Source organism: Podarcis liolepis (assembly GCF_965112155.1).
Source record: "Podarcis liolepis genome assembly, chromosome: 6".
Lineage (NCBI taxonomy): Eukaryota > Metazoa > Chordata > Lepidosauria > Squamata > Lacertidae > Podarcis > Podarcis liolepis.
Window position 1 is genome coordinate 4,847,963 of NC_139559.1, and position 71,553 is coordinate 4,919,515.

A 71,553-nucleotide genomic window follows, 5' to 3' on the forward strand; every position below is an offset into this window, starting at 1 on the left:
ACTCACATGTAGACAGAGACACATCCCTCCAGCCTGCTAGGTCAGGTGTGCAGAGGAGCTTTCACCTGAGAACATTTGTGCAGGCAAATTTTCCAGCTTGCCCTTTTGAATAGTGAGGTGGAGCACATCTCCAAGAGTGGTCCTATGTGATGGCCTGGGGCTCGGACTCGGAACCAGATGAGTCTCAGTCCGCACTGGATCCTTTGCCTCAGGCATCAACTGAACCAAGTCTGGGGCCTGATCCTGAAGGGTATCAGTCTGCACAGGTTCCCCTGCAACAAACACCAGTTGGGCCGAGTCAGGGGCCTGATCCTGCCCTGGCTCCAGATGTGGGGATTACCTCATTGCCTTCAGCTGGGCCATCACTTACAGCTGCTCCACTACCAGTTGGGTCAGGGGAGGCTGAGGCGGCCTCTGGGTCTAGTCACCCACCGACATCTCCCGAGCTGCAGAGACTAAGGTTGGAGAGAAGGAGAGACCTGAGTACTCGCAGGAGGAGTGCTCGCCTTTGGGCAAGACAGGGAGGTGAGTCGCCGGGGGATGAGGACCGGCTGTTACCCCGACAAAGATAAAAGGCTGTCGGACCCTACCCCAGGTTGCAGGAACAACATTGCTGCTTGCTGGAACCTGTCTGAGACCCTGTGCCTGACCTAGCCTGGTTTCCTGCCTCGTGTCCTGCCTTGGCCCTGTCGGACTGACTCCTAGCGGAATCCTTGGATTCGGGACCGGACCTGGACCGCGTTGCTCGGGTTAACCCCCGGGCCCAGCACATCCTACTTGAGAGATAGTGGTCTAGCCTGCTCTTTCAAGCAACAAATGCTTTCTTTCCCCCCTCCCCTCTCTTGTCTACTTCCTTCAAAAGCAGCTAGCAGGAGCAGGAGGAACTAGAACCAAGAGGAATTTGCGTCTCTCCCCTCCTTTCCTTCCAAAGCTGTTTCTGTTGGAAGTGCAGCAACAGAGATCATTCCATTAGTAACCTAAGGGTTAATTCTAACCAACCAAGAGGGCGGTGAAGGTCACCCCTCGCAGCCAATCAGAATGGCATGATCCTTGCTGAGGTAACTCATGGTTGGCTCTGACTGGCTGTGTAGTTCTGAGGGAATTTACCTCCTGTAAGTGTTGTTGAGTGTCTTCCTGCTTTCTACCAGACCTGAACCAAGAAAGACATAGCCCCTCTCTTTCCCCCCTTCACGTTACACACTCTTCTTGACCCGTTTACTCGCAAAGTTCCCTTAGGGTTTTCTTTGCTCTCTGACAGGCATGGCCAAACTTGTCCCTCCAGCTGTTTTGGGACTACAACTCCTATCATACCTAGCTAACAGGACCAGTGGTCAGGGATAATGGGAGTTGTAGTCCCAAAACAGCTGGAGGACCAATTTTGGCCATGCCTGAAGGTCTGGATTTCATCTGCGTTATTTAAAGGACTCCGCTAAAACCCATATTCCCTGGATTTACTCACGAGGCGTTAAAGGATGGGAGTGGGCGACTGAGGGGGGGGAGGAAGGAGAAACAGGAGAGAAAATATTGTGTGTGTGTGTGTGTGTGATTTAGTTTATTTCCAAATAAATAATAATTAATAACAATAATATTGTTAAAATAATGGCCGTGCTTTAAGCATAGATTAGCCTTGTTATTATGACTACAGTGGATGCCCGGGTTGCGAATGTGATCCGTGTGGGAGGCACGTTCGCAACTTGCAGCGTTCACAACCCGCAGCCCCACGTCTGTGCACGTGCAGGTTGCGATTCGGCGCCTCTGCGCATGCGCAAAGCATGATTTAGCGCTTCTGCACATGCACAACCGTCGAAACCGGGAAGTAACCCGTTCCTGTACTTCTGGGTTTCGACATGCCCATAACCCGAAAAAACGTGACCTGAAGCGTCTGTAACCCGAGGTACGACTGTACTATTAAATGTACCTTTTGATTACATAATATGGAAGACGGAAAGTTGCCCCCCAAGAGATCCTATGGATATGTGGGGGGTTTGTGTAGGGTGGAATTCTGACTCAGGGTTGTCTTGTGGGTGGCACCTCTCTCTTCTCCTGCCTCTCCCAAAATAAGGCAGGGTGGCAGGATGATCCGTGACTCAGGAGCTCAGAGGATGACTGCAAGGCTGAGTGACTCACAGCTTGGCTGCCAGAATCCTACCCTTCTCCCAGGGACCACCTCCTCCTTCGGCGCTCGTCCTTCTATGTGGCACAGTTCTGGTCTTCCTCCCTTCCCACTCCTCAGTGACGTCAGGACAACTGCTGCATCAGATAGGCATTCGGCGTTTTATTTTCACCATTCGCCGCCAATTAAGGAGAACGGAAACAGCATTTTAAAAAGCATCAGGAGAGAGAGAAAATTTCAGTGGAATTCTTGTGGGCGTGGTGGAAGCCTTTCTTCCCCTTTTCCATGCACTTTGAGGTAAAATCATAGACTTGGAAGGGCGCTAAAGGGTTTTCTAGTCCTACCGTCTGCAATGCAGGAATCACGGCTGATTTTAGTCCTATGAGACTGAAGGGTGTCTGTCAGTATCCTTTCTTTAGCTTTGTAATAATAATAATAATAATAATAATAATAATAATAATAATAATAATAATAATAATATATTTATATATTCCCTGCCCATCTGGCTGGGTTTCCCCAGTCACTCTGGGCGGCTTCCAACCGAATATTATAAACAATACAGTGTCAATTTCCCTAAACAGGGCCGCCTTCAGTTGTATTTTAAAAGTAAAATAGTTGTTTATTGCCTTGACATCTGCTGGGAGGGCGTTCCACAGGGCAGACGCCACTACCGAGAAGGCCCTCTGCCTGGTTCCCTGTAACCTCACTTCTTGCAGCCAGAAGGCCCTCGGAGCTGGCCCTCAGTGTCCTGGCAGAATGATGGGGGTGGAGACGCTTCTTCAGCTATACTGGACCGAGGCCGTTTAGGGCTTTCAAGGTCAGCACCAACACTTTGAATTGTGCTTGCAAATCATCTCCCTACTGGCCTGGGACATATCACGAGATATCCACCCCATCGTTCAGCCCAGACACTGAGGTCCAGTGATGAGGGCCTTCTGGCTGTTCCCTCCCTGCAAGACGTGAAGCTACAGGGAACCAGGCAGAGGGCCTTCTTGGTGGTGGCACCCGCCCTGTGGAACGCCCTCCCATCAGATGTCAAGGAAATAAACAACTATCGGACTTTTAGAAAACATCTGAAGGCAGCCCTGTTCAGGGAAGTTTTTAATGTTTGATGTTTTATCATGTTTTTAATATTCTGTTGGGAGCCACCCAGAGTGGCTGGGGAAACTCAGCCTGATGGGTGGGGTATTATTATTATTATTATTATTATTATTATTATTATTATTACTCACATGAAGGCTTCTTCAGATCAGAAAGGACAAGAGGTTTGGTTTATGTGTAATAAAACATACGAAGAAGCAAAAGGACACAGTGTAAAATACGAATAAGGCAAGACAGAGGTCGAGGTCGGCAGAAGGACAACACAGAGCAATGATAGTAGGTTAACACGCCCATTTTACAGATGAGGAAAACTGCCTGACTTGTCTCGGGGTCCTCCAAAGAGTTGGTGGCTGAGTTATGAGCTTCCAGGTCAACCTGCAAAACTGGACTTTAAATAATTATTACGCAAAACTGCATTCCTCTCTCTAGAGGGGTTTTCCCCAGGCCCGTAGCACACAAATAAACTCTGAAAAATTCCCTGCGAAAGAAATTGCCTGCAACCATCTAGGCCCCAGGAAATGAAGGATTCCTGATGGCAGGGGAGCGAAGGGCCTCTGTCCTCATTCCTTACTCCGAAACCCAATCTCTGAGATGCCAACAGGTGCGAGGGAAAGTGATCTAGGGTGTAAGCTGCCGTCCCACAGCCGGGGAGTTCTGTGCAGTCTGCCCGGCGGGGTGCGGTGAGGAATTTTGTTTTTGCTGTCCAGCGTTCAGTCTCCTCCAGAGGCGATGAGATTGGCTATTGATCGGAAGATCTGGTCCAGCCTGCTCCTGAGCCTTACACAGAAGCTGGGTGTCATCGCATTGTGGTGGGTACAATTAGTGCCAGCACCGTCCGTTAAGAGTTTGGGTGTAATCTTTGATACCTCCCTTTCCATGGAAGCGCAGATTGCAGCTATAACAAAGGCGGCATTTTTTCATCTCCGCCAAGCTAAGCAGCTGGCTCCTTACCTCTCTCGCCCTGACCTAGCCACTGTGATCCACGCGACGGTCACCTCCAGACTGGATTACTGTAACTCGCTCTACGTGGGGCTGCCCTTGAGACTGACCCAGAAACTCCAGCGGGTGCAGAATGCCGCGGCGAGACGCCTTATGGGGAGATCACATTCATCCGGTACTATACCAGCTGCACTGGCTCCCGGTGGAGTACAGCAGTGTTTCCCAACCGGAGTTCCGCGGCACACGAGTGTGCCGTGAGACGTTGCCTCGTGTGCCGCGAGATGCCTGGAGGGAGGCGGGCGAGTCGGGCGGCGAGAGGCGGGGTGGCGGCGGCGAGGAGAGGCCGCGCCTCCTGCTGCTGCCTGGCGCTCCTCCTCGCAGCCGGCAGCGCTGCCTGGGCGCCTCCGCGCGACTCTGCCTCGCTGGGTTTGGTCTCCCAGCAGAGACGGGTCACACGCGCCCCTCCCTCCCTCCCTCAGCCTGCGCGGAGGGAGAGCCAGAGAGAGGCATCGCTCCTGCGCGGCGGGAGAGGGAGCAGCCGGAGCGATGCCCCAAACGAACGCATGGGACCGGAGGGGAAATCCTCTCCGAGGCAGAGTGAGCGCAGCTGAGAGAAGCCTTTCGAGGAGCTGCCGAGGGAAAAAACTTTCACTTTTGTGCGTCCCTCCCGGCGTGACGCTGCGCGCTGACGTCACGGGGCGGGGCTTTAATGGTGGTGTGCCGCGAGATTTTTTTTCAGTAAACAGGTGTGCCGTTGCCCAAAAACGTTTGGGAAACACTGGAGTACAGGGTCAGGTTTAAGGTGCTGGTTTTAACCTTTAAAGCCCTATATGGCCTAGGACCCTCTTACCTACGGGCCTCTCCTGGTATGTCCCACGAAGGACCTTACGGTCTTCAAACAAAAACATCTTGGAGGTCCCGGGCCACAGGGAGGTTAGGCTGGCCTCAACCAGAGCCAGGGCCTTTTCAGTACTGGCCCCGATCTGATGGAATGCTCTGTCACATGAGACTAGGGCCCTGCAGGACTTGACATCCTTCCGCAGGGCCTGCAAGACAGAGCTGTTCCACCAGGCCTTTGGCCAAGGCACAGCCTGACCCCCTCCTTTGGTAATCCTCACAGAACTCTAGCCCAATGGTTGCCATTAATTTGATTTTGAATTGATTTTAAAATTAATTTATTTTAGAATGCTGTGTTACTTTTATTGTTGTTAGCCGCTCTGAGCCCAGCTTTGGCTGGGGAGGGCGGGATATAAATAAATTAGTATTATTATTATTAATATTATTATTATTATTATTATTATTATTGTTCATTAACTATTGTTTAGTCCTTCAAAAAAAACAAAAACAACCTACATATTCCAAGTTAGTGGCTGTCCTCAACAAATCTTGTGGCAGTGAGTTCCATAAGTTAACTACTTCTTATTTGCTCCTGCTGGGGCCAAGCTTTCCACTTCTATAGTTTATCTATCAGTTGTGTGCAGAAGAGCGTTCTGATTGTTCCCAATCAATGCAGACAAGCCCCTGCTGACTTAGTAAATTTTAAATCAGCACACCAAACGCCCAGATTTCTTTGTCCGTCTTGCAGACAAGGAGATGCATTGGATGCTTTTGAGTCAATGGGCCTTGGAGAGTGGGTGTGTTTTTAAATGAAGAAAGTAGATATTTGTATCCAGCAGAGATCATGGCTTCTGGCTAAAATTAGACCCATTGATCCTTAGGCTCCAACCCAGCAGTAAGCTGATCTCTGAGGAAGTCTGGGAAGAATTTTCCATCCCTCAACAGCATCTGGGGAGTCACAGGGGGTCAAACAGGAATGTCTGCACTCTCTGGTCAGTGGGGTGGGAGTCAGGACAGGATTTGACAATATGAGGCAGGGTCCGTACCCATAGCTCCTTACAGTGCCAACCGTGGAGTGGGCGGCAAGTTAACAAACTGTTGTGGTTTTGGTGGGGTCAGTCTAGATGATTCCCTGAGTCACTTCCAGTTCTTGGAAATTTCTACCCAAATGCAATTTTGGTTTTAAACGCATTGTAAGGAGTCTGTATGGGAGTATATTGAATTTAAAAATGGGGCATCAGAGTTTTTAGGGGGCTAACCAGATTGAGACAGCTGGAATAGCAGGCTTCTTGGGTTTTGAATGTCTTATGTAGATTTTTCAATTTTGTTGTTCTGTATGTTGCTCTCTATGAGAGTCCCATGGACTGCAAGAAGATCAAACTTCTCCATTCTGAAAGAAATCAGCCCTGAGTGCTCACTGGAAGGACAGATCCTGAAGCTGAGGATCTAAGACTTCGACCACCTCATGAGAAGAGAAGACTCCCTGGAAAAGACCCTGATGTTGGGAAAGATGGAGGGCACAAGGAGAAGGGGACGACAGAGGACGAGATGGTGGGACAGTGTTCTCGAAGCTACCAGCATGAGTTTGACCAAACTGCGGGAGGCAGTGGAAGACAGGAGTGCCTGGCGTGCTCTGGTCCAGGGGGTCACAAAGAGTCGGACATGACTAAACGACTAAACAACAACAAATGGGACAATGACTATAAGGAGTATCATATTATCGTATTTTATCGTATTTGGGGTCCTATACCCAGAAAGGGTTAGAATCTAACAGGGGATTTCCATTGCTGAAATAGTCAGATAAATTTCTTTGTAAGACACTGGCCTTAACTGGCCACTTAAATGTCCTCTTCAGCATCCCAAAAGAATGTGCCATGTTGCAAGAGTTATAACAGGTGAATGGGTGGGCATTTCTTCCACCCAACTCACCTAGGTGCTAGATGGAAGGACAAGACCCAGTGTATGTGTGAGACCTGAGCTGGAAACAGGCAGGAAGCTGGAGACACAAAGGCCTTTTTGCTCTGTGCTGGATCTAATGGAGAAGAAAATCTGTCGGGGTGTTAATGCTGAGAGCCCCTCCATATAATAATAATAATAATTCATTATTTATACCCCGCTTATCTGGCTGGGTTTCTCCAGCCACTCTGGGCAGCTCCCAACAGAATAATAATAATAATGCGACAAAACATCAAACATTAAAAACGTCACTAAAAAGGGCTGCCTTCAGATGTCTTCTAAAAGTCAGGTAGTTGTTTATTTCCTTGACATCTGATGGGAGGGTGTTCCAAAGGGGAGGTGCCACCACCGAGAAGGCCCTCTGCCTGGTTCCCTGTAGCTTGGCTTCTCACAGCGAGGGAACTGCCAGAAGGCCCTTGGAGCTGGACCTTAGTGAATGATGGGGGTGGAGACGCTCCTTCAGGCATACTGGACCGAGGAGGTTTAGGGCTTTAAAAGTCAGCACCAACACTTTGAATTGTGCTCGGAAACGTACTGGGAGCCAATGTAGGTCTTTCAGGACTGGTGTTATATGGTCCCAGCGGCCGCTCCCAGTCACCAGTCTAGCTGGATTAGTTGTAGTTTCTGGGTCACCTTCAAAGGTAGCCCCACATAGAGCGCATTGCAGTAGTCCAAGCGGGAGAAAATTTGTTGGGCAAAACCACACACAAATAGGTAGGTTTCTCACAGGCTTTTGGTTGGCCACTGTGAGAACAGAATTCTGGATGAGATGAGCCACTGGCCTGATCCAGAAGAGCTATTCTCAGTGCTATTTTTCTAGAAAAAGAGATGCTGGAGTTCACTATGAACGCCTCCCTTGTTTTCTTAGAATAGCAATGGCCCCTACCTGAGAGGTGCCAGAACTGAGCTCCGTTCAGTTCCGGTTGTTTGTTAAGAGAATAAAATGCAGGTTACTTTTTCTGAAAACTTCTTTAAAAAAAAAAACCTCATGCAGAAAATAGTTCAAGGCTGAATTTAAGATTGAAGAAAATGGTGTTAGGATTGGAAATTAAAAGAGAGAGAAACCAAAATTGACAGATTTATATATATCTTTCTCTTACTCCTGTCTTCCCTGAATTTGGAGGATATAAAAAGTGCAAGACCCATGATTGCTTTGACCGGTGGTTTTTGTTTGTTTGTTTAAAAACTCAAAAACTCCTGTGTATTGTGGGGATTGTGACACTGTGTGTGTGTGTGTGTGTGTGTGTTTAACCCTTTCCTTCCATCCCATTTGCTCAACTAAATTCACGCAAAATAAAAGAATTCCTTCCAGTAGCACCTTAAAGACCAACTGAACTATCTGAAGAAGTGTGCAAGCACACGAAAGCTCATACCAAGAAGTTCTTTAAGGTGCTACTGGAAGGAATTCTTTTATTTTATTTTGACTATGGCAGACCAACACGGCTACCTATCCGTAACTAAATTCACGCAGAGACACACATCAAACTGCTATCAGCTCTACGGGTGGGTGAGGGTTACATGATACGATCCTGCAATCCCCTGCTGCAGAAGGACTTTGTACCCAGACCGGCTGGGTTTTGCAATGGGTATCTCTGATCTCAGCTTCGCAGAACTCACAGGCTCCTCTTCCCGCCTCCTCAGGAGCTCTTAAGTGATCACAGGAAGGAAGGAGAACCTGTTTTTAAAGTCCCCAAGTTACGGTAAGAGGAGACTTCAAAGGGAAAGGGAGAGTGATGGGCATCCTTCAACACCCTTTCCTCCCCATGGCCAGAGGCAAGAGCTCATTCTTCCCAACGCAACATGTTTTGAACTGGTCGCATGACGTGGTTTCTGGACGTCTTCTTGCCGCGTGCCAGGAAGGCTAATTACGTTGTTTGGGTTTATGATGTGGCCTCGTGCAATCAGCGCTTTGAAAGAACAAAGTCATCTGCAAACATTGTCCTAGAAGGAGCTGGATGAAGGATAAACATTCTTAGGATATCTGACAGCCTTCTCACTTTGCCAGTGACACCATGTTTCCACCCTATAGCTATGTTACTGGGAAGATGACTCTGAATTCCTGGACGGTCTTGACGACAGAGAAGGGATCAAACAGGACAAAATTAATGGACTACGCAGAATTGGATAAAATGACAGGACGGATTCAAAACCTGCGGGACCAGAGATTTACAGAAGATTGGAAGAAATACACGAATTATTTGAAGAGCAACTGTAATCAACAAATTGCGCTAGTTTTGTAAGGAGAAATATATGAAAGATTGCAAAGAAGAGAAAGAAGAGAGATATTAGTTATGAGATTTAAATGTAATAGTGAAGATAAGAAATGTAAATTAGGTAATTAGATTGGAAAAATTTCAGATGTGATTGATGGATGTCAAAAAAAATGTATAAGATGCAAAAATATGTTTAATTATTGTTGAAAATGTTATGTTGAAAAACTACAAAAAAAGAGAGAAGGGATCAAACAGAAACATCAAGCGACTAGTCCCCATTGTTGCATCCTTGAATTCTGAGAATGCCTCTGGCTTGCCTGGACAGAGGTGTGTGACGTCACAACACAAAACACATTTTTTGCTTTGCCTGATCTTTCCTCTAGCCTTCCACTGGCATGCGGCCCCTGGAAATTCCCTTAAAAATTAATGTGGCCCTTGCGTCTGAGAGAGATTCCGCATGGCTAAGGAAGGTGCACAGATTAAGACTTGGTGTCAGGCAATTTTGTACATAAGAGATACTTCGGCCTGCCTTGGCCACATCAGTTCACTACCCCAGCTTGGTGACCTACCCCAGCTTGGTCACTCACTCTCAGTTTAACCCACCTCACAGGGTTGTCGTTGTGACAATAAAATGGGGAGGTGGAGAATGATGTATGCCATTATTATTATTATGTGGTTCAGCTGAAAGGCAATGACTCCGTTGTAGCTTGCCTTGCTCTCTTGAAGCTCACGGCCCGGACTTGCCTCCTGTTCCTGTCCTGCCCCTTCTGAGTCGCTGCCAACAGGAGCAAAGAGCAGCGAGCCTCATTCAAACCTCCCCTCCCAGCATTCTCTGAGCCAACTTCAGCTGCAAATATTGGGGATCAATCCTAAGTACAATTCAAAGAGCACAATTCAAAGTGTTGGTGCTGACCTTGAAAGCCCTAAACGGCCTCGGTCCAGTATATCTGAAGGAGCGTCTCCACCCCCATCGTTCTACCCGGACACTGAGGTCCAGCTCTGAGGGCCTTCTGGCGGTTCCCTCACTGTGCGAAGCCAAGCTACAGGGAACCAGGCAGAGGGCCTTCTCGGTAGTGGCACCCGCCCTGTGGAGCTCCCTCCCACCAGATGTCAAAGAGAAAAACAACAACCAGACTTTTAGAAGACATCTGAAGGCAGCCCTGTTTAGGGAAGCTTTTAATGTTTAATAGACTATTCTGTGTATCTGAAGAAGTGTGCATGCACACGAAAGCTCATACCAAGAACTAACTTAGTTGGTCTTTAAGGTGCTACTGAAAGGAATTTTTTTATTTTTAATAGACTATTGTATTTTAATATTTTGTTGGAAGTCAGCCAGAGTGGCTGGGGAAGCCCAGCCAGATGGGCGGGGTATAAATTATTATTATTATTATTATTATTATTATTATTATTATTATTATTATTAGTGGAGTTGCCTCTTTGGGGTGCATAGATTTCCCTCTTTCATCCAACTCTTGATTCCTGAGTTTATGAAAGCAAAGAAAGGATTGGGAGAGCTCTGGGATTTGCCCTCCAGAAAGGATGGAGCAAAACCTTGCTTTGTGTTCATTATAATTTCTAGCAAGTGAAGGCGGGTCCCGTCAGGGCAAGTGGAGCGCTGGCCTGTCAATCTCAGCCTGCTCTCAACCAGCCTCGCCTGCCTGTCAGTCCAGGGGCTGGTGGTGTCAACTGCCAGCTTCCCTCTGCAATGTTTTGGAGCAGAGGGGAAGTGTGGTGTAGTGGTCAGCGTGTTAGGCTAGGACCTGGGAGACTGGGGTTCGAATCTCCACTCGGCCATGATGCTCACTAACTGACCTGGGGCAAGTCACTGTCTCTCCTCCTAGTCTACCTCGCAGGATTGTTGTTTTGATTAAATGAATGGAGAGAACCATGTACATCACACTGAGGTCCTTGGAGACAAGGGTGGGAGGGAAATCCAATCAATCAATCAATCAGTCAAAATGTACAGGCACTGTTCCTCTGATTTTGGGGAGGAGGGGGAGAAATTGTTTCAAAAACGGTACAAGAAACAGGTGGGGATAGGTTAAAGAACAGGGACAAAAAACCTGGAAAAGCTTGTTGAAACAAAAGTGTCTTCGGTTATTTCCAGAGTGCAGATAAATACGGGAAAATCAGAGGCTCACTATGTCAGGTTCCTATTGGAAGACCGGTATCGGTGGTTGCAAGAACCAATGATCCCTATCTTTAAGTCTGAACAAAATGCTTGTTTAACCTGGAGGTAGGCTGTCTGAATTGTACATTGCTTTGTAACTATTTGTTCGGTCTCTGGACCATAATAAAGATTGATTGATTGATTGATTGATTGATTGATTGATAGGTGCCTGTCCTGTCATATCTCACAGAAATGGTATTCCGTAGTACCAGGACAACCTCCCTAAAAGCCCGGCTCCAAGTTAACATCCAGTGAGTTTAGGAGGCCATCTCCTGCAGAACGCAGTTAGTCCTGGGTATATACAAACTGGGCTCTGAGATCTTCAGGGGAGACCCTTCTCTCGGTCCCACCACAAGCATGCTTGGTGGGGATGCAGAATAGGGCCTTCTTGGTGGCTGCTCCTAGACTCTGGGACTCCCTCCCTGGAGAAGTCAGACTGGCTCCCTCCTTTTCCTTCCACCAGCAGGTAAAGCCTTTCTTATTCCAATGGGCCTTTGGGAATGGGAACTCTTTTTTTCAGGAAAGGGCTTTCAAATAGTGCTGTTTTACTCTCTGTATTTTAACAGATTTGTTTTTTACATGGTTCTGATCCAATATTAATAATAATAATAATAATAATAATAATAATAATAACAATAATTTGTACCCCTCCCACACTGGGCTTTTTGCTTTTAAACCCTTCCCTTTTATGCGTCGTTAGCTTTTTTGTATTTTTATCGGCATTTATTTTTACTTTGTTCAAGCTGCCTTGAGCCCCCATCTGGGGGAAAAGGTGGGACGTAATTGATGGACTGATTAATTACATTTAAGGAACAAGGTGGTCTCTCAAGTAACCCAGCTGCCCGAGCTATTATGTTCGTACCAACACCTCAGATTTGGCTGGGTAAGAGATTGGCAGACAGTGGACTCAATGAAATCACTTTTTTGTGTGTGTGTGTCTGTGTGTGTGTGTTTGTGTTTGTGTATCGCTTCCTGGCCAGCTGTTGCATAGATGGGACTTGTGCAGCACTTCTCTGAAGACGGAGGGGGGAGAGGGAAAGCGAGGCTGCAGGAAGCGCTAATGTGTTTCTAGCTCCAAATACGCCCTGAGTGCATTAATACAGGATTTCCCTCGGCTGCCTTTGCAACCACGGCCAAGTCATACTTGGCAAGTGGTCAGTGAGCACAGCCAACCTTTACGGAGGAGCTCAGGGGACACAGATTGCTGGCCCAGGCAGGGGCAGAGGAGAAGAGCAAAATTTCAGGGCTGGGTTACAACGCAGGGCGAGGTCTTGGGAGGCTGCTAAGCTGCGTTGCGGAGCTCCCACGCGGCTCTGACTCACAAGCCAAGTCTCTGCAAGCTATCCTCCGAAAGCTAGTGCGGTGTAGTGCTTAGAAGATTGGGCTGAGGGTTCAAATCCCGACTGAGCCATGGTGGAAAGATACCCACTATAGAGGAACGGCTGGTGAAAAGCTATTGGACTCGGTTGAGATGGCAAAGTTAACATGCTTAAATAGAGAGAAAAATCATTATTGACATATATTCAGGATTGGAAACTTCCCATGGGCTTTTTTCATGAACAAGAAAACCTGTTATTTTGGTATTTGAAGATTGAAAAAATACTGGTTTCACAAGAGATAGAGTGGTTTGGTTTTAATGAGTTGGATACTATATTTAGCTTCAGGACAGAGAAGCGGAAGTCCTTTAATCTATCTCTCCGCCTCTTCTTTTGTTTTCTCTGTCTTTCGGTCTCTCCTTTTTTCCGTTTTTCCTTTGTTCTTAACTAGATTAAGTGGTGTACTATAAAAATATGTTTTGCAATGAGCATCAACTTTTGTACATTTTTGAATAAATATCAATAATTTTTTTTAAATCCCAGTTTAGCTATGAAGCTCATTGGTCGGCCGTTGGCCAGCTGCTCACTCTAAGCCTCACCTCCCTCACTGTAAGTATAAAATGGGTAGGAGGAGAACCACGCCTGCCACCTTCAGCGCCTTGGAGATGTTTTGGACTACAACTCCCATCAGCTTCATGGCCGTGTGGGGAAGTGAACTCTATAGTCTCCCAGGTCCTAATCAGACACTCTAATCCAGTGGCTTTTCCCCCAACCTGGGTCTCCAGCTGTTGCCGGACTACAACTCCCATCATCCCTAGCTAGCATGGCCTGTGGTTATGGATGATGGGAGTTGTAGTCCAACAGTCGCTGGAGGCCCAAGTTTGAGAAATGCTGCAAAAACACTCCACAACCCTGGCTGTGTTTTATTCTTTGTTTTTAAACGAAAGCTGGGAATTTGGGGAGTTCTGCCGCCACCCCTGTGGACCCTGCAGCCCCTATCAGTTTTGGAGGTGCAGATCAATTTCTGCAGGCCCTCTGGCCACCACTCCTGATCTCAAATTGTCCAGTGGTGGAGTTTTCCCCCTCACCCCTCTCTTTCCCTCCCTCTCTGCGCTCCCTCTGGGTCCATTCTCAGAAATGAGATCATAAGGGCCGCTTCTCACGGCCTGACCTTTCCCGCTAATGCCTCTCGAGCAACAGTGAGCCAGGGAAAACCTTTCTCTTTCCCCAAAAGCGGGTTTCTGCCAGAGGCCCGCGGCTGAAATTTCAAACGGGGGCACGGCGGCAGGCTGGCACAGAAGGGATTAGGCAGAGGGCAAAACAGGCTTTGCTGTTTTTAATGCGCACTTAGCAGATTTCGTACGAGGCGTATTTTGGTCTCCCCTATAAGCTCAGCTCTTGGGACAGAAGCATTTCCCAACCGAACCACAGAACTGTAGTCAGAAGGGACCCTAAAGGGCCATCTAGTCCAACCCCCTGTATGGAAGAATCACAGCTAAAGGACTGTATGAACAAAGGAGACATCCCTTTTTCCTTGCCTCACTATGTGTCCTGTCCTGGATTTGGGGGGAGTTTATCATTTCACAGGGACGTGGTCCACAGGGACGCGGGTGGCACTGTGGGTTAAACCACAAAGCCTAGGACTTGCCGATCAGAAGGTCGGCGGTTCGAATCCCCGCGACGGGGTGAGCTCCCGTTGCTCGGTCCCTGCTCCTGCCAACCTAGCAGTTCAAAAGCACGTCAAAAGTGCAAGTAGATAAATAGGTACCGCTCCGGCGGGAAGGTAAACGGCGTTTCCGTGCGCTGCTCTGGTTCACCAGAAGCGGCTTAGTCAAGCTGGCCACATGACCCGGAAGCTGTACGCCGGCTCCCTCGGCCAATAAAGCAAGATGAGCGCCACAACCCCAGAGTCGGCCATGACTGGACCTAATGGTCAGGGGTCCCTTTACCCTTTACCTATCATTTCATTCTTTAACTTTCACTGGATCACGCAGAGAGATAGCAAGGAACAACAAGGCACTTAATTCGGCCAACCAACAAGTCATGAAATAGTATGCCAGCTTTGGAGTTCCACAGAAGTCTTCTTCAACAGGCTAGATGTTTTTAAAAAATGCAAGCGAGTAGCAGAAAGGTAAGGCAAGTGTCTGCTGGCATTGGTCAAGCCATGTGGGGAATAGGTTTTCAAATTGTTTTGTGTTTTCTTAATAGCAACCCCCCCCCCCCCAATATGGTGCTGGTTTTAACTTTTAAATCCCTGGATGATTTTTGAGACCTGGTTATCTGGAGGATCACCTTCCCTGTTTAGGGAAGCTTTTAATGTTGAACAGGTTATTGTATTTTAATATTCTGTTGGAAGCCGCCCAGAGTGGCTGGGAAAACCCAGCCAGATGGGCAGGGTATATATAATAAATTGTTGTTGTTGTTGTTGTTGTTGTTGTTGTTGTTGTTGTTGTTGTTGTTGTTGTTGTTGTTGTTGTTATTATTATTATTATTATTATTATTATTATTATTACCTATATAAGCCTGCCTGAACTTTAAGATCAGCATCAGAGGACCTGTTCTGTGTCTCGATGTGATAAATGGCACAATACCAAAGGCAGTGGCTTTTCAGTTGTGGATCCACACCTTTGGAACTCCCTTCCTAGGGAAATATGCACAGCCCCTTCATAAACATCCTTTAACTTGTTTGATTTTTTTTAATGCTTCTTCTAAATTAATGGATTTGATGGCTATTTTATGCATTGCTATTATTGCTTTGAATTAATTCGCCTTGGATGGGCAACGGGCCCTGAAAGGCAGGTTGTAATTCATATTTATTGAGAGCAGAGAAGAAAAGTGCAGAAACGAGGGGTGTCAAAATAATAATGAAATATCGAAATATCATGTCCTGTTCCATCACGTTTGTTAGTTAACAAATTTGTTAGCTGAGATTCCTGCATTTCAGGGGGTTGGACTAGATGGCCTTTGGGAGACCCCTTCCAACTCTACAAGTCTATGATTCTAACACAGCAAGAGACGCTATGCATTTTGATTCATAATGTGAATTAACACAGCAAAGTTGGGCCGATGGTGCTAGCACCAATTTCTTTGGGCCATTGTGCTTTTTGGGAAAACTTGCAGTGAAGGCCACCAATTTGGATGAGTTTGAAAGAGGGTTCGGCAAATTCATGGAAAATAATAATAGTAATAATTTTTTATTTATACCCTGCCCTTCCCGGTTCAGAAAACCAGGCCCAGGGCGGCTAACAACAAATTTAAAACATTTAATTGATGCAACAAAAAACAGCATAAAATAAAATATAAAACGTGAATAACAATATATTCAGAATTCAAAAATCAATTTAGGAGGGAAATCCATCCAATAAACAGTAGATGATCACCAGGGCTAGCTGGCTAAATTAGTCCTATTTGGGCCAGCGAGGAGACCAGGGGAGAAATAGCTGTGGGATCCCAGAGCGGGTAATCTTCACAAAAAGGGGAGGGGGAGGGAAGGAAGGGGAATAAAAGATCAGGCTAAGTTCAAGTTGAAAGCCAGGCAGAATAGCTCTGTCTTACAGGCCCTGCGGAAGGAAGTTAAATCCTGCAGGGCCCTGGTCTCATGGGACAGAGCATCGCACCAGGTCGGAGCCACCACTGAGAAGGCCCTGGCCCTGGTGGAGGATAATCTGACTTCTTTAGGGCCTCTAAGCAACGATTATTCATGGACCTTAAGGTCCTCTGCAGGGCATACCAGGAGAGGCAGTCCCGTAAATACAAGGGCCCTAAGCCACAAAGGGCTTTAAAGGTCAAAACCAGCACCTTAAATCTGACTTGATACTCCACCGGGAGCGAGTGCAATAGCTTTGCCTCTACAGTTGGAGGTAGCAATGTTTTTGAATATCAGTTGCTGGAAACTACAGGAGAGGAGAGGGTTGCGGGTGGCGCTGTGGGTTAAACCACAGAGCCTAGGACTTGCCGATCCGTAGGTTGGCGGTTCGAATCCCCACGACGGAGTGAGCTCCCATTGCTCAGTCCCTGCTCCTGCCAACCTAGCAGTTCGAAAGCACGTCAAAGCGCAAGTAGATAAATAGGTACCACTCCGGCGGGAAGGTAAACGGTGTTTCTGTGCGCTGCTCTGGTTCGCCAGAAGCGGCTTAGTCCTGCTGGCCACATGACCCAGAAGCTGTACGCTGGCTCCCTCGGCCAATAAAGCGAGATGAGCACCGCAACCCCAGAGTCGGCCACGACTGGACCTAATGGTCAGGGGTCCCTTTACCCCTTTACCTTTACAGGAGAGGAGAGGGGCTCTTGTGGGTTTCTGGCTGGCCACTGTGAGAACAGGATCCTGCAATCTCTTCTTGCATTCTTAAGAAGCATAGTATATCAACAGCAGGAGGCCTAGAGGCTTGCCGTGATGGATGTGCAAAGGTGAACAGTCAGGCTTGCACCCCTCCATAACGTAGGGAAGGAGGCCAAAGGATTTTTGCTTTTTTCCTCAGTAGAGGTGGCATCAGAGAGTTGTCGTCTCTCCAAATACTACCCATTCACCCAATTTCTGTACAGATTTCAATCCCAGCTGTGCAGGCTGGCTCCAGAACCGCCCCCCTCCCTTCTGCAAAGAGGGCTTATTTTTAAACACAAAAGCACCCTTCCCCGACAAGTCCGTTCCAATATACCCTTTTCCTGCTGAAGTTACATGCGTTCAACCGGGTGTGTCTATCCGACGGGAAGAGAGAAAGAGATAGAGAAGGAGGCAAGCAGGCCATTTTTTAAAGAACAAGACTTTAATACAAATAAGTTGACAGGAGTTTTTGTTTTTGTTTTTCTCCCCCGCCTTTCCCTTGCTAGCTAAACTTCACAACCGTGGGCACAAAATAATATACAAACTTGGAAAGAACAAATACAAAGAAACATTATATAAATAACAAGTTTCAATGCAAACAGGCTCAGAGTTTCGAAATACAAAGAGAAGGAGTTGCACTCATACACAAACACACACACACACACACACACACACACACACACACACAATAAAAACGTAGCCAAAGTTGGGGAAGGTGACTAGAGGTGGGTGGCTGCATTGCTAAACATCCTGGCCAAATTCTGTTCCTGCCGGACTGTTACAGATCTGTATCCACCAGAGACGAGGGACCTGTGGCTATCAAGGTATTGCTGGACTACAAATCCCATCAGCTCCAGCCAGCATGGGTACTGGGGAAGAATGATAGGGGTTGTAGTCCTGGGAACATCAGGAGAGTGGCAGGTTTGCCTGGTATAAATCCACTACTGGTGGCTATCTTCTGCGTCAGGTCCTGGACAGATTTTAAACAATTGCTTGTTTTATTTTTCAGTCTGGATGTCTTCACCCATTTCCCTCCAGCCTTTTTCTGCTCCCTGTTTGCCACCTGTACGGGACGGGGCAGCTATTCTTTATTAGACAGGAGACCCACTCTAGCCAAAGTGATGAGCGCCAGAATTGACTCCCCTTCCGAACAGGAAATCCTATGGCTGAGCAAGACTCGAGACAATTGGGTGCCGGGGCAAATACCATCCGACCAGAAACTGTGGATCCCAACAGTACGTTCTTCGGCTCACCTCTCCAAAGGGGAGTTCACAGCCCCCCATTCATATTGGAGAAGAGGTGAGATAATCACACGTAAAACAACATCCAGTTATGGAAAGGTGGTGGAAGCAGAGGAGAGCTATTATCTGCTTTGAGCTCAAGCCTTCGGAGGAGAATAGGTGCACAAACACCAGACAGGTGGAAGCACACCTGCAAACGGTTCGCAGTATTGGCACACAGTCAAAAGAGCTGTGCGTTAGCCAGCTGTATCCTTCAAGGAACAGGCAGGACAGCGAGTGTCCCCAAAACATGAGGAGATTCAGTCCATGCCCCTTCAATGTCCCTTTATTGCTCAGTTGGTGACTGGGAGAGAAAATTTTCTCCCAGGAGAGCCTGGACAGAAAAGGATCCTTTGTTTTCTGCAAACAATTCAGAGGGGTCCCACGGTCTGGTTCAATCATCAAACACATTTCTCAATTATCTTTCTTTAAAAGGGGTTTTAAGAAGACGTGTATGACCCAAGTCACCTCCCCAAAGGTTTAGGATGGGGGAAATTAGGCTCAGGGTTTTTGGGAAACCTGCTGGCTGATGACAGCCAGTTTATTCTACGTTCTCCCCCCTGGCAGAGAGCTCTTGCTTGGCATCAGAAACAATAGGATATGGACATGGATGGTTGCATCACAGGCGGCGGTTGTTTGATGGAAGACTCAGCGCCACGTGCCCCCAAGCACAAGCTGTTGGAAACAAGGGGTTTTCCCTAAAGCTCGGGGAGAGAGGTCCACACACCTTCCTGGCTAACAACCCAGACCCCTGAACCCGGAAGACACCTCCACATTACCAAAAGGTTGCAAAAGCAGTTGCTACATCCTCAAGGATGCTATCAGCATCCCATCATTCACTTCCCTTTGTTTTGGACACCCTGGGACAAGACTCTACTGAATTGCCCAGTTTGGGTCTTTGGGGGGGAAACTTCCAGGGCAGAATGCCACCACAGGTCAATGGGTGATTGGCTATTTCCTGGGCTTGCAGGCCCAAGCAGGTATTTCCTGGGCGCCTGCAGAAACAGCTTGCATTCTTCCGCCTCTCTCACAATAGGCCCGGTGGGTTCTTTTTTTTACAGCCCTCTCAGCCGTTAAGATTTCCATTGTTAACAATCCCATTGTTGCTTCTGCAAAAGCTTATCCCTGTCTGCTCTGTGCTGCACAGATTCCCAAGGCTTAGCACACAAACGGGTGCGACCAAGACCTTGGGAATTAAAACAGCAATGTCTGGCTTAAGAGTTGTCTGCGAAGGCCCTTCAACTGGACCCACCAGTAATGGACCCCCACATTTCCAGAGCACCACCACTACCAAACATGGCCAATGGTCAGTGTGGATGGGAGTTGGAGTCCAGCAACACCTGGAAGTTTGCAGATCCCTCCTCCAATGGGTTGCTTCCTCCTGTTGTAACAATCCCCACATATTCAGGGGGCTCCATCCTTATGCATCCCTTACAGGACTTGGCAAAATAAAAAAATTCCTTCCAGTAGCACCTTAAAGACCAACTAAGTTAGTTCTTGGTATGAGTTTTTCGTGTGCATGCACACTTCTTCAGATACACAGTTTCGTGTGCATGCACACGAAAGCTCATACCAAGAACTAACTTAGTTGGTCTTTAAGGTGCTACTGGAAGGAATTTTTTTATTTTGACTATGGCAGACCAACACAGCTACCTATCTGTAACTAGGACTTGGCAAGAATTTAGCAACCTGCTTGCTCTGGCCTTCTCACTCCTGGAAAAGACATTCTAATGAACTCTCTTCCTTTTGGACTTTTTGGAGATTCAGAAGCCCAGATACTTCTCTTCCCCAGGTGGATTTTCTGCAGGGATTTAAGTTATGGGACGCCTCATCTGAACCACCCCGCTGCCCCAAGGCAGACCAGACATTTCTCAAAAGGAACCACGCACAAACCCCATGCAACAGTTGCCAACGTTTTCCCTCCAACAGTAAATATCAAAAACACACACTGAAACAAACGGTGGGGTGGGGAAAGTTTGTTTGTTTGTTTTCCTCGCTTCCTGTTGGAGCCCGCCAAAGTACCGCTATACGTTGGATACCTTTTGGGACTCTCTGGCTTGCCGTAGTCCATACAGCCACTTGATGACCCGGGCGTTGCGCTCGATGATGGAGATGCCGTAAGGAATGCGCTCGGCCTGCCTCTCCTCCAAGGTGATGGCGCTGCGGCGAGAGCGGGTGCCCTCCGAGCTGGCCGTGCTGACGCTGTGGAACTTGACGGACACAATGTCCGAACTGGCCCGGGTGAAACGCTCCACCTCCACGTCCCCCATGTCCTCCGGGTCCAGGCCACAGTAGTTGAAGAAGCGCTCAAGGTCCGCCGTCGCCCGGGAGTACCGGTCGCTCAGGTCCGATTTGGAGCGGTGCAGCAAGGTCTGGCGCCTGGCGCTGTCTGTCCGCAGCTCGCCGCGGGGGCTGGGGGAGCTCAGGGGGCCAGCAGACAGGATCTTGGCCTGCGCGGGGGAGGAGGGGACCGGCGTCAGCTGGATGCTGGGGGCGACCCTCGCCCTCAAGGCCCCGCACGGCCGGACGTCCACCCTGCGCACAGCGACCGTGCTGGGCGGCTTGGAGGAGGCTGAGCTTTGGGACAGCTTGCTCATGCCTTCCGCCGGGTGGCCCTTCTTCCTCGGGGTATCCGGGAGGCTCCCGGGGCTCCAGCCCTGGCCCCCTGCCCCCCACTTGTGCTCTGCGGGGCTCTTCTCCGGCTTGGGGAACGACAATGGGCTGTCGCAGAAGTTGATCAGGTTGTTGAGGATCTCGAGGTTCAGGGAGGTCTTGGCGGCCCCACGCGCCTCCGCCCGGCGCCCTCCTTGCGGGGTCTTCCGGCTGGGGGTGAGCATCACCCGGCGCACCCCTGGGGTGAAGAGGGGCTGCTTGAGGAACAGAGCCCTCACCGGCTCCTGTCTCGTGCTGGCCACCTGCTGGCTTTTGACATACTTGGCCTTGTCCGCTTCCAGCCTCTCCACCGCGCTGGGCTTCTTGGCAGCAGCGCCAGCCGTCGGCCGCCGGAAGTACTCCGGGCCCTTGTTCAGGATTCGGAACGGCATGGCGGAGGTGAAGGGGGCAGCGGCCGGGACGCCTTTCATGGCGTGGCTGGCTTGGAGGGTCTCCACCGGCATGGCACTCACCGCAATGCTTCTAGACCGCTGCCGTGTCCCGTGGCAGGGAAGGGGTTGTCACATTCCACAGAGGGCAGCCCACCCTGGAAAAACGCCGCTCCGGCTTGCCTCCCCGCTCTCGATCAACAGGAGTCCGCTGCTGGCCTGACACTTTGCTGCGGAGAAGGAAAATAGGGCAAAATCAGTGGCTGAGACCCGGCGGGCTTCCTTGACCCTGCAGGTCTTTTCCACCCCTCCTGGCACAGCTCAAGTGCTGCTGTCGCTGCTCCAGAGCCGGGATTTCTGTGCTGTCGTCCCTCAGACAAACAGCACCCGGCAGACAAAGGCAGGAGCTGGCGCTGGGCAGAGAGGGCTGAGCGCTGAGCAGCCTATTTCAAGGCAAGGGACCGCCCACTGCTTTCAGACCGGGCTGTCCCCGCTGGCCAATCGGAGAGGAGAGAGGCACTTCAAATGGGGGCCTCAGCCTATCAGGAGGAGCCTGGGGAAAGGGAGAGAGGAGGGAGGCGAACTCATTGAATGAAAATAGCCCTGGAGAAAGAAAATCAGTTCCCGTCTGGACCTCCTGCCAGCTCCAGCCCCCACTTGGCTATTATTATTATTCCCTACCCTCCTCCCCCCACTTCCCCCTGCCTCCGCCTTCCCAACATCACCTGTGCTCTTTCCACATACTAGGATCTGACAGCTTTAAGAGAGGGGAAGAACAAGCGGAGGAAGGCAGCGTCATCAAAGAGAAAGCCCTACTCCCTTTCAAATGTTACTAGATTCGCGTAGGTCTTATCTGCCAACCTCCCAGTACATCACGCAGAGCAATGTTCTCCCCAAAGACCAGATGAAGGAACAGATGATCAGCCACAGCTTTTCCACAGGGGAAAGGAGGGGGGATTGTTGCAGGAATTTATGTATACGTTGGGGGGAATTGCCCCTCCAGCAGATATCATGCACATGCAGCCCACTACCAAAATCAGCACAATCGCTTTTGTGACTTTTGTGATTTGTCCCCACAAAACACTTCACCACAGTTTCTTCCTATCTATTCAAAGGGCCTTTGCTGCACAATACCAAACGTAAGAATTCACTGATAAATGTATCTCTGTACTGGCTCACTGGGAAAACTTCAGAAATTCATATAGACGTGTGAGCTCAGCTGCTCAGCAGTCCCTCTGCCTGAGTGATAATCCCTGGCATCCTGATACCTGAGTGCCAGACAGGTAGCCATTCCAGAAATAACAAACCCAGATGAAGACAAAAGGGTGTGATTAACTTGGCTGGGAAACAGATAAATGTAAATATCTTTTTTGATACACTTGATGGGGGTTTGGTGGAGGGCAAGGAGAACCATGGGGCAGGGTCCAGGATGCTCAGATTACTGCCACCAGACCTCCCCTTTCATGATGTAACCGTGATGTATGAGTGATGTAGTTTGGGGGGTGTAACATGGGGATTAGCAGCTAATTAAAGTTGGGGTCTTCTTTTGTTCTGGGCTTCCATTTTGTTTCACCTGGTGGCAGGTGGGAGTCCTATGGCGACAGTCTTCAATAAAGACCAAGCCTACTGGCTGCTGTTTTGCTCTGCTATTCCTGGCTGGTGTCCTTGTTTTTTCTCCAAGGGAGCCCTCATATTTCTCCGTTAACAGGATAAATAACACCCCACGTGGGGAGTGGGGTAGCATCTCCCAGTCCCTCACGCAGCAATGGCACACTCCCTGCTAAGTACACATGACAAGCATGGCTGCAGGAACAGGCCGGAGGGCCACAGAGAGCCCAGGATCCTGTTCTTGCAGTGGCCAGAGAGATCCTCGTGGTCCAAAATCCCAGGCATCTTCAGGGAGGTCTAGCAGAGACCCTGGTCCTGGAGGGCTGCTGCCGGCCAGTGTGGACAATACTGAGCTACAGGGACGAAAGGTCTTATTCATTATAAGGAAGCTCCCCAACGTTCCTATGTTCAAAACAGCTGGTGGGCACCAGTTTGGGGAAGCTTGCTTTAGAACAAAGAGGGGAACGGAGAAGAATTGAAAACCACCTATTTTCTGGGTGATGCTAGACCAGTGGTCAGCAAGCTTTTTCAGCAGGGGGCCAGTCGACTGCCCTCAGACCTTGTGGGGGGCCAGACTATATTTTTTGGGAGGAAATGAACGAATTCCTATGCCCCACAAATAACCCAGAGATGCATTTTAAATAAAAGCACACATTCTACTCATGTAAAAATACTAGGCAGGCCCCACAAATAACCCAGAGGTGCAATTTAATAAAAAGACACATTCTACTCATGTAAAAACACACTGATTCCTGGACCGTCCGCGGGCCAGATTTAGAAGGCAAGTGGGCCAGATCCGGCCCCCGGGCCTTAGTTTGCCTACCCATGTGCTAGACAATCCTCTCTTGGCTACGCAACCCGCCTTCAGATTGGGATTTTGGTTTTGTTACGTGGCTATACAGGTACAGTACAGATCTGTGTCGTTTTCTGTATTCATATTAATGAATATATTCATCCTGAATTGTGGCTGGGGTGGCATGATAGGGGGGAAAAATCAATTCATAACATCAATAGCAATTCTTGGGAGCTTGGCAATTCTTGGGACCTACAGCTGCCCTCCCAATCCCCAAAAGACACTCTCTGTTTAATGCTAGAAGATTACAGCACAATTTTTGCATTATTATTATTATTATTTTTTAAAAAGCCAGTGTTTGAGAGAAAAGGGGACAGCAGGGCTGGAGGCAGTCATGAACCAAGAAGAAGAAAGAGAAGATGATTTTCTACCCACAGGGTGGCAGGAAGTCCCAAAGGCTTGCCCCCCCTCCCCCTTCTCTCATATGTGATAGTGAATCACGAACACAAAAGCATTGGCCAGACCTGGAGCCCTTTTTAACCCAAAGCGACTTCTGCCTTCTCCTCCCTCTCCCCGCCCCTAATCCTCGCAAGAGAGGCATTTTAAACAGTTTGCAACTGCTCTGGGTACCTCATTAGCCAGAAGGATTAGCAGCAGGGGTTGCTCAAATGTCTGGCAAGGGGGAAGAGAGACTCACCAAAAGCTCAGGAAATGGCTGGTAGGCAGTGCCGGGCTCTCCCCATATGAGGGAGTGGGGTGTCTGCTGATCTGCCCCCCACCCCACCCCGCACGAGCTGACAAAAAAACAAAAACGAAAGGCAATTAAGAGGGAGCTTCCATAAGGCCAAAAGATATCTGGCCATCGCTGCAAAAGAGGTTGTAGAACACAATGCAGATACCCTCTACATAACCCCAAAGAATTTGGCTTTTTATTTTTAAGAGAATTGTGCTAGTCCTCATGGTCACACCGTTTCCACTTCCCCCCAACAGTATTTTTTTTTAATAAAAAAAACGCCATGTACCCAAGGACAAGTTGTAGTATTGTGTGACAATGAGATGCAATACGTCCTATGGTTGCTGGGGTGCCCTCCCAGGGAAAATCAGGAGCTTGCCAACAAAGGTCCGTATAGTAAAAGCTATGGTTTTCCCAGTAGTGATGTATGGAAGTGAGAGCTGGACCATCAAGAAGGCTGATCGCCAAAGAATTGATGCTTTTGAATTCTGGTGCTGGAGGAGACTCTTGCGAGTCCCATGGACTGCAGGAAGATCAAACCTCTCCATTCTGAAGGAAATCAGCCCTGAGTGCTCACTGGAAGGACAGATCGTGAAGCTGAGGCTCCAAGACTTTGACCACCTCATGAGAAGAGAAGACTCCCTGGAAAAGACCCTGATGTTGGGAAAGATGGAGGGCACAAGGAGAAGGGGATGACAGAGGATGAGATGGTTGGATAGTAGTAGATAGGTAGCCGTGTTGGTCTGCCATAGTCAAAATAAAAAAATTCCTTCCAATAGCACCTTAAAGACCAACTAAGTTAGTTCTTGGTATGAGCTTTCGTGTGCATGCACACTTCTTCAGATACACATGTATCTGAAGAAGTGTGCATGCACACGAAAGCTCATACCAAGAACTAACTTAGTTGGTCTTTAAGGTGCTATTGGAAGGAATTTTTTTATTTTGATGGTTGGATAGTGTCCTTGAAGCTACAAACATGAGTCTGACCAAACTGCGGGAGGCAGTGGAAGACAGGAGTGCCTGGCGTGCTCTGGTCCATGGGGTCACGAAGAGTCAGACACGACTAAATGACTAAACAACAACAACAACAACAACAACCCTTACAGGAACAATCAAACCTATAAGAACTACACTTTCAGATCAGTCCAAGAATCCGTGCAACCCAATGTTTGGCTTCCCACAGTGGCCACGAGCAGATGCTACCAAGGAGAGCACAAGGAGTGCAGGGAGGGAACAACTTCCCCCCTGTTATTTGCTCCCTAGCTATTGATATCCAGATAGACTGCCTATGAGCCAGGAGGTTCCATTCCATTGTGATGTTTTCATTCACTTGTGTTTCTACCCTGCCCTTTCCCCAACGTGCTCAATGCATGCTTCTCTCCCGCTTTTATCCTCACAACAGCCCTGTAAAGTAGGCCAGTCGAAGGAGAGAGTGACTGGCCAAAGACCACCCAGTGAGCTTCATATCTTAAGGAGGATTTGAACTCAGGCCTGGTCTGAAACCCGGCTATTTCCAAAGTGGATGGCGCTACCCCCTTCTGAGTGGCAGGGTTAAATAAGGGGTAGCAAGAGGTCAATGGGGTGCTGGAGGTGTAAATGATTTCAGACTTTGAGAAGCTAGTATCACCAGATCAGGTTCATCAGAGAACCATAGAATCATAGAAGGGACCCCAGGGATCATCCAGACCAACCCCTTGCAATGTAAGAATCTCAGCTAAAGCATCCATGACAGATGCCCACCCAACCTTTCAAGCCCTAAATGGCCTCAGCCCAGCATCCCTGAAGGAATGTCGCCACCCCCATCATTCAGCCCGGACACTGAGGTCCAGCTCTGAGGGCTTTCTGGTGGTTCCCTCACTGTGAGAAGCCAAGTTACAGGGAACCAGGCAGAGGGCCTTCTTGGTAGTGGCACCTGCCCTGTGGAACGCCCTCCCATCAGATATCAACTATCAGACTTTTAGAAGGCATCTGAAGGCAGCCCTGTTTAGGGAAGTTTTTACTGTTATTCTGCTATTAGTGTTCTGTTGGAAGCTGCCCAGAGTGTCTGGGGAAACCCAGCCAGATGGGAAGGTGTACAATTATTATTATTATTATTATTATTATTATTATTATTATTATTATTACCTCTGCTTAAAAACCTCCAAGGAAGGAGAACCCATCACCTCCTGAGGGAGTCTGTTCCACTGTCAAACAGCTCTTCCTGTTTGGTTAAATTGATTAAACTAAATCGTTTTAGCTGGATTTTGAATAAATGCGCAATTGATGTGCAACTGTTCCGAATTTTATTGTGTTATTGTCTTCTTTAGTAGGTCATGCCAACAGCTCCTTTGAATAACGCTTTTTAGGTAGGACAGGGGACAGTGGGGCGAGTTTATAGAACAAACCAAAGTAGCAGTGGCCTGAAAGAGTTAGCGAACCACCGGTCTAACCGCCACATCGCACTGGCTCCTGTAAGGGCGAGTGGCAGACAGTCCATCAAATTGCCTGCCGTGCATCTAGCTCAGGGGTCAGCAAACATTTTCAGCAGGGGGGCGGTCCACTGTCCCTCAGACCTTGTGGTGGGCCGGACTATATTCTGAAGGGGGGGGAAATGCACAAATTCCTATGCCCCACAAATAACCCAGAGATGCACTTTAAATAAAAGCACACATTCTACTCATGTAAAAACACCAAGCAGACCCCACAAATAACCCAGAGATGCATTTTAAATAAAAGGACACATTCGACTGGGGAACGGCTAAGGGAGGAACGGCTAAGGGAGCTGGGCATGTTTAGCCTGGAGAAGAGGAGGTTAAGGGGTGATATGATAGCCATGTTCAAATATATAAAAGGATGTCACATAGAGGAGGGAGAAAGGTTGTTTTCTGCTGCTCCAGAGAAGCGGACACGGAGCAATGGATCCAATCTACAAGAAAGAAGATTCCACCTAAACATTAGGAAGAACTTCCTGACAGTAAGAGCTGTTTGACAGTGGAATTTGCTGCCAAGGAGTGTGGTGGAGTCTCCTACTTTGGAGATCTTTAAGCAGAGGCTTGACAACCATGTCAGGAGTGCTCTGATGGTGTTTCCTGCTTGGCAGGGGGTTGGACTCGATGGCCCTTGTGGTCTCTTCCAACTCTATGATTCTATGATTCTATGACTCATGTAAAAACACGCTGATTCCCAGACCGTCCGCGGGCAGGATTGAGAAGGCGATAGGGCCATATCCGGCCCCCGGGCCTTAGCTTGCCTACCCATGATCTAGCTCATATTGCTAACATCTCCACCCAAAGGCATTTTGGAGAGGGAGCCCCAAATCAAACTAGGTAGTCGCTGGGAGAGCCAGGATTTTGCGCTGCTGTTAAGCCTTATTTAAGTCTGATTTAGCAAGCCTCTTCGGAGAATATTTCAGGCCTTCAACAACGGGCTTTCTTCCCCCACTCCACCAGAAGCCGCATCTTATCTCATGTCCAGGAAAGGATCTGTGCAACTCTATCGGTGAGTAACACTTTGGGAAATTCTGACAGCGCCCGTCACGGTGGAGTGGGGGTGATGGCACACTGTGAATTTTCAGTTTTCCATAGAAGGAAGGATCATAGAATGGTAGAGTTGGAAGGGAACCAGAAAGTCACCCCTGCAATAAAAGAACCCAAAGAAAAGAGAAGGGATTCAAGACACACCCACCCCGCTATCCTCTTTTGAGGCTCACCTGTCTATTCAACAAACAGGAAAAGTTAAGGACTTTGAACAGGGCACAGCAGCGGCAGGAATCCATGAACATGAAGAGATTAGAGAATGTGTGGCCTTGGGTTATCGATCCTTTGGCGGGACGTTTTCAGCTATCTGATGAAGCGTCTCCACCCCCATCGTTCAGCCCGGACACTGAGGTCCAGCTCTGAGGGCCTTCTGGCGGGTCCCTCACTGCGAGAAGCCAAGTTACAGGGAACCAGGCACAGGGCCTTCTCGGTGGTGGCGCCCGCCCTGTGGAACGCCCTCCCAGCAGATGTCAAAGAGAAGAACAACTACCAGACATTTAGAAGACATCTGAAGGCAGCCCTGTTTAGGGAAGTTTTTAATGTTTACTGTACTTTAATATTTTGTTGGAAGCCGCCCAGAGTAGCTGGGGAAGCCCAGCCAGATTGGCGGGGTATAAATAATTTATTATTGTTGTTGTTAGTCCCTCCAAGTGTCCCTGTTTTCCAGGGACAGTCCCAGATTTACAGAAGCCACCCCGGTTTTTGATTTCATCCCAGAATGTCCTGCTTTTCCTTAGGGCGTCCCTATTTTCATCAGGGAAATATTGGAGGGTATGGAGTTATCCGATCCCTGAGCCATCTGAAGGTAGCCCGGTATAGAGAAGTTTTTAAATGTCTAATGTTTCATTATGTTTTTTTAAACGTGGGTGGGGTATAAATAATAAGATGTTGTTGTGGTTGGTGAGGATGGAATAGGGTGTACCTATTTTCATTGGAGAAATGTTGGAGGGTATGAGCTACTATTATTTTGTTTGATGCAAGGACATAGGAACAGCCTTCTGGATCAAGCCAGTGGCACATCTAGTTTGTTCACACAGTGGCCAGCCAGATGCCCATTATGGGAAACCCGCAAGCGAGATTCGAACACAAGACCCCTCTCCCTGCTCTCCTGCTGTTTCCAGTGACTGGTTTTCAGAAGCATTACTGATTCCAACCGTGGAAGCAGAGTATAACCATTGAGGCTGGAGCCCACAGATCTTTTTCAGCAAGGGTTTTGGGGCCCCGAAAGCCAGTCTAAAAGTGTGTAAGTAAAGAAAATAAAAAGGAGCCAATGTACAGCCTCGGTCAAGTATACCTGAAGGAGCGTCTCCACCCCCATCGTTCTGCCTGGACACTGAAGTCCAGCTCCAAGGGCCTTCTGGCAGTTCCCTCACTGTGAGAAGTGAGGTTACGGGGAACCAGGCAGAGGGCCTTTTCGGTGGTGGCGCCCGCTGTGTGGAACCCCCTCCCAGCAGATGTCAAGGAAATAAACAACTATTTTACTTTTAAAAGACAACTGAAGGGAACTTTTTAATGTCTGATGCTGTATTGTTTTTAATAATTGGTTGGAAGCCGCCCAGAGTTGCTGGGGAAACCCAGCCAGATGGGCGGGGTATAAATAATAAATTATTATTATTATTATTTATTAAGCCAGACTTTTCCAGACAACAATTCCAGGTTCCCTCGTTTAATATGGCACTTGTGCCTGGCCTGTTTGTAGCAATACTCTCAGACTGAAGATTCGCCACTGCAACATCTGGTTTCCCACAGCCGTCAGTCACATGCCGCTGGGAACCCCATGTGAAGAATGTGAGAACATCAGAACAGCCCCTCTGGATCAGGCCAAAGGTCCGTTCTGAGTCAGCATCCTGTTCTCACAGTGGCCCGACCAGAGGCCTGTGGGAAGACCGCAAGCAGGACATTGGGGGATTGTTATATAAAAAAATGTTTTTAAACCCTCAAAGTTGCTTACAAATAGCTAAAGTAATAAAATCAAGAAAAATCTGCAACCCTGCTTTAAAATACGCAAAAGTTAAAATACTAAAATGTATTAAAACCACTTCCCCTTTCTCAACATCTGGGTTGGCGTGTCTAAACAAGAATCTTTTTAGCAGGCACTGAAAAGAGTAGAGTCGTACCTTGGATCTCAAACGCCTTGGCTCCCAAAGAAATCGGCTCCTGAAAGATCGAAACCCGGAAGTGAGTGTTCCAGTTTTCGAATGATTTTCAGAAGCCGAATGTCCTGTTCCGGGAGTCGAACGGACTCCCAGAACGCATCTGTTCAAGAACCAAGGTACAACTGTACAGTGAAGGCGGTCACTTGCTTCTCAATAGGCAGGGATTTTGTAGATGCTGCCCTCTGAAGGAGAACTATTTGGAAATGATTTACAGATGGTATTTAACTCCAGGGAGGTCCCAACTAAAGTAGAATGTCAACTGATGGAATATGCACAGCTTGCAGGTCTAACGTGTAGAATAAGAGAACAAGAAGAACATTTGATTGGAAAAATGTTTACTGTATATATGGGGAGGAATTGTGTACACTTGAAAACATTGGCAGCATTAAGATACATTCAACAGTGTGAATAAGTTTTGCTGGAAGTAATAATGGAATAGTTTAGTTTATATAAAATATGCAAGGATTTATGCTACGCAAAATGAACCATGGAAAGAGAAGAAGGGAAGTCGCTGATATTTTAAGGTTGTCTAAATGAATATTCTAAATTGTAAAACAGAAAATTTAATAAAAAAAAACCACACACACAGTGTAGGCACTGCCACACCAAATGGTCGAGTCCTTACAAATGTAGAATGGACATTATCATAGAATCATAGAGTTGGAACAGACCACCAGGGCCATCGAGTCCAACCCCCTGCCAAGCAGGAAACACCATCAGAGCACTCCTGACATATGGTTGTCAAGCCTCTGCTTAAAGACCTCCAAAGTAGGAGACTCCACCACACTCCTTGGCAGCAAATTCCACTGTCAAACAGCTCTTACTGTCAGGAAGTTCTTCCTAATGTTTAGGTGGAATCTTCTTTCTTGTAGTTTGGATCCATTGCTCCGTGTCCGCTTCTCTGGAGCAGCAGAAAACAACCTTTCTCCCTCCTCTATGTGACATCCTTTTCTATATTGGAACATGGCTATCATATCACCCCTTAACCTCCTCTTCTCCAGGCTAAACATGCCCAGCTCCCTTAGCCTTATTATGTGGCACCTATAGTAGTGCCAATTCCACCAACCAAAGCACTAGCAAGAAATCAGTCTTTTAGTGGGCAGCGTCTCCACTTTGGAACTGCCTGCCTGTTGACATGACAGAGGTGCCCTCCCTTTACTATTTTCAATACCTGCTTAAAACACTTTTGTTTAGGCGGGCCTATCCGGACATGCAAAAGGTGGCATGCGTTTTGAGTCTCTTTCTAACTTGCTTTTGCTTTTAATTATATTTGAGATGTTTTTATTGCACCTGTTTTCAACTGCCTTTCATTGATAAATTTAATGGGTGTGTTTTTGCAAACTGCCCGGGGGCTTTATTGCAACATTTCCAAACATGAAATGAAATAAACAAATCTGCCGCCGAAGGCAGTTGCCTCACTCTGCCGAATGGTGCAGCCGGATGGCCCTGCTCAGGCGGATATTGTTCCTGCACATGGGAGTATATTATAACTAATAGCCATGGATAGCTACTAATTTGTCAAATCCCCTGTGGAAAAGAGCAGTGGAGAACAGCCTGTAAGCAAAATGAAAAGGTGAAGAGAGGAAGAAGAGGGAAGAAATGAACTGAAGTTTGTAGCAGCTGCTTCTGGGAGCCAGAGCATTTCAGTTGAAGAGGATTTGGGGGTGCAATCCTAATCCTGTTTGGCTGGGAGCAACTGCTACCAAATGCAAGAGGAGTTATTTCTGGGTAGACATTGTTAGGATGGTGCTGTTCAGGGCCGGATTTAGGTTGGATGTGGCCCTCAGCTACTGAAGGTCAGGGGGCCTTTTATATGTCCAGCTGTCCTTTGTCAACAACAAATTGTCACTGTTTTTTGTGTTGAATATATGCTACAGTGGTGCCCCGCAAGACGAATGCCTCGCAAGACGGAAAACCCGCCAGATGAAAGGGTTTTCCGTTTTTGAGCTGCTTCGCAAGACGATTTTCCCTATGGGCTTGCTTTGCAAGACGAAAACGTCTTGCAAGTGTTCCGATTTTTTTCCGCTCCCCCCCCCTTTTTCTAAGCCGCTAATAGCCTTTTAGCCGCTAATCCGCTAAGCCTTTAATAGCCGCTAAGCCTTTAATAGCCGCTAAACTGCTAATAGCGCTAATCTGCTAAGCCGCTAATAGGGTTGCTTCGCAAGACGAAAAAACCGCTAGACGAAGAGACTCGCGGAACGGATTAATTTCGTCTTGCAAGGCACCACTGTACATGGTAATTTATGGACCTAATAGGTATCTAAAGCCATTTACACATAACAAAGAGGAGCCTATACAACACAAAACACTGTTGCTGTATGTAAGTTTTATTTGTTTTTTATCTTATATTTTGGAAATGTACATCCATTTTTTCCCTTTAAATTTTCTGGGGGGCCCCCCAAGAGAGTGGGGCCCTAAGCTATACAGTGGTACCTCTGGTTGCAAACGTGATCCGTTCCGGAGGTCCATTCACAACCTGAACAGAAAGATGAGGCTTTGCTTTTCTCCAAAATCCTGGTGTGGTCTCGGTCTTTTCCTGACTGGTACAGAACCTTCAATCGCACTCCTTCCGGGGTCCCAGTCCTCCTTCTGAGGCAGGAACCCCTTTGGGAGGCAATTAATTATTTATTTCAGACACAACCCGCGTCTGCGCAGGTCGCGATTCGCCGCTTCCGCGCATGCGCGTGACGTCATTTTGTGTGTCTGCACATGCGCGAGCGCCGAAACCCGGAAGCAACCCGTTCCGTTACTTCCGGGTCGCCGTGGGACGCAACCTGAAAATGCGTAACCTGAAGCAAACGTAACATGAGGTATGACTATAGCTTGTTTAGCTTATACGTAAATCCAGCGCTGGTGCTGTTAGACCGGAAAACAAAGCACGTTTTTTATACTGAGTCAGACAGTATTGTCTTCACTGACTGGCAGCAGCTTTAGATGCCCTGGGGGATTTAACTTGGATGTTCTACCACCAAGGGGCCTTACTCGGGTCTAAAAAGGTTAGACTCAGACTGTTTCCCCCACCCCACTGCCATAAAGATCACTTATCTTGCACCCATCATTCCCTTCCTCTCCGCCTAACCAGCCTCGCAGGGTTGTTGTGAAGAAACCAGCCTTGAGTGCCTGCCAACCCCGGAGTGCCTTGGAGGAAAGCGGAGATAAACAGGTGATCGAATAATAGTAGTGCACGAAGTATAATAACTACATGGCTCAGGTGTGCAGGTCTGAGTAGCATGGGTTGGCTTCTCATTGTAATAACCTTGGAGGTGGTGACACCAATTCTTTGCGCTGTTCTCTGCATTGTTTATGAATCAGCACCTGGGCAATAGAATTGAGCCACCCTGCAGGTGTGTCGCTAGGAGCGGTTCTAAGGAGCATGGGCCTCAAATCTTTTTCCAAGTCACCCGAGTTTTGGGGAGTAATTAATTCAGAGCCTAGGACTTGCCAATCAGAAGGTCGGCAGTTCAAATCGCCGCGATGGGGTGAGCTCCCGTTGCTCGGTCCCTGCTCCTGCCCACCTAGCAGTTCGAAACCCGAAGTGCAAGTAGATAACTAGGTACCACTCCAGCGGGAAGGTAAACGGCGTTTCCGTGCGCTGCTCTGGTTCTCCAGAAGCGGCTTAGTCATTCTGGACACATGACCCGGAAGCTGTACGCCAGCTCTCTTGGCCAATAAAGCGAGATGAGCGCCGCAACCCCAGAGTTGGCCACAACTGGACCTAATGGTCAGGGGTCCCTTTACCTAATTCAGGGGGAAATGAACTGGGGGGTGGTTAGTGGGTAAGACATTGATTTTTTGGGGAGGGGGGATAAATTAATTTTAGCTGGTTTTATCTATAGTTGATTAGGGGAAAATGAATGGGGAGAACTGAAGGAGAATTTAATTTACTTCAAAGAGGAGCTCCTAGGGAAATTCATTGGGGTATATATGCTGAAGGGGAACGGATTTTGGGCAATCTGGAGTGGGGCACAAATTAACTGAGGAATTTTCCCTGGGAGATCTGGATGGGGAATTAGCAGGCTTTCCGTGATTCATTTAATGATATGTGATCCTAGCCCCAACAACCTGAGATCAAGTCCCACTGAATTCAACAGGACTTACTTCTGAGTAGATATAACTGGGATTGGACTGAAAACCTGCAACTATACCCAGAGGTTTACACTTGCAAATGATATGCAAATCTGTGCCTATTGCCCAAATCTTTTAAGTATCTGGCAACACCCCTGCGGTATAGTCCCATCCCAACCTGCCGCTTGCAAGCTGCTTGGAAAGGGTGGTGGAGCAAAGGTGTTCCTTGAGTCCAAAAGCAAGGATTTCCCCGGAACCCATCAATTAATTACAGTATTGCAAAAAAACAACACCACCCCAAACCCTGCAGTTTAGTAAGAGGTTAAATATACCTCTCCTGCCAGCCTGGGATATAGTCTAAGATTGCAACAGGAGAAGAATGTCTACGTGTCATCCCAAGGGTGTTTGCAACGTGGGAGGCTGAAACTATCCTGCCCTCCGGGTTTGGGAAGAAACACATCGGCAGACCAGGCTTCTCAAGACTCAACCATCAAACTGACAACAGAGGCATTTGCAAGGTCATGCTATGCCACCAGCAATTCGCACACCCATCTGTTTTATAATAATAATAATAATAATAATAATAATAATAATAATAACAACAACAACAATAATAATAATAATAATAATTTATTACAGTGGTACCTCAGGTTACATACGCTTCAGGCTACATACGCTTCAGGTTACATACGCTTCTCCGCTAACCCAGAAATAGTGCTTCAGGTTAAGAACTTTGCTTCAGGATGAGAACAGAAATCGTGCTTCGGCGGTGTGGCGGCAGCAGGAGGCCCCCATTAGCTAAAGTGGTGATTCAGGTTAAGAACAGTTTCAGGTTAAGTACAGACCTCCGGAACGAATTAAGTACTTAACCCGAGGTACCACTGTATTTATACGCCGCTTCCCCAGCCACTCTGGGCGGCTTTCAACAAAGTATTAAAATACAGTAGTCTGTTAAACATTAAAAGCTTCCCTAAACAAGGCTGCCTTCAGATGTCTTCTAAAAGTCTGGTAGTTGTTCTTCTCTTTGACATCTGGTGGGAGGGCGTTCCACAGGGCGGGTGCCACTACCGAGAAGGCCCTCTGCCTGGTTCCCTGTAACTTGGCTTCTCGAAATGAGGCAACCGCCAGAAGGCCCTCGGCGCTGGACCTCAGTGTCCGGGCAGAACGATGGGGGTGGAGAAGCTCCTTCCGGTATACAGGGCCGAGGCCATTTAGGGCTTTCAAGGTCAGCACCAACACTTTGAATTGTGCTCGGAAACGTACTGGGAGCCAATGTAGGTCTTTCAAGACCAGTGTTATGTGGTCTCGGATGAATGAGCCTGACCTCCGGGAAGCTGCCATATACTGAGTTAGACCAACAGTCCAACAAGCTCAGTATTGTCTACACTGACCGGCAGAGGCTCTCTAGGGTTTCAGGCAGGGGACAAGGCCAGCCCTAATCTGGAGTGGCCATTGGGGGTTGAACCTGAGATCTTCTGCATGCAAAGCAGATGCATCTGACTTCTGCTGAGTCAGACCCATCTAGATCAATACTGTCTGCACTGACTGGTAGCAGACCTCCACGGTTTCCAGAGAAGGGACTTTTCCAGTTTCAATCATTCTCACAATAATCCATGATAAACTGGTCACACCTGGCTGGTGGGGGAGGTCTTAGTCAGGCTCAGCTGGCCTGTGGTTTCTGACAGCTCACTAGGCATGGTCTTTCTATTTCCACACCCAGGACTAGCAACTTGAAACAGAGGAGGAAAAACTGCTATTCCCAGGAAGGTTAACTCTAGGCCCAAAACCGCATGGGGGATAGACACAGTTGTGTGTCTTTGTTTCTCAATTTGAACCTTTTCCCATGGGCCTGTATATAATAATAATAATAATAATAATAATAATAATAATAATAATAATAATAATAATAAATTATTTATACCCCACCCTCCCCAGCCAGAGCTGGGCTCAGGGTGGCTAACACCATTAAAATCACAGTAAAAACATAATGGGGGGGGAACCAATTTAAAATACAATTAAAATGCAATTTAAAATGCAGCCTCTTTTTAAAAGTAGCCCATAGATCAAAACCATAAGGGGAGGGAAACATAAGGGTCAGACCGAGTCCAAACCAAAGGCCAGGCGGAACAGCTCTGTCTTGCAGGCCCTGCGGAAAGATGTCAAGTCCCGCAGGGCCCTAGTCTCTTGTGACAGAGCGTTCCACCATGTCGGGGCCAGTACTGAAAAGGCCCTGGCCCTAGTTGAGACCAATCTAACCCCCTTGCGACTTGGGACCTCCAAAGTGTTGTCACTTGTGGACCTTAAGGTCCTCCGCGGGGCATACCAGGAGAGGCAGTCCCGTAGGTACATGGGTCCTATGTATTGCAACATAGAAAGCTGCCTATTGTATGAAGCTAAAGGCTGTGTGTTCTGATTCTTTGGGTGGTTCCTGATGGGGTGAAAGTGAATTAAATCGGGGTGGGCGTTAAATATAGCTTGGCATTTTGTGACAAGTGCCGTCTATAAGACGCACCAGACCATAAGACGCACCTAGTTTTTGGAGGAGGAAAACAAGGAAAAAAATATTCTGACTCTCAGAAGCCAGAACAGCAAGAGGGATCGCTGCGCAGTGAAAGCAGCAATCCCTCTTGCTGTTCTGGCTTCTGGGATAGCTGCACAGCCTGCATTCGCTCCATAAGACGCACACACACTTCCCCTTTCTTTTTAGGAGGGAAAAGGTGAGTCTTATAGAGCTAAAAAATATGGTATATTGCGTGGACAGACATTGCTAAAAGCAATGAAGGTTCGAGAAGTCCTGATCCCACCTCAAAGCACCCTCTGTGTTCTACTAGGGTGGTGGGGTTTGGATGCTGAGATCCGGGTTCAAATGTTCGCTTAGCCATGAAGGTTAGGCAGATGCACCATTTCTCAACCAACCCCTACCTCGCAGGATCGGTGTTGGGGTGAAATGAGAAGCTGACGGAAGAGTTCTGCAGAACAGCAAATCCTTCATCACATCCCAATGACAGCTTGCCAGAGTTCCTGAGGAGGAGCCACGCCACCTCTGGGGTTTAGGCATGTCCTAGGATGACTCAAGAGCCTAACCTGCACGGCGCCTGGCGAACCAAATATGGAAGAGGAAGTCCCAAAATTGGTGAGAAAAGGGAAACCACAGCAGCTCAGAGCCAAGCACAGGCTGTTCAGGAAAAGATTGAGCAACCGGCAAAGTACTGGAGAAGTCAGGACAAGAAATAATAATAATAATAATAATAATAATAATAATAATAATAATAATAATAATAATAATAATTTATTTATACCCTGCCCATCTGGCTGAGTTTTCCCAGCCACTCTGGGCGGCTTCCAACAAAACACTAAAATACAATAACCTATTAAACATTAAAAGCTTCCCTGGCTGCTGCATTCTGGATTAATTGCAGTTTCCGGGTCACCTTCAAAGGTAGCCCCACGTAGAGCGCATTGAAATAGTCCAAGCTTGAAAAGCACAGCTTCTGCTTCCTGTTCATTTACTCAAGCACATGTCCTACCCTGTCCCAGAGGCTCGAGGTGAACAGCAAAACATCTATTATGAAAACAGAAATTAAACCCATCCTATACCCTAGGAGGCTGCTCTAGGCTCCTTTTAAAGAAGGACAGGATATCATTAATATCATGGGACGAATGACGAAAGTGGGACCTGCAGTAAAGTTTGGTGGACTTTGGGCTCTCCAATTCCAGCAGGGCTCTGTGGGACACAAAAATGTGGCACCTCCCGCCTTTTGCACTCCATTCCACAGCATTGTTGGGGTGCCCCCGGCAGTGTGACCCTCCTTGAGGTCAAACCGGTCAAGCTACCCTGAAACCGCCTCTGCAAAGTGATCCTGATCAGGGTTCCAGTCAGCCACATCAGGAAGCTCCATTCCATACTTCCACCCTCCTGGTTTTCCACCTCCCGTGCCTTCCCAACAATGAGACCCATTTGGCTAAGTCTGCTCGCTTATGTGTTTGCACAAAGTTTTGGGGAGGTTAGACATAGGTTTTTTGGGGGGGAACATCTGTTCTTATTTGCTTGCAGGGAGGTTATATGACAGGGCATCAAGCAAGCCTTATCCCAAACTTTGTATTTCCTTTTCACTTTTCTTAACGGCAGAAACGGATTTGTTGAGCAAAGGCACAAAATCAACTCTTGAGTTTGTCAGTATGTGATTGTATCACACCTGAAAATGCACACACATCCCTTTTAGCGGGATCTATCTATCATCTATCTATCATCTTTCCTTTCTTCCTTTATTTCTTCGGCAAATCTTGGTGCTTTCCTGAAGCTGCTGATTCCTCTCTCTTGCTGCAGAAGCGGGGATGGCAAGGCTTACGAGTGACGCACATTATTGCCTTTCTGCTTTTCTGAAACCAAAACAGTTCAAAAGCAAAACAGCAACTCCTAGTCTCCACCCAAAAAAACAGACAGGAGGAATTTCAAACCAAACAAACTTTTGTTATGCAGATTAAAAAATGCCGATGAAATTAATCACCTCTGTTTCAATCTGGGAACCGAAAAGCCTTCTGACCATAAGAGCTAATCACCAAATCATTTATTGGGTATGGAAATTCCACTGTTGGTGTTTTACAGCTCCTATTTTGGAAATGTGATGTTTGTTGGGTTTTTTGCCAATTTTTTTTTTAAAATAAAACCACAGAAGTCAGCTGACCATCTGTCAGGAATTTTAAAGCTGGGTTTCCTAAATCACAGTGGGTTGGACTTCAATGTGTGGAGCAGAATCGGGGAGGGGGGGTTCATTCACAAAGAGACCCCACTTGTGTGGCGTTATCGTGCTTCCCCTCCACAATATTGATATCCCCCATACTCTTCCATCATAAAAAAACCCCAAGTACCTAGTCCTCATGGTTGAAATATTTCTGTTGAGAAACACTAGTGAAATAGCCTGGCTCCCTTCGGTCCCAGGCAGGACTTGTGCAAGTTAATTATCACTTTCTTGAGCACGTTTGTTCTTCCCACCCATGGCATGAGCTCTTCCTGGGCTCCTCTGATAACAAGTTTAACTGGTTGAGAGGCCTTGAGGTGGAGGCTATTCTGGGCAGCGGACACAAAGAGAATTGGTTGTGGGGTGTTCGTCGCTGCAGTACTGAACCTTCCCGGGTTGTTCAGGGGAAGGACAAAGGTGTGGTGAATCCCCCCCCCCCCCATTAATGGAATGGCACGTCTACATGGCACGTTTCGGAGCAACATAGGCAGGATTTTTTTAAAAAGGAGGCGGAAAAAGCAGTAGGCGCTTCCAGTCTGAGGGCTGGGATGACAGCTGAGGACAGAGAGAAAAGCAACGATAGCAACTATTCTGAGCAGATACAGTGGCGAGGTCTGAATATTCATTTCAGCTGGAGACAGAAGGGGCGGGTGCCCTTTGGGAGTGGAGTAGAGGAAGGCAGGGAGTCCATACAGTGGGTGGAGCCAGAGGCAATGAGAGGCAGAGCCAAGGAAGTAGTTTTGCCCCCGTCCTTGACCCTGCCAAGTTCTACAAGCGTGGCCTGCCCACTCGTGAGACAAAGCGAGGCAGTTGCCTCAGACGGCAGCAAGAGATGCTCAACGGAGGAGCAGTCTTCCTTGGAAGGTTAAGGGCTCTCCTTCCTTGGAGATTTTTAAGCAGAGGTTGGATGGCCGCCTGTCATGGATGCTTTAGCTGAGATTCCTGCAATGCAGGGGTTGGATGAGACAACCCCTTCCAACTCAATAATTCTATCCATTTCTTGCTCGTCATCACGGGGTTTGGGTTGGGTGTTCATCAGTACACAGATGACACCCAGCTCCACCTCTCTCTTAAATCAGAACCAGTGAAGGCGGTGAAGGTCCTGTGTGAGTGCCTGGAGGTGGTTGGAGGGTGGATGGCGGCTAACAGATTGAGGTTGAATCCTGACAAGACAGAAGTACTGTTTTGGGGGGACAGGGGGTGGGCAGGGGTGGGGGACTCCCTGGTCCTGAATGGGGTAACTGTGTCACTGAAGGACCAGGTACACAGCCTGGGAGTCATTTTGGACTCACAGCTGGCCATGGAGGCACAGGTCAAATCTGTATCCAGGGCAGCTGTTTACCAGCTCCATCTGGTACGTAGGCTGAGACCCTATCTGCCCGTGGACTGTCTCGCCAGAGTGGTGCATGCTCTGGTTATCTCCCGCTTGGACTACTGCAATGCGCTCTACGTGGGGCTACCTTTGAAGGTGACTCGGAAACTGCAATTAATCCAGAATATGGCAGCTAGACTGGTGACTGGGAGAGGCCACTGGGACCACATAACATACTGGCTCCCTGTACGTTTCCGAGCACAATTCAAAGTGTTGGTGCTGACCTTTAAAGCCCTAGACGGCCTCGGTCCGGTATACCTGAAGGAGCGTCTCCACCTCCATCATCCAGCCCGGACACTGAGGTCCATCTCCGAGGGCCTTCTGGCGGTTCCCTCATTGCGAGAAGTGAGGTTACAGGGACCCAGGCAGAGGGCCTTCTCAGTAGTGGTGACCGCCCTGTGGAACGCTCTCCCTTCAGATGTGAAGGAAATAAACAACTATCTGATGTTTAGAAGACATCTGAAGGCAGCCCTGTTTAGGGAAGTTTTTAATATTTAATTCTGTATTGTTTTAACACTCAATTGGAAGCCGCCCAGAGTGGCTGGGGAGGCTCAGCCAGATGGGCAAGGTATAAATAATAAATTATTATTATTAATTATTATTATTATTAAAGTGACTGGACCTCATGATCATTGGTAGAGGCTTCCCATCTTCTCCCCAACTCCCCCCTGCCTTCAAGGCCCGTCTCTTGCAGTGTGTTTGCAGAGGCTCAGAGCAGAGCGACGGGAGCTGGGCGGGAAGATCTAATCTACAGAGGAGGCAGAGAAGAAGTTTCTGATGAGCCATTCCAGAGACACCTCTAAACTTTCCGCACCCTCAGCGCCTTTTGGGTGCAGCTTGCGTTTCCGTGCCTCCCACGTCTTTTCCTGATTTTGCAAACACCGTGTCTTCAAACAGGGTGAGCCAAGGTGCTAAATAAATCCTGAAATTATAAGATGATTAAAAACAGCACGCACCGTTTAAATATAGACGCAGGGTTTGCAAAATAAGACGTCTGTGCAAATGTGGTCCCTGTGCTGGATCAAGGATTAAACTCCTAGTTCTCGTTGGCGCAGGTGGGGATTCTGCCAAACGGTGTGTTCTAAAGACCGGTCCTTGCACCCAGGACGGGCTCCTTTGCCAACCTGGTGCCCTCTAGATGTTTTGGACTACAACACCCAGTCCTGGCTTGGGCTCATGGGAGTTGTAGTCCAAACCATCTGGAGGGCACCAGGTTGGCAAAGGTGCCCGCCCTAGGTGCCAGGCATGAAGATACTCCCAAGGAAGATGATTTGCCCAGAAAACAGAGTCCCAAGCTACCACAAATCCGACTGCCGAATGGAGGTCCTTTGGCCTTCACTGTGTTTGACTACTCTGTGCTGGGCCTCATTATCTGACTGTCCGAGAGACGTCCTGACTCCTGTTCTTTTTCGTGCAAACAGAGAGGTATCATTCAGATTCGGTGCCGGGAAATCGCAAACTGCTGCCTTCCAAACAAAGGCTGTTAATCAGTAACACTGATTCTTTTTTTAAGTGTTTGTCTCAGCATCCATTTCCTCGGTTTGAAAGCTTTTTCTGATCTTGACTTGCATTTGTTTGAATTTTTGAAGTTGGGATGTCCTGGGAAGAAGCGCCAATGTTCTGGATGGAGAAGACTCAAGCAAATGGACCGACAGCTTCGGTTACTGAATGCATGGGGAACAAATTCAGAGGACAGGTCTACCAATACCTATTAGCTATGAAAGTTCAAGACTTATTACACTGACTGCTTAAAGGCATTTTTGAATTATTATTAAGTTGTTGAATACTCTTGTTAATGTATTAAGGAAACTCCATGTGCAGAAGCAGTCTACCACTGGGAATAGAGTGCTGCAGGCAAACAAAGGGGGAAGGCTGTTGCCTTCATTTCCCTGCTTGTAAAGGTAAAGGGACCCCTGACCATTAGGTCCAGTTGTGGCCGACTCTGGGGTTGCGGCGCTCATCTCGCTTTATTGGCCGAGGGAGCCGGCGTACAGCTTCCGGGTCATGTGGCCAGCATGACTAAGCCGCTTCTGGCGAACCAGAGCAGCGCACAAAAACACCATTTACCTTCCCGCCGGAGTGGTACCTATTTATCTACCTGCACTTTGTTGTGCTTTCGAACCACTAGGTGGGCAGGAGCAGGGACTGAGCAATGGGAGCTCACCCCGTCGCGGGGATTCGAACCGCCGACCTTCTGATCAGCAAGTCCTAGGCTCTGTGGTTTAACCCACAGCGCCACCCGCGTCCCTTCCCTGCTTGTATCCTTCCCTAAATACTTGGGAGTAGGGGTTAAGTCAGATCTCCGGAGTCCTCACAATGCATTCATTGAGCATTCGCTCTGCTTTGCTTGTAGGAAGGTTAGATGACGCTGTGTTTAAGCCAGCGTTATCCTGCACTTTCCAATGTATCATTTTTCCTCGCTGCTAAAAAGCCTGATGCTCTAGGGGAATCGCGTTTGTTGTGCAAGCGCTCCAAACCAACCACAATTGCGCAAACCTGAATTTCCCAGCGTGCGGCGGAATCTCACCCGAAAACAGCAAGAAAGTCTGGAAGCTCCAGGGGGGGCGCGTTGGGGGCTGTTTCAGGATGAAGGGAGAGAAGAGGCCCCCACACACCCAACTTTGCTATCAGATAGAAGAATGTTGGAACTAAAAAGAAAGAGAGGTCGTCACCTATTACATCAGGGAGGTTTTGGCTTCAAGGAGTATCTGGGAATGTTTGACCACAGTCAAATAATGGTGAGGAACGGGTCATATTTCGTCAGCCAGCTGCCTGGAATTACTGCAAATAACAGGACGGGACGCAGGCAATTCAGTTTTTGTTAGATTCACTAATTACAATGGGCCTAAGTGAGTCATGCCTGTTAATTTCAATGAGCCTACTCTGAGTATGAGTAATGCTAGATGCAACCCATTAGCGCTAATTCTCCCTGCCTCGTGCTTAGGCTCCTTCTCATGGTGTTTAGAATTGTAGAGTTGGAAGAGACCCAAGGGTCATCTAGCCCAACCCTCTGCCACGCAGGAATAAATCAGAATCAGGGGTGGTAGCACAGTTCACCAGCCTATTTTCACAGCTCTTTTTTTTCTATTTTCTCGGCGCCCCGGACATCAGAACATAAGAAGCACCTGCAGGATCAGGCCAATTGCATCCTGTTCGCACAGGAGCCGCCAACCGGATGCCTGTACGAAACATGCAAGCGGGATTTGAACACAAGACCGCGGAATACCAGCAACCAGAAACATTTCTGCCTCCAATCATGCAGGCAGGGCCTAGCCATGACTGATAGCCCTCTCCTCCATGAATTTGTCCAATCCAGCCAGCTAGGCTGGTGGTTATCATTGCCTGCTGTGGGAGGGAGTTCCACAGGTTAACTACACACTGCGTGAAGAAGTCCTTTCTTTTATTTGCCCTGAATCTCCCAACTTTCAGCTTCTTTGCATGTCCAGGAATTCTAGTGTTGCGAGAGAAGGAGAAAAGCGTTTCTGTCCACTTTCTCCAAGACATCCTGCTTCACCCGGAAGCACAAGGCACAAACAGACTGTCCCCTTACCCAGTGCCATAGCTACAGGGGAGGGCCAGTTGGGGGTTTTGCCCTGGGTGAAGAAAGGCGCCATTGAGGATCCCAGCCTATGTGTGTGCACACTAATAATAATAATAATAATAATAATAATAATAATAATAATAATTTATTATTTATGCCCCGCCCATCTGGCTGGGCTTCCCCAGCCACTCTGGGCAGCTTCCAACAAAGATTAAAAATACATCAAAATGTCACACATTAAAAACTTCCCTAAACAAGACTGCCTTCAGATGCCTTCTAAAAGTCTGGTAGTTGTTGTTCTCTTTGACATCTGGTGGGAGGGTGTTCCACAGGGTGGGTGCCACTACCAAGAAGGCCCTCTGCCTGGTTCCCTGTAGCTTTGCTTCTCGCAGCGAGGGAACCGCCAGAAGGCCCTCAGAGCTGGATCTCAGTGTCCGGGGAGAACGATGGGGGTGGAGACGCTCCTACAGGTATACAGGACTGAGGCCGTTTAGGGCTTTCAAGGTCAGCATCAAATGCACGTGGGGGTTGCCCCTGCCCTGACCCACCAGGTGCCATCCTATGCCATTGAGACACTACTAGGCCCCACCCCTAAGCTCTTAGGCTCCGCTCACTACATCTCAGGCGAACTGGCAACCCTACGTCTGCTCTGTGTGGGTTGTCTGCATTGTACTTCCTATTATATATGCACTGAATGATTCTCTCCTAGATCAAGCCCACCCCAGCAGGGTGTTCTGCATGTTGCCCCCTTTGAGAAAATCCCTTTGCAGGCTCCCCACTGCTGCTGCTCTAACTTCACAAGCCACCCGCCAGCAGTGCAATTCCATGCATGCTTACTCGGAAGTCGTCCCCACTGTTCTCAATGGGCCTACACCCTGTAAGTTTACGCTTGCAGCTTTGGTGTCATCACACAGCATCCAGTTCAACTATGGAACTCCTTGCCACAGGAGGCTGTGACGGCCAGTGAGATTGGGATGCTAGACTAGATACGCCATTGGCCTGATTCGGCCGTCTTGTCTTATATGGATTTGATAATAACAGTGTTGCTCAGCAATTATTCCTCTGTCCCACATCTGCCCTGCTTATCCTAATTATAGTGTGGCTCAAGAAAAGCACCTCTGAGGTGCATCATGCCAGAACTGCTGGCTTGTGTCGAAACAACAACCACCACCTTTATAAAGCAATGTAGGTAACTTTAAACAGTGAGCCAAGTTACACGGCCAAAACAAGCAAAGGTGCAAATGTTCCCTTCCTCAGGAAGTTCCTCTTTTAGAAACCTACAAGATCTATGGTGTGAAAGAGGAAACAACACACTTCTGGAATCAGTAATGCTCAATTAATAAGCAAAACCTGCAGAGCCTCTCATATTCTTTGGACAAAGAAAGGAAACAAGCCCCCGTTTTTGGGATCCCTTGGCCAGCACCCCCCTAGCTAATGAACACTGCAAATTTGTGCCACTGCAGAATATATTTCCTTATTTACTGGGGGAAAGTCCGTTTTTTAACTTTTTTATAGGTTTTATTGCAGTAAACCACTGTGATTTAAAAAAATAAATAAATCATACAGAGGTATACAAATATTTTTATACACAATAAATAAAACTCTGCTCACACATTCAAACACCATGGCATTTTATGCTTCAGAGTGTGTGCCTCCACACAACATGCACTAGTAATAATGTCTGCAGGGTTTCATTAATCAGTAAAGCAAAATTTTTAGACCCGGTACCAAAGGGAAGACGGTGCTATTTCACCAGTTATATCGACTCAGAGGTGGTACAGAGAGGGACTCCTTTGCAGGTCAAAAAGGACACACTCTGGGGCCACAACACACGACCTCGCCTCGCGGGAAATAACCCTGGGAAATGTCTATTCCTTTCTTCCAATATCCACCTTTGAGGCTTCCCCAGTCCACCATACATATCCGGCTGTTGCCCCTAAGTAAACCAAGCTGCGCGCCTTTGCTTTGGAAAATGAAAGCAATTAAAACAGAACAAAATAAGGCTGAAAGTCTACAGCTGCCCTAAACGAATCGAAGCCAGTTCCTTGCTTGGTCTCTCCTTCTGACCATGGTCTCTTGGCCAGAGAGATCCTTCCCAGCCTGTTCACTGGAGGCGATGAATAGCGACCCTGGGAACGACCTCCTACCGGCGGAGCGCACTCCACCACTAAAGAAAGCGCCTGCGCTATATCGGTTGAATTTCTGCCTGCCGCGCCGCAGCTGAAGCCCTGCGAGAGATGTCCTTTTTGGGGGGTGGGGGCGTGGACTCAGGAAGCAGGAGCCTTGCGCTACTCAAAAGAACCATCTGGCTTCGAGCCTCTTGGGACAGCTGCCCTTCCGGTCTCCTTCCCCTCCCCAGATTATACCTCGTTCTCAAAAATGATCAACCAGAGAGAGAGAAAGAGAGTCCTCCAAGGGCTGGCATTTTACCTGTCCCAGGTGAGGCTCTTGAATTCCAGAGAACCGACCGACCGACCAGCCAGACAGGAGCTTCCCAGTAACAAACTGCTCGCTTCGGTGCAGGCGCGCGTTAAACTTAAGCCAGCTGACCTGAGGGCTCAGGTAACCTTATTGCACAACTTCCTGTTTACACTCACCTGGGGAATTTCTCTTCCTGTTCTCTCTCTCTCTCTCTCTCTCTCTCTCTCTCTCTCTCTCTCCCCCCCCCCCCGCCTGAGAGCAGCAAGAAATCTGCGCATGGGGGAACCAACTGGCCGCCCCGTTCCCACGAGACAGTGCGCAAGGGGCGGCCCCTCTTGGCGTAGCCAAGCTCTCCTGTGCTCAACTTCCCTGGAAAGCCCCCTGCGCCCTGCGGCCCCCTGGGGTCAAAGGGGCTGGACTTTGGAGGAGGTTTCCCGGGATGGGGGGGGGGAGGTCCCCGCCAGCTGATCTGCCGGGCGCGCCCGCCTCGTTCTCCAGCTGATGCGTTCAGACAAGCTGAACATTAAAAGACAGACGGCCTGACCCCCGCCTTTCCCCACCTCCGCCTCCTGCTCCCTCTTTGCCCTGGGCGGATTGCGAAGCGTGACCTAGAAAGAGAGAGGAGGAAGGCAGATCCCGGGCGCAGCAAGGAATGGCCCCTCCGACATCCATCCCCGGGGATCTGGGGAGAGACAGGCGTCCGGAAAGCCGGGCTGGCTAATGGGAAGCGTGCGCGACCTATGCGCGCAGCGGAGCGAAAGACAAGCAGGTTGCAGCGCCCAGGAAAGGGGCGCCTAGTCAGTTCAGCTGATGAGTGCTATTTTATTTTATTTTATTTTATTTTATTTTATTTTATTTTATTTTATTATTTTATTTTATTTTATTTTATTTTATTTTATTTTATTTTATTTTATTTTATTTTATTTATTAAATTTGTCTTTTGCTTTTTCTTACCCAGGGCAACCCAAAGCGACTTCCAGCCAACCACAGAGACATTAAAATCAAGGAGGGTAAAAAAAAATGAAATAAAAAAACACACACACCAACTTCTAACAGGTTTGGGGTTGTTGTTGTTGTTTAGTCGTTTAGTCGTGCCCGACTCTTCGTGACCCCCTGGACCAGACCACGCCAGGCACTTCTGTCTTCCACTGCAGTTTGGTCAAACTCATGCTGGTAGCTTCAAGAACACTATCCAACCATCTCGTCCTCTGTCGTCCCCTTTTCCTTGTGCCCTCCATCTTTCCCAACATCAGGGTCTTTTCCAGGGAGTCTTCTCTTCTCATGAGGTGGCCAAAGTCTTGGAGCCTCAGCTTCAGGATCTGTCCTTCCAGTGAGCACTCAGGGCTGATTTCCTTCAGAATGGAGAGGTTTGATCTTCTTGCAGTCCTTGAGTCTCCTCCAGCACTTTTCAAAATTATTATAGCATATTGCTAGTATATTGATCTGAGTTATTTGCTGCATTTATAGCTTGACTTTCCTCCAAGGAGTTTAAGGTGGAGTATCAAGTGGTTATTATTTTGCTTATTTTGTTTATATCCTGCCTGTTCCCTGGACTGGGGCTCAAGGCGGCTTGGGCAGATTAAAAACTAGATGAATAATATGCAGTAAAAGATCATCATTAGGAAACAGTAATTAAACAGGTACAGAATTAAGAAAAAAAACACCTGTTGAATTACAGATAATAAAAGCCCTATTTGAAAGTCCTTCTCTTGCAAGAGCAACAAAGCCTGCAGGAATAATTCTTCACCTGCAAGCAGAAGGACAACAAGGAAGAAGCCAATCCAGCTCCTCTAGGAAGGAAGTTTCAAGGGCTAAAGACCATGAATCGGCATGGCCAGAAAAGCCTTCTGCAGGAGACTCAAGAGAGTCACTGCAGGTCAGTGCAAACAATACAAGGCTTGATGAGCCGAGGGTTGGGCTAGATGTCCTTTGGGAGTCCCTTCCAACTCTACAATTCTATGATTCTAATAATATATTACAATTTTAATAACATCATGGTTTTATGTTGCCAACTGCCCTGTGATCACTTGGGAAGGCAGGAGAACTAATGCCAGAGTACTGGAAGAAGCAAAGATCACCAGCGTCGAAGCAACGATTCTTCAACATCAACTTTGTTGAACTGGTCATGTTGTGCGGATGCCTGATGATCGTCTTCCAAAGCAACTACTCTATTCCGAACTTAAAAATGGAAAGCGTAATGCTGGTGGTCAACAAAAGAGGTTTAAAGACTCTCTCAAGACAAATTTTTAAAAATGTAGTACAGTGGTACCTCTGGTTGCGAACGGGATTCGTTCTGGAGGCCCGTTCACAACATGAACAGAACGCAACCTGCGTCTGTGCATGCATGAGCGGCGAAACCCGGAAGTAACCCTTTCCGGTACTTCCGGGTCACCGCAGGATGCAACCTGAAAATGCTCAACCTGAAGCAAACTGTCAGGGAACTGCCATCAGAGCATCAGGTGGTGGAGGGACTCAGGCAGGATGAAAGAGACTCAACTGCTGAAGCAGGGACCAGCAGGGGGAGGAGTGGGTCTCTGAGGGAATGCGAGCAGGAGGGAGGGCTCAGGGAGGCTTCCAGCGAGAACAGTGGGGAGGTATCGGAGTCTCCCATAGGGAGACCCACACCTCGCAGGAAACTGTCACGCCGTGAGTCCAGGAGACGCGTTTCCGTTAAGGAACTTCTTTGCTGGAAACGCTTCCGCAGACAGCCACTGTCGGACTCTACTAGTGACTAGAGCAGACATGTCTGAGGAGCTCCGTCACACACGGAGGTTTGTGGGGTCGCACAAACTCTGAGGGAGCACGTTTTCACGCACAAGCAGCTAATCAAACCCTCACAGCAGTCCGACAGTCTTTGTACGCTGCCTGTGCGAGAGAAGGCATCATGAGCGAACCAACCGGAACCGGAGGAGCAGGGGCTGGAGCTGGTCCAAGCTTGGAAGATAGATACCGAGCGTTGGAGGTTCAACTGGCCCTGCAGACGGCGAGGTTGGAGGAGAGAAGGGCTCAGGATGCAGACAAGAAGGGGAGAGCCACGCAATTCCCCAGAAAGGTACCAGGATTGGTGCAGAAATTTGGGGGGGACCCCAAGGACTACCATGCTTTTAGGACAGAGATGCAATATGCCCTTAATGTGCAGTTCGATGAGTTCCCTGATGAGGAATCGCGAGTTGCTTTTGTAATTGGGCATCTTGAGAAAGGGGCTAGAGACTGGGTTCGACCCCTAATGGCAACGCACAATGAAATACTAAAGGACACAATGAAGTTCTTTCGTGCAATGGATATCATGTTTTCCAGCGATATTGAGGAAGGGGTGGTGCGCAGACAGCTAATGGCTTGTAAGCAGGGAAGTCGATCTGTCCGTGAATATTGGACTGAGTTTACCATGCTGATTCACAGACTGAGTTGGGATTTATCGGCGGCACCCGTTCAAATGCTATTTGAAGAAGGTCTTTCTTCGGGGGTGAAAGACGAGCTGGCACGGAGCCCCAGGGCGGAGTCTATGGATCAGCTGACCAAATCTGCGCTGACCATAGGAGCGCGGCAGGAGGCAAGAGCCTTGGAGAGGCGGGAAGGGAGAGGGGAACGTTGGAAGGAGTTCCGCATTCCAGACATTCCTGAGCCAGCTTTCCCGCCGGCAGAGCCGATGGAAATCGGAACAGCGCGCGCGCGCGCATTTTCAAAAACCAGCGAGGGAGCTAAGAAGGAGGGAAAGGGCCCCCGGAAATGCTATCTCTGCCAACAGCCAGGCCACTTTGCCAGAGTCTGCCCCCAGAGGAAGGAATGGCAAGGGATGGTGGGAGCTGTTGAGGGGGGAGAAGAAGGGGGAGCGGAGCAGGTAAAAGCCAACGCCTGGTTGCCACAATTGGGGCACTGCAGCCAGGCCAAAGAGCAGTGAAAGTGCCCGTGCCAGAAGCTCCTCGACCTGCTCTAGTGATTGAAGTGTCGCTAGAGCTGCAGAATGGGCACCCCCTAAAAATAAAGGCGCTATTGGACTCAGGCAGCTCCTGCAATTTTATGAGCAAGGAGTTTGCTGCTGAACACCAGATACAGACCATCCCTTTAAGCAACCCCCTGCAGGTGACCACGATTGATGGCAGGGAGTTGTTGGGAGGAGGAGTCCGCTTGCAGACTGTCCCAATGATAATGAGGGTGGCAAGGCACACAGAACTGATAGCGTTTAATGTGGCCACCCTGGGAGGCGCTCCCATTATTTTGGGAATGAGCTGGCTAGCTCTACATGATCCGCTGGTTGGCTGGCATCAAAGAGTGGTGTCCTTTGGTTCAGCACATTGCCTAGAACACTGCAAAGGGGAGAAGGGTTCAGCAGGGGCCCAAGCCACCCTAGCAGGGACTGAAGTAATGGGGAAGGTGAAGGTACCACCACAGTATGCAGATCTCAGCGACGTGCTCAGCGAGAAGGAAGCTGACCAACTACCACCTCATAGACCCTTTGATTGTCAGATCAATTTACTCCCAGGAGCACAGCTTCCCGTGGGCAAGTTGTATGCCATGTCAGACAGGGAAATGCAGGAGTTGCGAGGGTTCATTGACAAGAACCTGAAGAGAGGCTTCATCAGAGAGTCCAAAGCAGCAGGGGGGAGCCCAGTGTTCTTTGTGGACAAGAAAAATGCGGACAAGCCGAGACTTGTATGTGATTTTAGGCGGCTGAATGCAGTGACTGAACCGGTGGCGTTCCCTATGCCCAGAATTGATGATATTTTGACCAGGGTGAGGAAGGGAAAGATTTTCACAAAGCTGGATCTAAGGGGGGCGTACAACCTGATACGCATAAGGAAAGGGGATGAATGGAAAACCACCATGTTTACCCCTTTGGGGGCGTTTGAATACCTCGTTATGCCATTTGGATTACAAGCAGGCTCCGCGTGTTTTCAATCTTTTATGAACCACGTGCTGGGCCCTTTGCTCTACAAGAATTGCGTTGCCTTTCTAGATGATGTGTTGGTGTATTCTGAGAATGAGGAGCAACATGTGAGAGACGTCAGAGAAGTGTTGAGCAGACTGCAAGCCAACAGGCTGTGGGTCAAACTGGAGAAGTGTCGGTTCCATACCAAGGAGGTGGAATTCCTGGGGTACCGCCTGTCAGACAAGGGATTGGCCATGGATCCCGGCAAGGTGCAGGCAGTGCTGGAATGGAAAACACCCAAAACCAAGAAGGATGTGCAGAGGTTCCTAGGGTTTGGAAACTTTTATCGTAAGTTCATCCGCAACTTCGCCCATCTGACGGCGCCCATCACTGACTGTCTCAGCAGTAAAAAGAAGTTTGTATGGACGGCGGAGGCGGAGCGAGCGTTTGAGGAACTGAAAAGGGCCTTCGCCTCTGAAGAACAACTTCTGCATGTGGATTTACGAAAGAAGCTAAGGGTTGAAACAGACGCATCTGACAGAGCCATAGGGGCGGTGCTTCTTCTGCAGCCGGGGAAGGAGGAGTCAGAGTGGCGTCCGTGTGCCTTCTTCTCGCGGAAGCTGAACAAATCCGAGAGGAACTACACGGTGTACGACCGGGAACTGCTTGCTATTCATGAGGCGTTCCGGAGATGGAGGCATCTGCTAGTTGGTGCACAACATAAAGTGCAAGTGTGCACGGACCATAAAAATCTAGAGTACTGGAGAACGGCGCGAGTGCTCAACCAAAGGCAGTTGAGATGGGCCCAAGAGTTCTCCAAATTTAACTTTGAGATTTGTTATGTGCCAGGCCCAGAGAATGTTAGGGCGGACGCTCTCTCACGCAAACCTGAATATTTGGAGGGGGAGGGAGCACCCGAAGAAACCCATATCATTCCAGAGGACCGCTGGGTGTGTGGGGCGACTTTGGTGGGGCAAAGGGAATTGGTAGAGGGTACGGTGCAGGATGCATACGCCCAGGGGAAACTCAGGGATCTCAGAGGGGAGGAAGACAAATCCGGTGGTTTTGAGGAGAGAAATGGGGCATTGTATTATAAGGGAGCGTTATATATACCTGAAGGGGAATTGAGGGAGAAGGTACTCAAGCAGCTGCACGATAGCCCCACAGCAGGGCACTTTGGGCAACACAAAACCATGTGGCTGGTTACCAGGGAATTTTGGTGGCCCAAGGTCAGGGAAGATGTGCGGGAGTATGTGAGAGGGTGTGAACAATGCCAAAGAACCAAAGGGGAGAGGCAGGCGCCGGCTGGTTTATTAGAACCACTGCCCACACCTGAGAGACCGTGGGAAGCAGTGGCAATAGATTTCATGACTGATCTGCCAAGGTCTAGAGGGAAAACAGCCATCATGGTTGTAGTAGACCTGTTAACTAAAATGGCCCACTTCATAGCCTGCTCACATGCGGTTACAGCAGAAGAAACCGCCAAATTGTTTGTAGAGAATGTGTTTAGGTTGCATGGCGCCCCCTTGAGGGTGGTTTCAGACCGAGGGAAACAATTTACTTCCAGGTTCTGGAGGAAGCTCATGAGCTTACTGCATGTAGAGGTTAATTTCTCGACGGCCCGTCATCCTGAAACCAACGGGCAGGCGGAAAGAGCAAATGGGGTTCTCCAACAATATTTGAGGTGTTATGTTAATGACAGAGAGAATGATTGGGTGGAGAAGTTGGCGTTGGCAGAATTTGCCTACAACAATGCAGAGAACGTGTCCACGGGGATGAGCCCCTTTTTGGCTAATCACGGGTGCCATCCCAGAGCCTTCCCAGGGGGGGAGGGGGAGAACTGGAGCGTTCCAGCTGCAGAACAGTTCGTGGAAGAAATGGAAGCGATCCATCGCCAGCTCCAACTCAACTTAAACAGGGCTAAGGAGGAATATAAGAGGCAGGCAGACAAAAACAGGAGGGAAGGTGAAAGCATCAGGGTGGGGGACCAGGTGTGGCTGTCAACCCAAGGGTTGCCATTCAAAGGAGGTTGTAAGAAATTAAGACCCAAAAGGCTGGGTCCGTTTGAAGTCATACAGCAGGTCAATCCAGTGGCTTTCAGGCTCCGGTTACCGAACCACATGAAGCTGCACCCAGTTTTTCACAGGTCGTTGCTGTCACCGTATAGAGGAGACAGTGAGGGGAGGGTCACTAGGGGACCAGCAATGGAGGAGAAGGAACACAGCTACCATGTAGCGGAGATCCTCGATTCCAGGTGGAAGGGAGATCAAGTAGAGTATTTGGTAATGTGGGAAGGGGAACCGGAGTCGGAAAACACCTGGGTTAGGGCAGAGGATGTCAATGACGAGGTTTTAATAGAGACTTTTCATCAGAGGTTCCCACGTAAACCTCAGCCTGTAGCGAGGTTCCGAAGGGAATACTTTGCCACCACCGACGAGGAAGAGGAGTTGGAGGGGTTCCCAGATTCTGAAGAGGAGGAGGATGCAGCTGGCCAGGACGACGATCGATGGAGAGAATTGTTCGAGACGTCAGAAGATGAGGAAGATTCGTTTCGGGGTTTTAGCCCTTCACCTCCCAGGGGGGAGGAATTGGGAGGGGGTGAGGGGGGCCCTGGAGGGGAGGTGGATGTCAGGGAACTGCCATCAGAGCATCAGGTGGTGGAGGGACTCAGGCAGGATGAAAGAGACTCAACTGCTGAAGCAGGGACCAGCAGGGGGAGGAGTGGGTCTCTGAGGGAATGCGAGCAGGAGGGAGGGCTCAGGGAGGCTTCCAGCGAGAACAGTGGGGAGGTATCGGAGTCTCCCATAGGGAGACCCACACCTCGCAGGAAACTGTCACGCCGTGAGTCCAGGAGACGCGTTTCCGTTAAGGAACTTCTTTGCTGGAAACGCTTCCGCAGACAGCCACTGTCGGACTCTACTAGTGACTAGAGCAGACATGTCTGAGGAGCTCCGTCACACACGGAGGTTTGTGGGGTCGCACAAACTCTGAGGGAGCACGTTTTCACGCACAAGCAGCTAATCAAACCCTCACACAAACGTAACAAGAGCTATGACTGTACAAACACTGACAACTGGGAAACACTAGCCTGCAAGCGCCCCAATTGGAGAACAGCCTTTACCAAAGGTGTCATGGGCTTTGAAGACACTCAAACTCAGGATGCAAGGGGAAACATGCTAAGAGGAAGGCACGCTTGGCAAACCCTCACCATGATCAACTCCCTCTTGGCAACCAATGCCCCACTGTGGAAGGACATGTGGGTCCAGAATTGGCCTCCACAGTCACTTACGGACTCACTGTTAAGACCGTATTCATGGAAGACAATCTTACTTGGCTACGAGGGATCGCCAGAGAAGAAGAAAAAGACCATCTTTGGATGAAAGGAGAAATATACAGTAAATTTAATAAATAACAACAACAACATTGGAAGCTGCCTTCATAGAATTGTACAGCTAGAAGGAACTCCAAAGGTCATCTAGTTCAACCCCCCTACAAGACAGGCTCGGATCCACAAGTCTGAGCCAGACCATTGGTCCATCTTGTGCAGTACTACCCACACAGGCTGGCAGCAGCACTCCAGAGTTTCTGGCTAGGAGTCTATCCTACCTGGAGATCCTGTGAGGGATCGAAGCTGAGAGTTTTTACGTTCAAAGCATGTGTGCTGCCAACTGAGCCCCAGCCCTTCCTCAGCTTCTGGCAAGCAGTGAATGGTGCTTTTCACGAGAGTTTCCCACCTGGCCTTTCTAGGAACATTTGTGTCTGTGTGTGGGGATGGGGGGATGGTTTCAGCAAGGAGGGAAAAAAGGCTCTCCATTTCTTGCAGAAGCTTTGCAGTCCATGTGGAAGACCCGCGGCACACACACAAAACACACACACACACTGTTCCACATTCTTGCTACCCTGGCAGGCGTCCAACCCTGGCACCAACTGCCAAGCCCACAACCCAGTGTTCAGTCCGACAAAGAGTCCTACAAATAAGTCCTTTGTTCGGGGAATCAAATACAACGCAGCCGTTATCGCGCCGAATGCTTGGAGGGGGCGTCTTTGCTGCCGTGGGTGGGGGAAGTTAGGCCGAGGGAGAGGGAAACCTGTCTATAGAACCCCTAAGATGGGAATACTCAGAGCAGCCCCAGCAAGAAGGGGGGAAATGAATCGGGCCACTCTGTTTTGCACTTTGAAATGTATCTCAGGAGCGGTTCTGCTCATCTGACTGTCTTGCCGGAGTGGTGCATGCTCTAGTTATCTCCAGCTTGGACTACTGCAATGCGCTCTACCTGGGGCTACCCTGCCGGTGCGGCTCGCTGACCTCCCGGAAAAGCGAAAATTTGACCTTTTCCTGTTAGCCAAAGATCATAAGATGACCCGGATGGTCACCAGATTCTGTGTACAGATCTATAGGCACAGACCATCCCCCATCATTAAGAAAATCCTCAAACTTGGTTCCATGGGTGACTGGGTCCATCTCTCTGTGGTATCTTATCTTAAAGTTTTAAGTGTCTATATGCTTATCGCATTTATAAATTTTAAATTGATTGTTGTACATTGTTTTAAATGTTTGTTTTCCTTCTGGGATTGTACCTCCAAGTGTATTTTATAAGCTGGTCTCTGACCATAATAAATTATCTTTCTATCGACATACCTGGGGCTACCTTTTAAGGTGACCCGGAAACTGCAACTAATCCAGAATGCGGCAGCTAGACTGGTGACTGGGAGCAGCCACCGAGACCATATAACATCAGTCCTGAAAGATCTCCATTGGCTTCTAGTATGTTTCTGATCACAATTCAAAGTGTTGGTGTTGACCTTTAAAGCCCTAAACGGCCTCAGCCCATTATACTCGAAGGAGCATCTCCACCCCCATCGTTCAGCCTGGACACTGAGCTCCAGCTCTGAGGACCTTCCGGCAGTTCCCTCCCTGCAAAAAGTGAGGTTACAGGGAACCAGGCATAGGGCCTTCTTGGTAGTGGTGCCCGCCTTATGGAACGTCTTCCCTTCAGATGTCAAGGAAATAGACACCTGACTTTTGGAAGACATCTGAAGGCAGCCCTGTTTAGGGAAGTTTTTAATGTTTGATGTTTTATTGTGTTTTTAATATTCTGTTGGGAGCTGCCCAGAGTGGGGGCTGGGGAAACACAGTCAGGTGGGCAGGGCATAAAGAATTTATTGTTGTTGTTGTTGTTGTTAGGGTAGTTGCTTGTTGTTGTTGTTTAGTCGTTTAGTCGTGTCTGACTCTTCGTGACCCCCTGGACCAGAGCATGCCAGGCACTCCTGTCTTCCACTGCCTCCCGCAGTTTCGTCAAACTCATGCTGGTAGCTTCGAGAACACTGTCCAACCATCTCATAAATATGCCCTTAAGACAGGATTTGCAAGCAAAAAGACAATGGGATGGCTTTCCCCATTTGCCTCCCTTACTGCAGAGGAATATTTGAGGTCATTGGGAGAGTCAAAATGGCTTCAGGATTGATCTCCCATACCATTTCATGCCCATCATGGTTCATATATTCAGATATGTGTGCATTTGTGAATATTTATTCTATATTTGAGACCTTAAAATTATTGTAACAGGGTTGTGCGTTCGAGCCCAACATTGAGCAAAAGTTTCCCTTATTGCAGGGGGTTGGACTAGATGACCCTCGTGGTCCCTTTCAACTCTATGAGTCCGTGAATTCTGTGAATTCTACTGCTCCTCCCATAGCTTCAGCAAGCTGGCTCCAAAGCAGAAGCCAGTCATGGCTCCTGGTCTCTTAGTGCATCCTCCAAGCCAAGATTGGTCTGTCCAGCAGCTCATGGATAATAATAATAATAATAATAATAATAATAATAATAATAATTTATTATTTATACTCTGCCCATCTGGCTGGGCTTCCTCAGCCACTCTGGGAGGCTTCCAACAAAGTATTAAAATACCATAATACATCAAACATTAAAAGCTTCCCTAAACAGGGCTGCCTTCAGATGCCTTCTAAAAGTCTGGTAGTTGTTCTTCTCTTTGACATCTGGTGCGAGGGCGTTCCACAGGGCGGGGGCCACCACCGAGAAGGCCCTCTGCCTGGTTCCCTGTAACCTCACTTCTCACAATGAGGGAACCGCCAGAAGGCCCTCGGAGCTGGACCTCAGTGTCCAGGTAGAGCGATGGGGGTGGAGATTCTCCTTCAGATATACTGGACCGATGCTGTTTAGGGCTTTAAAAGCCAGCACCAACACTTTGAATTGTGCTTGGAAATGTGCCCTTTGTCCTCCCTCTTGTTCCCAGCACACCTGCAGTAAAAGGACACTTTTCCTGTCACCTCACACTTCCCTCTGTTACCTTGGCAACTCCTGTTTTGCACAGACCTGAGCCCCTTTGATGTGTAAATGCCTGCTCATTGTTTTATAATAGCTTGCCAGGGTGGTTTGCATAAGGAATTCCTTGTCTGGCACAGTTCTGTAGCTTGAATTTCCCTTTCCTCTCCCCAATATTACCTAGATTCTGACACTCATTAACTTCTTGGGTTTAGGGGTGTCTCCCCAACAACGCAGTAAAATTCAAACCAGTAGGAATTGAGCAAAATCCAGTTCAAACTGCTCCATTTAAGTCACGCAACGAAACTGATGAACTTCATCTAGTGACACAAGCTTCTCAAAGTTTGATAGTGTGCTGGTCCCGGGGGCTAACCGAGAGTCGAGGTCCGAGTCCAGTCCGAGTTTGATGGTGTGGTATGGAGGCTGTCCGTCAAGGCTATAGCTGGGTCCAAGGCGGGGAGTCGGGTGGGGTCAGGAGCTCTGGCAGAAGAGCAGGACAGGGTGCAGGCGGGAACTGGCTACCAACAACGTTGCTCCCGCAACCTGGGACTGAGGCTGGCCGGCTTATATCTGTCCCAAGGCATAGGGTGGCCCCAATCCTCAGGTGACTTGCCTCTCCTGGCCTGGAGGCAAGCACTCCTCCTGCGGGAACTTAGTTCCCTCTGCCTCTCTGCCCTGAGCCTCTGCAGCTCAGGAGAGGCTGGAGGGTTACTGGACCCAGAGGCAACCTCAGCTTCCCTTGACGGGGCTGAGAGTGGAGCACCTGCAGGCAATGGGTCCTTCATCACCTCAGGAGCCAGAGCAGACTCAGCTGGTGCCTGCACTTGAGGATCCAGCACAGGTGAGGACTCTTCAGGCTCAAGCCCCAGCCCCGGCTCAGCTGGTTCTGGAGGTGAGGAATCCTGTACAGGCTGGGATCCCTCAGGTTCAGCATCCGAGTCCGAATCCCAGGCCATCACAGATTGCCATTTGCATGGCCAGAGCCCTCCTGCCACCCTCTTGCCTCTTAGCACCCCACCCCACAAAATCTCACCCCCCATCCCTTTGGGGGTGGGGAACTTCCCACTTTGGGGATCACTGGCGTATACTAATTCACTCCTGTACAAGGCCTGAAAAGATGTTGGAGAAGCAAGATTTTGCTCTGAATGCTTATATCCATGGATCAGCAAACTAAGGCCCGGGGGCCGGATCTGGCCCAATCGCCTTCTAAATCCGGCCCGCGGACAGTCCAGGAATCAGCGTGTTTTACATGAGTAGAATGTGTCCTTTTAGTTAAAATGCATCTCTGGGTTATTTGTGGGGCATAGGAATTTGTTCATTTTTATTTTATTTTATTTTGAAAATATAGTCCGGCCCCCCACAAGGTCTGAGGGACAGTGCACTGGCCCCCTGCTGAAAAAGTTTTCTGATCCCTGCTTTAATCAACCCACTTACAATGGGGACCAGGGCCGGCCTACCCAAGAGGCGAGTCAAGGGGACTGCCTCAGGCGGTAGAATCCACCAGGGCAGCAGTTTCCAATGCAAATCTTTCTTGTCCCCACTGTTCCTGATGTACCATATTTTTCGCTCCATAAGACACACTTTTTGCCTCCTAAAAAGTAAGGGGAAATGTGTGTGCGTCTTATGGAGCGAATGCAGGGGGGAGACAGGCTCTTGCGGGCTTTTCCCCAGGAGTGAGAAGGGACTGATGTGGCCAGTCAGTCCCTTCTCCCTCCTCATAGAAAAGCCCGCAGGAGCTGCGCGCTCCTTAAAGGGTGTGCGGCTCCTGTGGGCTTTTGCGGGAGGTGGGGGAATTGCCATAGCCACGCGCAGACTCTCCCGGCTGGAGGGGCTGCACGTGGCTAAAGAAGCCAAGACAGTGAGCAGGATGGATCACACTCGCTGTCTTGGCTTCTTTGCTCTTTGGGGCTGGGGGGGGGGGGGGAATAATTTTCTCTCTCTTGATTTCCCCCTCTAAAAACTAGGTGCGCCTTATGGTCCGGTGTGCCTTATTGAGCGAAAAATACGGTAAATCTTCCCTCACCCGTTCTTCCCTGGCCAGGAGTAGGAGTGGTACACCATTTTGGTACACCATTTTGGAGGTGCCAAAATGTATTGGGCCAGCCCTGCTGGGGACTCTTGTTCCAAGTTGCTTGTTTGGGATTTTGCAGCCTGCGAACAAATAAAAAATGATTGATGCACAACCATTTCTTACAAGTCAAGACCATTCTTGCACAAGGATCCCGCCCTCTCGCTCGCTCTCTTCCCAGGTTTTGCAATCCTTGCTTTGCTGATATTTAATACCAAAGATCTTTCAGAGGAGCCTAAATCTTCCAAAGAGTCCGACACCTGCAAATATCACCTTGCCATGATCTCTTTCGAGAAATCATCGGAAAAAAAGCCAGGCTGACTTTATTACTATTAATAATAATAAATTTTATTTATACCTTGCCCTGCCCAGCCAGAGCCGGGCTCAGGGCGGATAACACCAATAAAATCACAGTAAAACATAATGGGGGGAACCAATTTAAAATACAGTTTAAAGGTAAAGAGACCCCTGACCTTAGGTCCAGTCGTGACTGACTCTGGTGCTGCAGCGCTCATCTCGCTTTACTGGCCGAGAGAGCTGGCGTACAGCTTCCAGGACATGTGGCCAGCATGACTAAGCCACTTCTGGTGAACCAGAGCAGCGCACGGAAATGCCGTTTACCTTCCTGCCGGAGTGGTACCTATTTATCTACTTGCTCTTTGACGTGCTTTCGAACTGCTAGTTTGGCAGGAGCAGGGACCGAGCAACAGGAGCTCACCCCGTTGTGGGGATTCAAACCGCCGACCTTCTGATCGGCAAGTCCTAGGCTCTGTGGTTTAACCCACAACACCACCTGCATCCCAAAATACAGGTTAAAATGCAATTTAAAATGCAGTCTCATTTTAAAAGTAGCCGATAGATCAAGACCATAAGGGGAGGGCAACATAAGGGTCAGACTGAGTCCAAACCAAAGGCCAGGCGGAACAGCTCTGTCTTGCAGGCCCTGCAGAAAGATGTCAAGTCCCGCAGGGCCCTAGTCTCTTGTTACAGAGCGTTCCACCAGATCGGGGCCAGTACTGAAAAGGCCCTAGTTGAGACCAATCGAACTACCTTGTAACCTTGGACCTCCAAAATGTTGTCATTTGTGGACCTTTAACAGCAATTAGAAGGAAGGCTAACTAGAACAAAACCCCTTAAGCCCATTAGGTTCAGAGGGCTTCCTGGCGAGCGGGGGGGGGGTGTCTTACTTTACAAGCACAGAATCATAGAATTGTGCAGTTGGGAGTAACCCCCCAAGGGTCATCTAGTCTAACACCCTGCAGTGCAGGAGCCATGTATCACATACCGTATTGCGAATGGGCCACTGGCAAGGCAGAACATCTGCACTGCGCGCGAAAGTCCCCAAGCTTAGTCCCCAGCATCTCCAGCGTGGGCTGGGACTTGGAGAGATCCTAGCCTGGAATCTTGCCAGTCAGTGCAGAGTACAGTGATTCCTTGTTTCTCAAACACCTTGGTACTCAAACAACTTGGAACCCAAACATGGCAAAAGAGTAACTGTTACAGTTTGCGAACTTTTTCCGCAAGCCGAACGTGCTCCATTTTGAGTGTTACACTGAGGTCTGTCTGTTTTTGCTGTTTATTTTGCATTTTTGTTTTTGCAGCTCTTTTGTTTTTGTGACTATGTGGAACCCAGTTCAGCTACTGATTGTTTGATTGTGTGACTGCAGTACATTGTTTATTGTTTTCATTTTATGGATCAATGGTCTTGTTAGATAGTAAAATTCATGTTGAATGGATGTTTGTTTTTAAAAGTCTGGAATGGATTTATCCGTTTTCCATTGCTTTCTATGGGAAAGTGTGCCTTGGTTTTGGAACACTTTGGTTTTGGAACGGACTTCTGGAACAGATTAAGTTTGAGAACCAAGGTACCACTGTATAAAGTACTTAAAATCAACGATTAGCTAAAAGCCTGGTTAATGTCAATATTCCACAGGTTTGGATAGGCTTGTCTGAAACCTTTGGGAGCTGCTGCCAGTCAGTGTAGGTGGTATGAGCTAGATGGAACAACGGTCTGGCTCGACATAAGGCTTCCTGCGTTCTAACAAACGGCCACTCCTCAAGAAAAGGGCGGCGGACGTGGCAACAGCTCGTAATCACAGTGTCCGTATCCTTGACATTCCTGTGCGTGGCGGCCATGAGGTCTAGGAACTTGCACAATCCATTGAAATGTAACAAAAGCAGGATGGTGCTCCAGGTAATGGATTCTGCGCTTGCAGAGGAGTGCTGTGGAGGCGCAGAAAACATGTTGCACCCTAGGAAAGCAGTTGTCTGCCAAACTTTGCATAGCTTATCGTTTTGTCAGCAAAGGAGATGATCTGAAGGGAGTATGACGAAGGGAGGATGACCGAGCTGTGTGTAAGAAGAGTGGGGCTGGCTATAAAGATAAGACCCACCCCTGCAAAACCCACAGAGCTTCCCCGCTCTTCCTTTTGCTTGCTGTTGCTCAATGATTATCATTCACCGAAGAACCTTTTCCAGCTTTGAAGTTTCAACACTCAAAACCGAAGCAGCGTTTCTGACAGGCACCAATGTTTGTTTGATTGGGAAAGATTTTGAGCAGGCGATCTGGGCCTTCCATGGCCAATTTGTAGTGGAAAGCGAAGAGCTGCAACACAGGAAAGACAGAATTTGAGGCAAGAGCAGCACGCGCTGCCGTTAACCATTTGCAAGCCAAATCCACAATTTCCAGTGGCTACCAGCAACTACTTTTGAATTATGGTGCTGGAGGAGACTCTTGAGAGTTCCATAGACTGCAAGAAGATCAAACCTCTCCATTCTGAAGGAAATCAGCCCTGAGTGCTCACTGGAAGGACAGGTCCTGAAGCTGAGGCTCCAAGACTTTGGCCACCTCTTAAGAAGAGAAGACTCCCTGGAAAAGACCCTGATGTTGGGAAAGATGGAGGGCACAAGGAGAAGGGGACGACAGAGGACGAGATGGTTGGACAGTGTTCTAGAAGCTACCAGCAGGAGTTTGACCAAACTGCGGGAGGCAGTGGAAGACAGGAGGGCCTGGCGTGCTCTGGTCCAGGGGATCATGAAGAGGCGGACATGACTAAACAACAAGTCTTCTCCTCCACGAATTTGCCTAATCTTTCAAAGCCTCCTGTGGCAGAGAGTTCCCTATGCACTGCGTGAAGAAGTGTTGTCTTCTCTCTCTCCTGAGCCACCTCGAGCGAAATACGAAAGCTGTGCTCAGCCAGGCAGAAAAGCATGCCTGGATCTGTTTGCTCCAAAATAGCCTGACCTGGTTTTGCTCCTGGCTGCACATTTTCACCTGTTGGAGTGAGCTTGGTCTGGAAGAAGCCGGCTGGCGGAAGGTGCAGCTGTCCTCACTCTCCACAGGGCTCCGTCCTGTCTGCCACTCACTTCCTGAGGGATCTGCCCTGACACGCTTCTCCAGGATCCGAGCTGTCCTCTTTTGAGCTCAGGATAGCCTGTCAGTCATGCGGTGGTGCTGCCCAAACAGCCTCGCCCAGCCTGGGAATAACCCAGGGATGATTGAGAGGGGCCAAACCCTGCAGAGGAACTTTCAGATGCACACAATAGTAAACACATGCAAACACACACACACACTGACAACGTCCTTGAGAGCAGGACTGGAGCCGCTCTGAGATCTGGGACAAATGCGGCTCAGGCAGCCCTGAACGAGATGCGATGGTTGGGTTTTATTTACTTTTTAAAAAATGAAGATTGCATCACCCGGGTGGACTGAATTAACAGGATCAGTGCAGGCACCGGGGGGGGGGGGAGGTATGGAGGTCCCCACCTGCATTATACATTTGTGGGGTGTTGTTTTTTTTTAAAAAAAATATTCATTTTCTAACACAAATAAACAACACAGACAGAAAAACAAACAATACAAACAAATTCTTGTCTTGTCCTTTCCCCCCCTAAACATTGTTCGCTGGGCTTCCCCAAGTCCCCCCATCTGATTTTCATTTTACCTCATCTTTAGCAGTTTACATATATCATAATTTCTAACCATTTTTTAAAAAATCACACTTACTTTAACCATAAAAATCTTCACATTTTGTCACTTACAAATAATACTATTTTAAAACACACTGTCTTCTACATCTAACCCTACAGCCTATATCCACTTCCAAAGCTATTCTAAGATTTAAATATTAACGTATTTTTTCAAATGTTCCTTAAATTTCTTCCAATCGGCATTATACATTTGGGCCAAGATATTTCCACATTTCTCCTCAGCTGCAGGGAAGACGGATCCATTTTGTTTTCTCCTGCTCCAGAGGGTAGGACCCAAATCAAGGGATTCAAAAGGCGAGAAAGGAGATTCTGACTAAACACCAGGAAGAACATTCCGGTGGCAAGAGCTGTTCCAAAATGAAACAGATTTCCCCAAAAGGTGGACTCCCTCCTTCACTGGAGGTTTTTATGCAGCAGTTAGATGGATAGCTGTGATTCCTGCATTGCAGGGGGTTAGACTAGATGACTCTAGGGGTCCCTTCTGTAATAAACAAAAATCTGCCCTTATTCCCTTATGGGGGACACAAGAGCCCTTATAGAGTCATTTGTAGGTTCTCCATCAGTCGGAGAAAATAACAGAGGCCAAGCAGAGAATATTGAGAAGCAAAGCAGCTCGTAAGGCTGATCTTTATTGAACTGTTGCAAGAGGGTGCTCCCCTCACACGCGGGAAAGGTGGAGGACCCCGAACGAAGGCGTAACCACCCTTATATAGACATTTTAAATTGCCCGCCCTGGAGTCCAAGACCACCCCAGAAACATCATACATACATCACAGAAAGGGTGGTCTACAACAGAAATCTGAGTGTGTTGTTTATCTCCTGTCTGGCAGGTTACCTGTTAATGGTCACTTGATTGGATTACCTGGGGAGCCTGGCCAGTCTTTTATAATGATAAATACTGAGGAACTGAGCCAGGTCACAGGCTCGCCCTATTCATACACAGACATACCCTTAAGACAGGATTTGTGAAGGAAAAGACAATGGGGAGGCTTTTCCATTTTCCTTCAACCTTGCAGAGAAATATTTGAGGTCAATTTGGGAGGAACAAAATGGTTTTGGGACTTTTTCTGTGGGGTTTCAGACATGTGGCTTATATATGCAGTTATGAACATTTATCTTTTATATTTATATCTATCATCTATCTATCTATCTATCTATCTATCTATCATCTATCTATCTATCATTCATCTATCTATCTATCTATATCTATCTATCTATCATCTATCTATCTATCTATCTATCTATCTATCTATCTATCTATCTATGACCTTAAATTTTTATTTCACTTCCAACTCTACAGTTCTATGAAAATCTCTTCTCTACCAATCCCATACAGCAGAGGTTTTCAACCTTTTTGGGTCCACGGCTCCCTTGACCAACTACACTCTTTCTGTGGCACCCCTGTGGGGCTCAGGAACCCAGTTACACCACCCCTTGCCTGCAGAGCTGGCAGCCCTTTTATAACATCCTCCCTTGTGGAGCGTTCCCTCAGCCTCCTCTCTTCTCCCCTTGACTTGGGGGTCCTCTGGGCAGCAGCTGCCACCGCCCCTGGTCTCTGAGCTGCCCTCCCCTGCCCCAAAGAGAGGTGCCTCCTCACACTGCCCCACAGGGGCCTGGGAAGAGCCCCCTGGCCAGCCCCAGAGTTTCCTTTATCACTGAGATGTGTAAGCTGCTCTGGGGAGTTTTGCTTTTGTTTTTTCCTGGAGAATGGGATAAAAATGCTTTTAGTGTCATTGAGTTTAAGACTGCAGTCAAAGCTTGCACTTTGCTTTGAGTGGGGAATCCCCCATTGCTATCAAAGGAGACTTTCTTCCTAATACAAATACAAGCGTCAGAGGAGGGATTTTCCTCAGGCCTGAGAGAGGATTGCCAACTTTTTTTTTAAACTGGACCTTGTTCCTGTGCATCTGGAACAGCAGAATGAGCTGATGAACATGCTATCTCCATGCTAGGAAAAGTTTCACCTGCTGATTTCTAAGGAGCGAGTAGCTATTAGAGACATAGAAGCAGGACAGCTTATTTTTCCTGATCAGTTGGCATTATAATATGTAGGCCCAGGAGCAAATGGAGCCAATCTTTTCAGGTCAGTTGGCAGTCCTAGGCAGAGATAGGAGATTGGAAGAGGGGATTGCTGTGGTGGGGAAAATGCTCTCTGTACATGATCAGAGGCATTTTCCTTCCTATTATGACTGGACATGTGCCAAGGACAAAGTCTCGACAATGATAGAGTTACAAGCTTGGTGGATCAGGGGAATGCTTGGAATGTACTGTATCTTGATTTCAGTAAGACTTTTGATAAAGGCCCCCCGTGATATTCTTGCAGAGAAGCTGGTAAAATTTGGGCTGGATGAAAACAGTTAGGTGGATTTGATGACTGAGCGAACCCAAAGAGCGCCCGTGAATGGTTCCTCGTCATCCTGGGGAAAAGTGACAAGTGGGGTGCCGCAGGCTTCTGTCCTGGGTCCGTTGTTATTCAGTGTGTTTACGGTGGTACCTTGGGTTGTAGAGAGCCAGTGTGGTGTAGTGGTTCAGAGCGGTGGACTCGTAATCTGGTGAACTGGGTTCGCTTCCCCGCTCCTCCACATGCAGCTGCTGGGTGACCTTGGGCCAGTCACACTTCTCTGAAGTCTCTCAGCCCCACTCACCTCACAGAGTGTTTGTTGTGGGGGAGGAAGGGAAAGGAGAATGTTAGGCGCTTTGAGACTCCTTCGGGTAGTGATAAAGCGGGATATCAAATCCAAACTCATCCAAACTCATCATCGTTCCGGAGGTCCGTTCTTAACCTGAAACTGTTCTTAACCTGAAACTGTTCTTAACCTGAGGTACCACTTCAACTAATGGGGCCTCCTGCTGCCGCCACACGATTTCTGTTCTCACCCTGAAGCAAAGTTCTTAATCTGAGGTACTATTTTTGGGTTAGCGGAGTCTGTAACTTGAAGCGCCTGTAACCTGAAGCATCTGTAACCCGAGGTAAAGGTAAAGGGACCCCTGACCATTAGGTCCAGTCATGACCGACTCTGGGGTTGCAGCACTCATCTCGCTTTACTGGCCGAGGGAGCTGGTGTGCAGCTTCCGGGTCATGTGGCCAGCATGACTAAGCCGCTTCTGGTGAACCAGAGCAGCACACAGAAACACCGTTTACCTTCCCGCCAGAGCGGTACCTATTTATCTACTTGCACTTTGAGGTGCTTTCAAACTGCTAGAGGAGCAGGGACCGAGCAACGGGAGCGCACCCTGTCACAGGGATTCGAACCACTGACCTTCTGATCGGCAAGTCCTAGGCTCTGTGGTTTAACCCACATTGCCACCTGCGTCCCCGTAACCCGAGATACCACTGTATAAATGACTTGGACAAAGGAATTGAGGGGATGCTCAGCAAATATGCAGATGACACCAAACTGAGAGGGGTAGCTAATGCCGCAGAAGACCAAATCAGGAGTCAAAGTGACCGTAACAGGTTGGAGAACTGCCCCCCCCCCCGAATTCCAGTAGGAACAAATGTAAGTTTTGACACTTAGGCAGAAAGAACCAGCTGCATAAATATAAGATGGGGGACAACTGGCTTGCCAGTGGGACATCTGAAAAGGATCTAGGGGTCTTAGTGGACAAGCTTAACATGAGTCAATAGTGTGATGCACCAGCAAGCAGCAGCAGCAGCAACAACAACAACAACAAATGCAATTCTAGGCTGCATCAAGAGAAGTCTAGTGTCCAAGTTAAGGAAATTGATAGTCCCGCTCTATTCTGCTTTGGTCAGGCCACACCTGGACTATTGTGTTGAGTTCTGGTCACAACAATTTAAGAAGGATATTGACATTGCAGGGGGTTAGACTAAATGACTCTCAGGTTCCTTTCCAATTCTATGATTCTATGAAAACAGATTGAGAGTCAAAATCCTAGGATTTAGACCTAGTGAGTCATGAGGACTCAGATTAATCCTTGAGAATGAGAGAGGGTTATAATGGGTGGGAGAGAGAGAGAGAGAGATATTTAAAATAAGGACCAGAAGCTTGCAAATTCTCCAAGCATGTGACAGTAGAAAGGCGTAAGGTAACTACTTGTAACAGGCCACTATTCCACAAACCTGTGATGACTTGACTGAAGTTTTCTTAAGTTATGGTTGCCAGACATCCCCGTTTCCTGGGGACAGTCCCCGGATATACAAATCTGCCCCCGGACAAAATCCATCCCTGGATTTCATTTAATGTCCCCGGATTTATATTTTAAGTGTTGCAGATTTATTAGTAGGGAATGAATGTTGTGTGATTGGTTCAACGGCAGAAGACACATCATATGGGGACTTCTGACGAGGCAAAATGGCAGGCAGCATGGCAGCAAGCAGTTCCTGAAGCCAGCCATAGCCAACTGCACTACCAGGCTGGCTCCACGCTGCTGAGACTGCTGCTGCTGCCAAGGGGGAACAGGGGATGCCCAGCACGTCAACTGGGGGAACCGCTGATGACCCCCCCCCCCACAACCCAAATTGAGCCGGGAGTGAGAACACCCAACCACCCAGCCACCCGGCCGACTGCCCAGCAGCACTCTGGGGCCAGGAAAACCCTGAAGCCAATACAGGGAGAAGGAGGAGAGGAGAAAGAGAAGGAAGAGAAGAAGAAGAGTTTGGATTTGATATCCCGCTTTATCACTACCTGAAGGAGTCTCAAAGTGGCTAACATTCTCCTTTCCCTTCCTCCCCCACAACAAACACTCTGTGAGGTGAGTGGGGCTGAGAGGTGTCAGAGAAGTGTGACTAGCCCAGGGTCACCCAGCAGCTGCACGTGGAGGAGCGGGAAAGCGAACCCGGTTCACCAGATTACGAGTCCATCGCTCTTAACCACTACACCACACTGGCTTCGGAGAGGGGCTGCTTAAAATGGCAGCCGCTCAAGCACTGCTGCCACTGGCACCAACAAAGCCTAACCCCTTTCCTCCTCTAGGCAGGGCGGGAAGAAGCCAGGAAGAGGGAGGGAGGAGGTGTGTGAGGGAGAGGGAAAGAACACGCCCACTGGCTATCCACGTGGTGATTCCGGGACTGTCCATGGGCTGGATCCAGAAGGCAATTGGGCCTGATCTGGCCCACGGACCTTAGTTTGCTGACCCATGGACTAGATGAAGCTTTGGTCTGAAGCGAACCATCAAGGTCACCCCCCCCCCCTTTGCTCATGGGTGCTTGTGGAAAACATGCGATAATTGGGGTAGATTGGGGACATTCGCAGGGAAACCAAAATGCTTGTTTACAAAGCTGTTGTACTACCAACCTTACTGTATGCCTGTGGAACATGGACCACTTATAAACGCCATCTCCAACTCCTCAAAATATTTCATCAAATCTGTCTCCGAAAAGTTTTACACATCACTTGGGAAGACAGGCGAACTAATGCCAGTGTACTGGAAGAAGCAAAGATCACCAGTGTCGAAGCAATGATTCTTCAACATCAACTTCGTTGGACTGGTCATGTTGTGCAGATGCCTGATGATCGTCTTCCAAAGCAACTACTCTATTCCGAACTTAAAAATGGGAAATGTAATGCTGGTGGTCAACAAAAGAGGTTCAAAGACTCTCTCAAGGCAAATCTTTAAAAATGTAGTATAAAGACCAACAACTGGGAAACACTGGCCTGCAAGCGCTCCAGTTGGAGAACAGCCTTTACCAAAGGTGTCATGGGCTTTGAAGACACTCAAACTCAGGACACAAGGGAGAAACGTGCTAAGAGGAAGGCATGCTTGGCAAATCCACACCATGATCAACTCCCGCCTGGAAACCAATGTCCCCACTGTGGAAGGACATGTGGATCCAGAATTGGCCTCCACAATCTCTTGCGGACTCATTGTTAAAGGTGTGTTTATGGAAGACAATCTTACTTGGCGATGAGTGATGGCCAGAGGAGGAGGAGGAGGAGGAGGAGGAGGAGGAGGAGGAGGAAGAAGAAGAAGAAGAAGAAGAAGAAGAAGAAGAAGAAGAAGAAGAAGAAGAAGAAGAAGAAGAAGAATTGGGTATTGCAAAGAGATGGCAGTATCTGATAAGTCATATACCGTATTTTTCGCCCCATAGGACGCACTTTTTCCCCTCCAAAAATGAAGGGGAAATGTGTGTGCGTCCTATGGGGCGAATGCAGGCTTTCGCTGAAGCCTGGAGAGTGATAGGCATCGGTGCGCACCGACCCCTCTCACTCTCCAGGCTTCAGGAAGCTATCTGCAAGCCTTGCAAGCCCGGCGGGAGTTCCCGCGGGCTCACAAGGCTTGCGGGCAGCAGCCTGCAGCCCCGGCAAGTGTCCGCAAGCCTTGCGCGCCCGGCAGGAGGTCCTGCCAGGCGCGCGAGGCTTGGGGCGGCAGCCTGTCACCTGAAGCACGGGGAGCCCTCCGGAGGGCTCCCCGTGCTTCGGGCGAGTGTCCGCAAGCCTTGCTCGCCCAGCAGGAGGTCCCGGAGGGCTCCCCGTGCTTCGGGCGAGTGTCCCCGCAAGCCTCGCGCGCCCGGCAGGAGGTCCCGCCGAGTGCGCAAGGCTTGGGGTGGCAGCCTGTCGCCCGAAGCACGGGGAGCCCTCCGGAGGGTGCCCCGTGCTTTGGGCAGGTGTGCGCAAGGCTTGGGGAGACAGCCGTGGCGGGGGGGGGGAATAATTTTTTAAAATTCATTTCCCCCCCCCCCCAAAAAAACGAGGTGCATCCTATGGGCCAGTGCGCCCTATACGACGAAAAATACGGTATTTTCCATTAACCTCCCATTCATCCATAGGTAAGCTGAACCAGAGACTCTAAGATGGGTGAGAATCTCAATTCTCTGGCCTTTCGGTGATACTTGGGAAGGGCTATTTGCTCACCTTATCTTATTCATCCTCTTGAAGGTCTTCCCACCCCATTATTACAGCTCGGCTCCTTTTTCTTCTCAGAGCCGTGGCCATAAAGCGAGGCACCTTGGCATTACTATCAGCAGGGAACTGCAGAAACTCCCAGGTGGACTTTATGTATTTATTTTGTAATAGGGGTAGAAGGGGGGAAGGGTGGGGCCATTTATTGCCCAGTTTGACGCTAGTCACCTTGGCAAGGTATGGCAGCCCCTCTCCACACACACCCCTCTTTCCCAAGCCCACCCCAAATCATCTTATCTGGGTGTTAATGCCTGTTAATGCCTCCAACACATTTCAACTTATCTGGGTGTTCATTGCAGCCCAGCCAGTTTCTATTACAAGACCCAAGAGGTTAACTCTTTCAGTGCTTGTCACAAGGAGCACTTGGGCTCTCTGGCCCTCAATGACATTTATTATTATTATTGCTTTATTAGTTAAAAAAGAGAAAAAAAACAGTCAACAAACAAAAAACCAAGGAATAATGTTGTTGTTTAGTCGTTCAGTCATGTCCGACTCTTCGTGACCCCATGGTCCAGAGCACGCCAGGCACTCCTGTCTTCCACTGCCTCCCGCAGTTTGGTCAAACTCATGCTGGTAGCTTCGAGAACACTGTCCCACCATCTCGTCCTCCGTCGTCCCCTTCTCCTTGTGCCCTCCATCTTTCCCAACATCAGGGTCTTTTCCAGGGAGTCTTCTCTTCTCATGAGGTGGCCAAAGTCTTGGAGCCTCAGCTTCAGGATCTGTCCTTCCAGTGAGCACTCAGGGCTGATTTCCCTAAGAATGGAGAGGTTTGATCTTCTTGCAGTCCATGGGACTCTCAAGAGTCTCCTCCAGCACCATAATTCAAAAGCATCCATTCTTTGGCGATCAATATTTAAAAAAATATAGAGAAAAAGAAAGCCTTGTTGTATTATCTAAGTTCCTGGACATTGCAATGAGGGCTCCATGTCCCACCCACCCCCAACACATCTATTCCTCCTACGAATTCCGGGATCAAAAACCAGGACAGCTTCTGTAAATCCAGGACTGTCCCTGGAAACAGGGCCGTCTTAAGCATATCCGGCGCTGTGGTGCAAAGCTCCCTCTGGCACTCCCCCCCCCCCTTCCCAGAGTTGTCAACCTTTTTTTAAGGAGGACGGCGCTGCTGGCAGGGCTGGAGGAGGCAGGCAGCGACTGGAGGGTGCTGCTTCGGCGTGGCATGGTGGAGGTGGGTGAGGGCGGCCAGCTGATTCTAGGGGGTGCCACGTCCAGCCTTCGCCTCTCCCTGGTGCCC

The 71,553-nt window shown here is 48.6% G+C and overlaps 1 protein-coding gene across 2 annotated transcripts; it reads right to left on the reverse strand.

Moving 5' to 3' along the window:
* Positions 1-17,389: 17,389 nt before the first annotated feature.
* On the reverse strand, positions 17,390-46,371 carry FAM110A (family with sequence similarity 110 member A). 2 transcript variants are annotated; one of them, XM_083507680.1, is made up of 4 exons: positions 25,526-26,457; positions 22,013-22,044; positions 19,917-21,517; positions 17,390-19,685 (listed from the first exon to the last, which is right to left on the reverse strand). In XM_083507680.1, exon 3 carries the CDS (start codon positions 21,360-21,362, stop codon positions 20,271-20,273), a length of 1,092 nt encoding a protein of 363 aa, XP_083363806.1. In that variant the 5' UTR covers positions 21,363-21,517; positions 22,013-22,044; positions 25,526-26,457; the 3' UTR covers positions 17,390-19,685; positions 19,917-20,270. The 2 variants fall into 2 exon arrangements, with proteins under 2 accessions (XP_083363806.1, XP_083363805.1); XM_083507679.1 differs by lacking the exons at positions 22,013-22,044; positions 25,526-26,457 and adding an exon at positions 46,240-46,371.
* Positions 46,372-71,553: the final 25,182 nt, after the last annotated feature.

Coding starts and splice junctions, on each gene's coding strand:
- FAM110A (XM_083507679.1), bottom strand. CDS start 21,362: ATGCCGGTGGAGACCCTCCAAGCCAGCCACGCCATGAAAGGCGTCCCG.